The 70466-nt window shown below is 39.8% G+C and overlaps 3 protein-coding genes across 3 annotated transcripts; 2 read left to right on the plus strand and 1 right to left on the minus strand.

Moving 5' to 3' along the window:
* The first annotated feature begins 33127 nt into the window (after window positions 1-33127).
* Window positions 33128-41132, plus strand: LOC150084956 (uncharacterized). The gene is made up of 9 exons (XM_090376411.1): window positions 33128-33249; window positions 33690-33823; window positions 35025-35231; window positions 35880-36060; window positions 38088-38322; window positions 38455-38578; window positions 38926-39099; window positions 40405-40420; window positions 40597-41132. The coding sequence occupies exons 2-9, from the start codon at window positions 33707-33709 to the stop codon at window positions 41130-41132; spliced, it is 1590 nt and encodes a 529-aa protein (XP_090232537.1). The 5' UTR covers window positions 33128-33249; window positions 33690-33706.
* Window positions 41133-42287: 1155 nt separating this feature from the next.
* On the minus strand, window positions 42288-50490 carry LOC150084957 (uncharacterized). Its single transcript, XM_090375665.1, has 9 exons — window positions 50381-50490; window positions 49817-49981; window positions 48560-48748; window positions 46089-46293; window positions 44983-45205; window positions 44723-44846; window positions 44465-44632; window positions 43057-43075; window positions 42288-42940 (listed from the first exon to the last, which is right to left on the minus strand). The coding sequence occupies exons 2-9, from the start codon at window positions 49976-49978 to the stop codon at window positions 42393-42395; spliced, it is 1638 nt and encodes a 545-aa protein (XP_090231791.1). The 5' UTR covers window positions 49979-49981; window positions 50381-50490; the 3' UTR covers window positions 42288-42392.
* A 2851-nt stretch (window positions 50491-53341) lies between these two features.
* LOC150084958 (uncharacterized) lies at window positions 53342-67128 on the plus strand. The gene is made up of 9 exons (XM_090376412.1): window positions 53342-53498; window positions 58349-58482; window positions 58797-59003; window positions 59320-59500; window positions 61233-61467; window positions 61574-61694; window positions 63724-63897; window positions 65996-66011; window positions 66599-67128. Exons 2-9 carry the CDS (start codon window positions 58366-58368, stop codon window positions 67126-67128), a joined length of 1581 nt encoding a protein of 526 aa, XP_090232538.1. The 5' UTR covers window positions 53342-53498; window positions 58349-58365.
* The last annotated feature ends 3338 nt before the right edge of the window (window positions 67129-70466 follow it).

The raw sequence follows: 70466 nt of genomic DNA on the forward strand, positions 1-70466 counted from the left end.
TCAATGTACATTGAATCGTATCACCTTTTGCTTCAAATTGGTTGGTTCATCACCCCGACTTTCCTCCAGCAGTTTGTTTGTATCGCGTTTCGCCCCGGACACGTCAGCAAAACTCGTCACTGATGTACTGTTTGAGGAATTCCAATTGGATTTAAAGATTCAGAGACTGAACACTCGTTGCACATCGTATGCTTCTTTTCTCATCTATTGCGACAGAAGCCTGTTTGAAAGGTTTGGAACGTCTACCAAATGGCCCCTCGGCTCCATGATCAGGCCATTTTATGAAACACGAAGCAAAAAAGTAGCGATACCCTCAAATAACCCTGAGAGGTGTCCACAACAGTCCAGACTCAGACTAGACGATGTGTCTCTATTCCCAACCGAACTGCTCAAGATGGGATTGACAGCAAAAAGGTAATTCCATATTTCGCCCTTAACATACCTATGGAAAGGCGGTTCTCAAGTGATTGAAAACTACTCAAAATCACCAGCATCTTTATCTCTGAATTTTACCATCCCTGTCATCGTTTCAACAAATCGAAAACCAGCAATGCATCACAGGCGGATCAGACAGCATACATAACTCGTCAAGGTCAAGAGAACAGCTTCATTCCAATTGCTATTTCAAAATGTGTGATCCATGAGGAACAAATTGAATGAAGTTGAGGAGCTCTTGCTGTCCAGTTCAATGGACGTGATTTGCTTCGCAGAAACATGGCTTTTGATCCCAGTGAAAAAACACTTTCTTCTACTTGGCCTACAAGATATCAGATGGTGTGCATGTCTAGAGAAAACTGCAGGGGAGGAGGAGTTACAATTTTGTTCAATGAGCAGGTATTTTCTATCCTCCACTCAGTATCGAGCTAGTCTGATTCTTTCGAGGCAGTGCTAGTCACACTAAAACCTAAAAACAACAACAGCCAGAACGGTTCTTTCGACATTGTCGCAGTGTTGTCCCACCAGTTCCAGACGCACAAGTAGTTGATGAACTCCTCAATTGGCTGCTTAACCATCTTCATTCATCACTGAAGCACGTCGTGTGTGGGGATTTCAATCTCCCAAATACCTGGGGAGCCTCAAGAGAAGACTAAGTCAGCATCTAGACATATTAGGTTCTACACTGGTCAACACACCACCGACGAGGGGTGAAAGCACATTGGACCTCGCGTTCGCGTCAGAAAATTGGGTAGCTAATGAAAACCCGACAAGCAATATACAGTCTGATCATAACCCCATCATTCTCTCTGTGCAAACAGAAATGACATCACTTCTGGCAGGAGGAAAGTCACAGCCAAAACAATTACAGCGCCCAAATACCTCAATCCTGAAAGGGGTGTTTATGCGGCTCAAGCAATTCCATGGGATGTCCTTGAGCAATGCGACCCTGAACTCGGAATTGACCTAATGACAAGATGGATAGCCACCATCTCTCTCTCTATGCTGCAACAAAGAAGCTAACCATTACAGAGAATTCAAAGTCCTAGTGGAGACCAAAAGTCTCTGAAAGCTTCCACGTCAAACAGAACATGCACAAGCGATGGAAAAACTCCGGCTCACCCTCGAACAGAACTGCCTATTCCTGAACTAGGGCGCTTTTTATTCGGAACATGAGGTAGGCAATAAAACTTCACCTAGAGGATACCATAAATAAGGGGAAGCCCTTCCATAGAATCCAATCAGAGGACGCCATTGACTCACTCAATATGAGCAGCTGGCTCGACCATATAACTAGGTTCGCTGCTCAGCCAGAATCCACTACGCCAATGGAATTCCCAATCAATCCGATTTCGACAGACCCCTTAGATTCAGTTCACCTCACCAAATACCAGCTGATCGACGCAATGAATAGCTTAGCACCTAAGGCCGCATCAGGTGCCGACGGAATTCCTCAGTTCATGCTGAAATGCCTCGGTACATTCGTTGTTGATCCTATCCTGTCATTATTCAACAAAATCCTTCATCGAAAATTCTTCCCTCCTATGTGGCATGTCTATCTAGTAAGACCGCTGCCGAAAACACGCTCTGCTTCTCAGCCCAGTCACTTCCGTCCAATTTCCTCTGCATCACGCCTATTAAAGCTCTTTGAGAAATCTCTTCTAAGAACATTAATCATCCAAATTATGCCTCAACAGCTACCACAGATCCACTATGCCACCCGGTCAAGATCCACCGCTACAAATCTAGTCACCACCACTACCAAGATCCTCGAGGCATTTGAGCAAGGTTACTTATATCGACGTCCAGGGGGCTTTTGATTCCGTATCCGTTCAGGAGTTGGCAAGGCTACTACGTGAGTATTGTCTCATTGCAGGAGACGTGCTCTGATTCATTCAGACAATGCTTGAGAACAGGACTATCGGAGCTACAATAAAACTATGACAGCTGGAGTCCCACAAGGTGGAGTCTCTCTGGTATCTTCTTCTCAGCTTTTCTTCTGCCTTTCGTGACGGTCCGAACTGATATTATCACCTTTGCTGATGATGTAAACTGTTCATTGCTATCAACCCTGGAGACACTGCTGACTACCCAAATGCCTTCATCGTACAGAAAATCCAGAACCTCGAGGCCTTCCTCTCCGGTTTCGGACTTCACATCAATCCTGAGAAGTCGAAACAGTTGACCTTCTCGCTCAAACGCGACCCAACAATGGTGCAGCAAAAAATATAGGAGGATCTGCGATTTCTGCTGTTCAGCAACACACCGATCTGGGCGTTATCTTTGACCAGAAGCTCTCCTTTCTACCACTCATAGACCATCTGCAGATTAAGTTCCGTCGACTCCGGTGGATGCTTAAGCAACAACTTATGCATGTCCATGACCAGGCTGTTAGGTGCAGGTATATTAAGACATGTATCTATCCGGTCATCCTTTATGGCGCAGAAGTCTGGACCTCAACTGCCGCAACGCATCTGAGACGGATTTTTGCCAGCGAATTAGGGCTATTGAAGTGTGCCATATGGAAATTTCGGCTTACCCCTGCACCATGGACCACCCAGATAGCAGCAGCTCTAAACACCAGACGTCTTTCTGCCATTATCCATGAAAGAAGACTCATCTTTGCTGTAAAAATGATGGTTGGCATTATTCCGGAAGCAGTCTTCTGTGCTAACTGCGGATGGAGAATCCCAGTTCCAAGCCAACCCAGTCCTTCAGGCCATCCCAAACTAGTTAAAGTATCCGATCGGTTCTTACTCGTGCAAATGCTGCAGTTCATACACTCCTTGGCGAACTGTCTACACTACTTCACAAAAAAGGCGTCGCACACATATTCGATCGGATTTAAGTCTGCTGATCGTGCTGGCCACGGCAGTCTTTGGGTATCTTGAGTTTCAAGATGTGCTTCCACCACTTGAGCTCTATGTGCATTGGCGTTGTCGTACATGAAAAAATCTGGACCCACGGCACCCCAAAGAGTCACACATAGGGCTAGAAGATCTGTTTCAGCTAACTCTGGACAGTTGCGGTATCAACAATATTAAGAGCGTTGGAACCATTGATCGTTATTCCACACCATACCTCCACCGCAAGGATCCTTTTCTGTGATGTTAGAGGGATGGTATCTATTTCCTCCTTGTCTCCAGATAAAATAATTTGTAGAATCTGGTTGTGGCTAAAACGGAACTCATCAGGGAACAGAACTGTACCCATTTATCAGGCAGGGCTCCAAGTCACATGTTTATGGCATCAGTTTCGAAGAGGTCTAATCTGGTATGAGGTTAATGGAATACAAACCAGCTTCTTGGCGTAGAGTCCACTTGAATTGAGCCTCCTTAATACAGTCTGGTTGGAAATGTTTTCACCTGTGGTCGCAGCAACCTCACGAGGTAGTCGATAACTGGACAATGTGGGTTCCCTCTTGCTGTTAGAGTCAGATAGCTGGCTGTTCTGGTTGTAATTCTTTGACCTTGACCAGCTCTTCTTGTAACGGTTCCTGTCTCCTGAAACTGCTTCCATAGTAGAGTGTGGAGTGTGTTTAGTGTCAAACGGCACCAGGGGTTCTCCCATCTCCATGAGTTATACATTGTGGGTGTGAAACAGAACACTGTTAATGCCAGAGGTTTAAAAGTGTATAAATCTTGTACATGTGTAGTGTCGTGTACCGTTGTTCCTCTGGTCATTTAGCTGTGGGACCCCTAATGGGACCCAACTTTTCCCCACTGCGCCTCGAGGAGGCAGACTAGGTACACCATTATTATAATTATTTACTCTGGCAGGTCCTGCCACCTAATTTCCAGAGATTTTAGCAGCAAAGACCTTAAAAAATAAATAAATAAAAACATGGGGGAACGCTGAAGTTGGAAAACCCAACAACTGGAGGTAGCTGTTAATTTGACATGTTTAAATTTAGACGTGTGGGCATTCGCTTGCATATAGATATAGTGGGGGGTAGACTGAAGACTGGAGGGAAAAGACAGAAGTATGGGGACATTAGGGAAGACGACCCTAATCAGTCAGTGAGGCAGACCCATGCCTCACTAGAAGCAGGCGCAGGGGAAAAGAGGGGAGGATTGAGCTGCTGGCACCAGAGCTGCAGGTTGTCAAGTTCGGTGTAGAGTCCAGATCACGTAAGTGTCCTAACCGATGAAGACATTGTTCCTGGCACACAGGGTGCGTCCATGTTATAAAGTAAAAGTAAAGTGCAGCCATTATTAACCCACTGCAGGATGGAAGCCTCCTCAACAATTCATGTTGAGGGAAATGGACCATAATCTGCCACGCTGGTCCAGTGCGGGTTGGCAGATCTGCCGTATTCAGCAGTCAGAGGCTTGAACCCCGGTCTACTCAAAGAGCGTGTGCTACTGCACTCCCGCTCCTGCCCACTCGGCTACGGATGTTGCCAGGCTTGGTTAGATTGTGGGTGGATGTATACCTCGGTTGTTACTGGAGGGACATTCGACGTCAGAATTATGTCTTAGGTGAGCGGGAAGGTTTTTCGTCTCACGAAGAGATTGTGGGCCAATATCTTGAAGGCCTTTCATCTTGCAGTGCCTTTCATCACTCAGGACGTGATGTTCTTGGACTAGCAGCAGGTAATATATTTTTGTTATTAGTTGGCATCCGAGATCTTCATATAGTTCGCATCTGTACATTAGGTGCTCCCAGCTTTCAGGGAGTCCACAGTGACATAGTGGATTGTTAGTGATTCCTAGGATGGAGAATTTCTCTCTAATGGATCCGTGTCCTGTTAGCAGGAAGGTAGCATGTAGACCTGGGAAAAACCAATGTGGCGACTTTGGGTAGGTCCTTTCGACATTGCGTATGAATTTGGTGGTGATGTTTCCCTTGGTGGAATTGGTCCAGCGGTCCCGCCATATCCAAATTAGGTGAATATTAAGTCTTATTTTCTCTATCGTGAGGGTGTTTGTTGGGTCCGTGGTATTTCATAGCTCCCAGACGATACTGTGTGACACATTAAGCCAAAGTGTCACTTTCGCCTGAGACTGCCTTTCTTCAAGTCATCAAAAATGTCCAATCTCAAAGAACCATCTAAACGACGATGTCTTGATATCCTGAGTATTGGAGATGGGGCCATATCGCTGTGCAAGCCAAAAAAACGGGAATGAAGTGAATAGTCGTAACCCATGTTTTTATAGGCATGAATAATTTGCATAATGTTCGACTCTCTAAGGTGGTGATTGATGCAAATTCCGATTAGATAATCACAATTTGCATGCCACGATGCCTATTCTATCAAATATTCGCCTTCGCTGACACTGCTCACAATGAAATATTCATGAAAAACATTTTGGTCTGTAAATATTGTCGAGCAGTGTAATCGATCAACTGCTTTACTCACGAAGTCATCCTGTCCAAAAAGCAATTAAAAAAGAGAACGTTGAAAGAAACCATTATCCATTTCTGATTCCATGAATTCAGCAGCCCATGTATCAAGAATCCAGGTGAGCCAACAAAATACTAAAGTCTGTTACAGAAGATCAAATTGTACCACAACCGTAGTTCGCTGCTGGTTCATTTTTGACATCATAATCTTTGTTTGGAACATTGTTCGTAATGAAAAGGAATTCATGAATCCTGCAAGGTATTTCTGTGATTATTTGCAAATAAAGATGTCTAAATAGTTTTCGCTTTAATATATTTTGTAATAATTAAAATATATAATTATTTTACATCAGTGAGTAATAAAAGTTTAGGCTGTGGAGGCACTGGCTTCATCCGTTGATGTAATCGATGTTTTTTTTTCTGTAATCTTCTTACTGTTTCAGTTGAACTAAGTCTACAAGTACTTCGATGATTGGTGCATATAAGTTTCACGTGAGCAGCTGGTTTTGTGATCTTACCTTTTGCAGTCAGCGAACCAAAGAGACGCCAGAATAATTTGGATTGCGATACTGGACTGCAGGAAGTAAATCGTGAAGCAAAATTTCCAATCTTGGTAAGAATCCAACTAGTAATTAAGAGTGCAACCGCCAGATAAACCCATATCTGCAAAAATAAAGTATGGAAAGTATTCTTTGGGAAGCGCATGAGTAAACAATAGTCCTAAAAGTAATAATTTTCATGGGCAAATTTTTCAAATTTTGTTCAGTTAAAGAGAGGTTTTACACACTTTACGGTTAAGACGAAATCCACAACGTACTTGCCAATGGAAAGGCTTCATTAAAATGAATCTTTGAGGTTTCTCCCCTGGAACACGAGTGGCGAAGGTCAGAGGCTGTATATGGTAAGCCACAGAGAAATGAAAATTCGACCACCTTTCATAGATTAAGCCGAGGGCTAGTGAGATGTCCACTGTCTGAAAAAATATTGGTTGATGAGCGATGAATTTAACTCCATCTAACCATAGCTGAAATGATGAATTCAACCATAATGGGAAACCATCGTATTGCAATATAAATATGTAACCATCTCCAATATTAGATTAAAATTTCATTATTGGTGTAGTCTTACCCCATTCTGAAGAAGACCCATCATTCCACTGTATTTCCCAGCATGCTTTTCTCCCATTTGTCCATCTTTAGGTATAATCACTTTGCTGCTGCTATGGAAAGAATAAAGATGTAAAAATTACTTCGCTGCCTTAAAGTCTGGAACGACGTTTCATTTTTGTTTAATTTTAAAAAATGGAACCAACTTGTTTACTAATTTTTATTAAAAATTGGTAAACAAGTTGTGGAGTATTGTTTCAATATTATACGAGACTGTAGATGATCTAAAATGTTTTGTAATAATATAAAATGAGGAATAAGGGCTGTAACTCATAAAATAGAACATTTATCTGCTGCGCCTAGAACCCTACACAAATAGTTGTTGTATGGTTCTAAGCGCAGCAGGAACTTACACCACATTACACCATGTCTGTAAATTGTGGTCGATTTTCTCCTGGAAATTCTCGTTTTCTTTCTGAACGAAAAACCTGAGTTCCCGAATGTTTTACTGGGGTGTTGACGTCCTTAGAATTGAAGAAAAGAAGTCTACAGAAACATTCTTGAATATAATGCAATAGTCTCTGGACTTCGAATTTGTGGAAGAAAATTTATATTGCAACAAGGCAGTGACCCGAAGCAGAGCTGTAACCTGTGGAGGGACTTTCTAGCAACTAAGCAACAAGATGGGGTATTACCAATTTTGGTGTGGGCACCCCAATCTCCTGACTGCTTAATACCAATAGAGATTTTAAGGGATCATCTAGACCGTCAAGACCATGCAGCATACCAAACTTCACAAAATTTATGGGAAACCTTTCAGATTGCTTGGAATAATACAAGCCATGACACACTACCATAAAATGAATTTCCAGAATGCCACATCTGAGTAAGGCAGTCGTAAAATCTCTGGAGGATATTTTCGTGAAAAATCAGTATACTTTTTAAACTTAATCATTTCGATATTTTTTTCTGTAAATTTTACAAAGTCTTCAGAGATAGCAAAGTGGTATCGTCACCTTCATCCCCACACCGGGTGGAAAAGGCCCGTGTTAGAATCCTGTCGATGAGGTGAGGAACTTTTATGGGCCTCTTTCCCTCCGCGGTTCAGTCATTCGCTCTCAGGCGTGGACCGAAAGGTTCTCCTTCTCCCCCTCACCCATAATCTGGGGTTTTTTATCCAGAAGAACGACCAGAGACCACACGCAATTTACAGGCACAATAAATCTGAGTAGATCAATTAACTTTGCGGGTGACCGTAATGTAATAGTTTATTTTTTGCAAATTTTTCAATGTTTAAAACTATCTTAAAATACTTTTTGGTGCGGTTTTTTGGTATTAAACCTTACAATACATTTTCTAATTACAAAAACTTAACGAAAACTGTTGTCATACGAAATGATTCCAAACTTTTAGGCGTATTTGTTTGTAATCGACTGGAATTTGCTTGTGTGCAATTTTATCTTTGAGTTTTAAAAACCCTAATGCGATTACCATCGAGTATCATAAAGGGTTCATGCAGACATAACAACAAAATTTTCGAATTTTACTCACCCAAAGTTGATCTGTTCCACCAGCAATTTTATTAGCTTGTTTTCCAAAAACCCGTCTTCAGATGGATCGGTCGAGTATAAGGGTTTCCTCTAGAAATACAATAAGATTATTGAAAGACGAAATACCATCTAGAAGACCGTAATATACGATTTAATTTTATGGATAAAAATAATGTATTGACAACAAATGAAGACAAGCATTTCAATTTCTAAGTTCCAAGAAGAACGTCCTTCAATTAGGAACCTGGAATTATCTTTTCGAAATTGTAGAGCATGACATACATTAATTATATATGATGAAGTACTCAGGGAGCTGGGATTGGCGGCCGTGCCAACCATTAATAAGAAGCCCTGTTCCATGTAAAAGACAAATATATATGGTATTTGAGTGAGGTGCAATGAAACTGTGTCCAGGATGAAAAAGGCCCTAATTCCCAAGACACTGGGGAGTGGTGGTGTTAGTCCAGAAAGAACTTTTTGCTGTCCTTTTCCTCAGTATTAATACTCGCGTGGGATCTGTGAAATCTAGGGCCTGCCCCGGCTTATTTCATTTGGTATTTTATACGTAAAAACCCAGCCAAGAGAGAAAATTATGTAGAATTGCGCAAAATGTGGTTTTATATATATAATAAAAATAGTAAAATAATTATTTTATATAAAAGTATTAAATTAAGATTAAGTGCGTGGAAAATTAATGCCGCACTGAGGTCAATTTTTACAATTGCTGTACGAAATTGTACTAATGGTACAATTGCTGTACGAAATCAGAATGGTTATTAGATGCAAAATAACCTGCACAAAATGTGGCTGGAGAGGAAACGTTGATTCTTACCGGTATGATGGTTAAGGTCAGCTCACTGCCTCTTGCTTTCGCTTTCTCCTTCCTGAACACCATCTTTGGTGTTCTGCTTCTATCGCTTGAAGTCCATCTTTGTGTCCGAAGAGAGCACAATTTCCCTTTCTTCATTCCACGCAAGTGGTGAACCGAGAGGGACCCGTTCTGTAAAGGGGAACACTGATGCTCTTAAACGTTTACTGTTACTACCACATAGAGTCATTAATGATAACATATTGCATTCTACATTCCAAGTTGAGAAATCTTGCTTGCAAAACCAGCTGTAACTTTTTTAATGTCCACTGTTAATCATAAATGCAGATTATCAGGTAGTTCGCAATGGAAGAAAGAAAACTTAACTTCGATATTTCTCAAAGTGGAAGGTGGGATACAATGTGATATCTTCAGCAAACTATGCATAAATTTTCTGATCATTGGAAAAATGTCATTAATACACAACTGGAAGAGAGTGAGAGAAAGAACCGAACCTTGAGACAGAGCCATCTACCCACAGTGAGTGATCGGAGAGAATACTGCATTCCCAATTACTAAAACCAGTTTGGAAGCTTATTTAGAAGACCTTTATGCCAAACACGTTCAAAAGCCTTTGAACTATCCAGAGAAACTGCTTGAGTTCAACAATTTTTTTCCAATCGACTTAACCATAGATGGGTAATTTCATCTGGTCAAAGAACTGGCAATCGTTGATCAGATGAAAGGTTTCAAGATAGTTTAAAAGTTGGTGGTTAATTGATTTCACTCTTAATTTAGAATGTGTAGAAGTAAGTGCAATGGTACGATAATTGGATGGGAGGGATTTGTCACCCTTTTTAGGAACTGGCTGGATATGAGCAAATTTCCAAGCAGAATGGAAAACAACTTTAGAAGAAGAAAGTTAAAAAAGGCGACACAGAACAGTAGCTAGTTCAATGGTACATATTTTGAGAATAAATAGAGAAATACCATCAGGACCTGGATTTTTCATACCATCAAGATTGTTTAAAATGCTTTTAACATCTTTTTGACGGAAGACCACAGGAGGCATTGAATGGAGTGTACGGGGAATGTTACGAGGTGTTCCATGAAGAAAATCAATACACGAATTGAAAGAAAAATAGTATGTTAGCGGGTCAACTTTATCTTTGGCCGAAGTAGCAATAGAACCATCTGGTTTTGACAGAGATGGAAATACAGATGGACAAAAGTTACGGCCAATAGCTTTTGAAAGAAACAAAAATGCTCGAATACCATTTGGAAAGAAGCACGTTTTCTACTCTTAATCTATTCGAAATCTAGTTTGGATTGATTAATAACTGCTTTATATTTGTGTTCGAGCTTTGGTGTAGGCAGAAAATGAACCTGGAGATTTGGACACAAGCCAATTGCGATATACAACGTTATTCTCTTGAACAGTCTTATTACACTCATTGGAAAACCAAGATTTAGATAATGGGTTGTGAAAGAATATACCCAGCTCCTTGACATAACTTGGCATCGACGATACCCCCCCCCCCCCTTTAAACACTACTCAGACTTCCTACAGTCACTATCTGGCAGAACAGAGGCAGAGAGATTATACACTTGGTGATCCAGAAGCCACCTAGAACGTTACCAATAGGTTCGGTCTAGTGAACAATCTAGCTGCCAACCTGTGAACACTGTTCTAGAGCTGTACTCTTGAAATGTAGGGAAGATTGGATCTCGCCGACAACGTCCATATAATCATATTGCACGATTGAAGAGATGGGGAGGGTTTTCGGAGCTTTGCTCTGGAGACTACCATGGTTCCACCAATCAAGCCTTCTATAAGCAATGTGGTATTACTGCACCGGTTGATGAGAGTCATCTACCACCAGAACCTAAATAAGACACAAAATAGTCACGTGGTACGCTGTACGAAATCTTCGTAATCTTGTGGAAAAGGGGGAAATCAAAATTTTTAATTATTTTCATTTCAAATATTAGGAACTGAATTCAGCAGTTTATTTTTATCTCGATATGATTGCAAAGAAATTTATTCGCTGAAGAAATGATGTCTCGCGTTCGAACAATGAAATTCAAAACTCTTTGGCCTACTGGGAATTTTTATGTCTTTTTCAAGAAATTGGTGAATATAATTATGAAGAAGGATTAGGTCGTGTGTAGTTTGAAGAAGGATCGTGTATGAAAAGAAACTCACTTTTCCATCGCTGCAATTGGCAATGTACACGTTATTAGCACATCCATAGAAGGTGCTCGATTGGTACGTTGTGTTCTCCACATCTTCGAAATCAGCATGGGGTACAAAGACCATCCAGTTTTCTTTTCTTGACAGAGACTGCAAGAGTACGTCAATATACAAAATTAATAATTTCACAAGGATGGAAAATATGACAAAATAAGCTGACGACCAAAAAACATACCGACGACTAGATTGCCTTTTGGAAATTCTAAAGCAACCAACCATCCTGCCGCATTTAATGGACTTTAAATAGTACACACGTTCCATACAGCTAATTATTATATTTGGAGTGTAAACAAAGGTTAAACTTACCTTCTGAGATGTTTCAATTGCTTCTTTTAGATCGCTGGTGATGTAGAATACATTGGTGGGATTGTTATGAGGATGGTACTCTTCGTCATTGGATCGCAGCAGCTTCTGAAATTCTGTCCAATCCAAAAGCACGGTTTTGTTGTAGCTGCCATGGAGACGACTTGATAATACATCCGTCAACGAGAGCTCTAAAAGAACAGGACTCTTAACCTAATTACAAATATTCTGTTTTTAGAATTACAAATTTCAGAAATTTTCTCTTTCTAACACTTACCACCATTCTTAGGACCAGCAATCCAAATTTCTTTCTCCCGAATATTTTCTGCCAACAGTCCGTGCAGGACGGTGGATATTTCATTGTCTTTCGAAGCACAACCTTTCAAAAAGAAGTTATTACAGAAATATTCACCTTCCAGAATATGTGATATAAGTTTTTTTTTTTTAATGTAAACCCCAAACACGAGAGGTATTAGAACCTATAGTACTTAGGACCGTGCCTGGGTTGGAGGCTGTGAAGACGAAAGAAGATATTTGTTGACATGGACTTGTACTCCTGTAGACTGTATTTTTCAGGAAATACGTATGAAGGAAGGTTGTTCCAGGCAACGGCAGTTGAATAAATAAAGGAAGAACATGAAAAGTTGGTTCTGCGAGTTTGAAGTTGGACAGCAAATGTATGTTGGCGGCACATGTTCAGACTACTTTGAAAGAGAGAGCGGGAATTAAAGAAGTCAGTTCAGAAGAACAGTGCCCATGGAACTGTAGAAAAGGGATGCAGCAGAAACAGTACGTCTCTGAGAAAGCGAGTGGAGAGACTCTGTTAGAGATGAATCATTAAATAACCTAACTGCCCTCTTCTGATTAGAATCAAGAAGCCTGAGAGAGGTTTTGGAGGCACCACGACAGATGTGAGAACAAAATTCCATGGTAGGGCGCTTTTGCGATTTGTACAGAGTGAACAGCTGTTTGGAAGAAAGGTAACGCCTAGAACAAAAGAGAAAACCAAGTTTTTTAGATGTAGAGGAAGCAATATTTGTAATGTGCTTGTGCCAAGAGAGATTAGAAGTCAGGGTAATCCCCAAAAGAGATATATCATTTTGCCTAGAAATCAGAGTGTCACCTAAAATAAGCACAGGAGCAGAAGAATCCTTTTTGCGAGATATAAGACAAGACTGAGTTTTAGAAGGGTTGAAATCAACTAAGTTGTCTTTGCCCCACTGGAGAATTACCTGAAGATCGGCATTTAAGGAATTGGTAGCAGATTTTCGAGAACTTGAAGCTGATTGAGCAGGACAAGGTTTCTCAAAATGGAAAGTTGAATGCAATGTGCTATCATCGGCAAAACTATGGATAGGATTTCCAGTCAATGGAAGAAGGTCATTAATATTGAAGAGGAAAAAAGTGGGCGAAGGAACTGAACCTTGGGGGACTCCAGCATTAGTGGAGATGTTAGAAGACAGAGAGCCATCTGCCATCACCCTCAGTGAGCGATCAGAGAGAAAACTGGATAACCAATTACTAAAAACAGTTGACAAACCATAAGATGGAAGCTTGTTTAGAAGACCTTTATGCCAAACACGATCGAAAGCCTTTGAGATGTCAAGAGCAACTACATCTGTTGCACCGAACCTTTCCATTGAATTAGTCCATAAATGGGTAACATAAGCCAGAATATCTCCAGTGGATCGACACTGACGGAATCCATACTGGCGATCGTTGATCAGACGGAAGGGTTCTAAGTAGTTTAAGAGTTGGCGGTTAATTGATTTCTCCATTACTTTAGAAAGAGTAGAAGTAACTGCAATAGGACGATAGTTAGATGGGAGGGATTTGTCACCCTTTTTAGGAACTGGCTGGATATGAGCAAATTTCCAAGCAGAAGGAAAAACACCTTTGCCATAAGAAAGTGAAAAAAGGCGGCAAAGAATAGCAGTAAGTTCAGGAGACAGGTTTTGAGAACAAGTGGAGAAATACCATCGGGACCTGTAGCTTTCTTAGCTTCCATATTCGTCAAATTCCTTCTGTCATCCTTTTGACGGAAGACCACAGGAGACATTGAATGGAGCATGTTGGGAATGGTGGGAGGTGTTTTAGCATCATTAATACATCAGTTGGAAGTAAAATGGGATGCTAGAAGATCAGCTTTCGGATGCTAGAAGGTCGGCTGAAGTGAAAACAGATCCATTTGGTTTGGACAGAGGTGAGAGCAGAGATGGACAAAAGTTGTGGCCAATAGCTTTGGCAAGAAACCAGAATGCTCGGCTACTATTAGGACAAGAAGCAAGTTTTCTACTCTCAGCCCGTTCAAACTCTAGTTTGGACTGGTTAATAACTGTTTTACAATTCTTTCGAGCTTTGGTGTTGGCAGAAAATGAAACTGAAGAATTAGAAACAAGCCAATTACGATATGCAACGTTCTTCTCTTGAACAGTCTTAGCACATTTATTGAAAAATCAAGGTTTAGATGAAGGACGAGATTTTAAAGTTGAGTGTGGGATAAAGGATTCTATTCCTGCAAGAATAATTTCACTGACACGATCTGAGCAAACGTTGCCATCAGAAGTTTTGAAACAGTAGTCCGACCAAGGAAAAGAAGAAAAGAAGTCTCGCGGGTCATCCCATTTTGCATTCTTGTAATGCCAAACAATACGATGTTGGGAATAGCCATGAGATAAAGGTTCCATTGGAGAAGAGACAATCACAAGTTGTGATCTGAAGTGCCTAAAGGACCTCTCACTTCGACCGTGTACTTAGAAGGATTGTTTGTGAGAAAAAGATCAAGCGTGTTGGCTATATGGTTAGGATTGTCCGGTATTCTTGTAGGTAAATGAACAATCTGTGCAAGGTCATTAGTAATTGCAAAAGCCTCAGCATCTCGACCAGCTGAGTCGGTGTAACTAGAAAAAGGAAGCCAGCTGGAGTTGTGAACATTAAAATCACCAAGGCTCACTGTTAGGAAAGTTGTACTGGAGAAAGTGAAGTTGCAAAGAGAGGAAGTCAAAGAGCTCCAAGTGATTAGTGGAGTTGGGAGAACGGTAGAGACAACAGATGAATTTGACACAGTGAGGTAGAGAGATTTAGCATTAGCAGAAGCATTTGATACAAGAAAGCAAGCTTATACAGCATCAGCCAAAAAAAACCACTTCCACTTCACCCCACAATTCGTTCGGAATACCTGTCCAGATGAGCCTTAAATTTATTTAGGCTATCAACTTCCACAACAAGGGATGGAAGTCTGTTCCACCAACCAACTACCTACTGGCTAAACACAAATTTCCGCACATCTATCCTACATCTGTCTTTCCTCAATTTGAATTTATGCCCTTTCAGGTGATTATTCTGAGCAAGAGGAAGAATCCCATCGGCATTGAGCATGCTCAAACCATTCAAAGCTTTATACACCTCTATCAGATCACCTCGCCGGTGCCTAGTCTCCAGACTCTGTAATTCGCAAAACTTAAGATGTTCTTCGTAAGAGCACCCCTTTGTTCCATTCACTAATCTTGTTGCCCTTCTCTGTATTCGTTCCAGTAGCTCTACATCCTTCTTGAAATGAGGCCTCCAGATTTTAAGCCAGAGAAGATCAAAGAGAGGACATTCCAAATTGCCAAGTCTCTGACAGGGAATATCAGAACGGACATATGCACAAGTATCACCTTTGCGGCGAAAGGAATCATTCAGCCAATAATTTGGGTATCTGAGATGAGCAGTAGTTGAATCAACTGATAACTGAGATTCAGTCAGAAAAAGTACATGGGGTTTGGAAGACTGCAAGTGGAAATGGACATCGTTGAGATTAGAATTGAGACCACGTATATTTGTGAAATGAATTAGGAAGTCCTTGGGAGGTTTAGATCTTTTCGCAGATAAGCTTGCTCTGTTAGTTTGACAATTCATGGTGTATTCAATAGTAAGAAAAAGTGGGTGGGACATGCTGTATGAAGTAATGAAATTTTTGGATATGGCGTACATGTGGTAAGAATATACCCAGATCCTTGACATAACGTGGCCTCGATAATGCTCCCCGCGTACACACTACTCGGACTCCCTCCAGTCACTATCTGGCAGAGTAGAGGTAGCAAGATTATACACTAGCTGATCCGGAAGCCTCCTAGAGAGTTACCAATAGGTTCGGTCCGGGGTACTAACTAGCGGCCGGGCTGCGAAAACCGTTTTAGAGCTGTACCCTCGAAATGTAAGGAATATTGGATCTCGCCACGACGTTCATCATAACCTCAAAAGTCATCAATCACACTGCATGATGGAAGAGATAGGGAATGGTTGACCGGAACTTAGCTCTAGAGACTAAACATGGGTTCCACCACTTCAAGCCTCCAATAAGCAAAGTGGTGGTATTTCACCGGTTGATGTGAGTCATCTACCACCTAGGACTGCCTGGTAACAGAGGGGCGGCATTCCTCCATGTGGTGTGGGCGCCACACCTCGACCCCTGCTTACGTTGGTACACAACTGGGTTGTCACCCACCGTGTACCTGTGCATGGAGGTTATACTCAGGAATTGGCTTAATGATTCTGCTGAAATTAAATTATTAATTTCATTATTTTTTGTCAGTGAGAAGCGCGAGTAGGTGTTGAAATCGGTACTTTGTTCTCAGCAGTAATGGCGAGTTTGATCCATGCAGCCATACTGCTCGACAAAATTAACGGACCACTTAGAAAACGTGGTGTAACTCGCGCAGCTTTCGATGAAGATGGACAATATTTGTTATGGTGGTGTACCATAGAATAACGATGAAACGAGGAGACAACTACAAACTTCGGACAGGCATAAAAGACATTTAGAGGAGTTGTATAAAAATTACTAAAATACTTAAAGATCACAGGAACTCAAGTTTGATTCCATCCAATGAATAAACAGGCCTAATAGTGGCGAACCATCCCGATATCACTGTATCTATAAGATTTTTGGGGAAAAAATGTTATTCTTCCACCAATGCAGACCGTAGCTCACCAAGTGACCGAGCAGTTGGCTGTCGGTGTGCAATGCGTCTCTCAAGGGCATCACACAAATGTTGGATCGGATTTAAGTGCGATGATCCTGCTGTCCACAGCAGTCGTTGGATACCTTTAGTTTCAAGATATTTTCCACTATTCAAGCTCTATATGCAGTGGCGTTGTCGCATGAAAAGAAAATTTGCCACAACGGTGTCCCTAAACAGTCGCACAGAGGGTTCGAGAATCTGTTCTCGGTACCTGTGTGCAGTTATGGTTGGCGTCTTTAAAACATGAAGAGGGCTGTGGCCGTTGATCGTTATCTCGCCTCCGTCGTAAGTGTCCCTTTCTTTCATGTTGCAGGGAGGGTAGCCCCATTCAGTGTAGAATCAGTTTGTAGGCTAAAATGAGACTCATCAAAGAACAGAACTACCCAATCTGGCCTCCAAGTCGCATGTTTATGGCACCAGCAGTTTCGTCCAGCTGTGCGATGGCTTAGGATAATGGGATACAGACCACTGGCTTCCTTGCGTCGAGTTTACTCGAATTGAATCTTCTTAACACAGTCCTGTTGGATATGTTTTCAGTTGTGGCTGCAGCAACATTATGAGACAGTTGATGTCAAAATATCGTAGAGTTCCATCTTTCTGTTAGAGCCAGACAGCGCTGTGTTCTGGTTGATGTACCCATTGGGCGACCTTGCTTTTGATGGTTCCTGCGCACTGAAACGGCTTCCATAGTAACATAGTGTTTAGGCGGGAGAGCGCCAAACTGCTTCCATAGTGCACAGACGAAACTGTGTGATACATTAAGCCAACGTGTGACTCTCCGGCCTCAAATGGTTCAAAGGCCCGAAATCTCAAAGAATCATCTAAACGACGATGAATTGCCACCTTGAGTATTGGAGATGTAGGTGTCTCACTGTAAGCCAAACAGGAATGAAGTGATGGATGTGGTCTAACCCGATGTGTTTTATAGGCATCAATAATTTGCATAATGTGCCGCTCTATTAGGCGGTTGGTTGATCGATTTGTATTCGATATTCGGAATTTACACCCCGGGACGAGTATTATATCAAATATTCCTCTTCAGCTACACAGTTCACAAAAATATATTGACGAGAAACATTTTGTTCTGTTAATTTTGTCGAGCAGTGTAACTCGCAGCACACAGATTCAATGCTGGTAGATGTAACTTCAGAATCAGAAGAGCTCTTTTCGTGCTCAAGCTGCTTTTGATAATTAGAATGCCCCTATCACTCCTTCCATCTTCCTTATCTTGTGTAAATACATTATACCTACCATAGTGGAACTCGTCATTCCCAATTTCCGGACGGACAGCATTATGTTTCTGTTGGCCCCATCATGTCAGCATTAGTTGTCCAAACCAGGAGTTCAAATTCAGCCATTTTATTTACAACATTCCTGACATTACTGTAGATATAATTAAGACTAATTTATAGTCTATACTTTACTATCTTGAAACATCCCTTAAAGTTATTTGTTGTTTCTGTATCTATATCTTCCCCCTATTTTGAAGCGTTATTATCCACAGACCATCTTACTAATATTGGCTATTGTGGCAATAAACTAGAATTCACGAGGTGAGCGAGCATTACTTTGACCAATATTATCAAATAAAAGCAGATTTAAATTACCCTCCTCTCCCTAAATATCAGTTTCTGTAAACCCTCATGGTACCCTTAATGATATTAGCAAAACTCCTTGCACCATCTTTGTTCAACTGAATACAATCTCTACAAAATAGATTCTTTTTAATTACAAATGTGGGACACCCTGATAGAAATTTCCCTCCCTGGAACCTTGCAAATTCCCCCAGGTTTTGAGTTAATGTTCAAGGCGTTCAGCATATAGTCCTTCCGCACGAGTCTGGATAGAACTGCCAAGAAACATACATTCTGACCAAACTCGCGGCAGTTTTTCGGTATAGTTTTTCAGTACAGACGCTCATCGTCACCACACGAATAATAATGCCCTCTTTCGGTCTCATGTGTAGGCAGTTGGTATAATCAGTGTCCTCCACATACCAATAGAAAAGACCTGAGTTCGATCCCCGTAGATTAAATGAGGAATTTTTATGGGCCTTTTTCACAACGTGGTTGAGTAGTCAGTCTCAAGCGAGGGTAGTATGGTTTTTCTCCCGGAAACTCGAACTTTTCGTTCACCAAACGTAAAATCTACCACAGAACAGTTGCAATTCATAGACAGTATATACGGAACAACATTGCCTTTGTCGCTGATGCTACTGAACCCCTAATGGTTTTTAAATGCATCAGCAGGAGTAGTAATATTACTACTGCCCTCTTCAACTCCCTTAAAATCTGACAATCTGTTGGTAACGTCAACAATTACTGCTCCTTTGAAACACATTTTGAAAAACAACCTCTTACTTTCATTACAAAAGATATTACCAATTACCATGAAAATAGAGTCTCCTAATGAAACTAGATTTCCTTCGACCACAGCAGTCTGCACTTGACTATTCTCTTCTGTAAGCCGAATCGGGGGTGCAACTGTTGGCAGATCACGAGATAGTTAAGTCCCTTACAAGCACCTGGTTACATTTGTTTGTAGGGAATGCATGCATTCGTTTCTTCAGTGACTCAAATTCTTCTCGTCAGGCACAATTCGTTCTGCATTCTTTCCAGCAGCTCTATATCCTTCAGAAAATGAAGCCTTGAAACGTGTGTCCATTACTTTAGGTGTGGCCTGAATATTGCCTTTTACAAAGGGACAATCACCACCATAAACAGTGCTAGAAAAATTCCTGTGTATCATTGACAATACCCATAACCTGCTCTGGCAGTCTTTCTGCACTGCTCAGAAAACTTAATATCTGACTACACAATTAACACCAGGTCCCTTTCCTTCTCTCTCCACTACCCTAAATGGTTGGTACATTTCTGCGAGGTTACTTCTACCCATATACAGTAATTGGCATTTGTCAATCTTAAGTTTCAGATGACATTTCTCAGCCCATCTGCCCAACTTTTCTAGATCCTGTTGCAGTAAGATATACTGTTATTAACAACCCTGCCAACTTTTATATCATCTGGAAACTTCAAAATTAAGCTTAATATATTTCGCCAATATCATTGGTAAACATACAATAAAAGAATGGTCCCAACAGCGAACCCTGGGGAACTCCACTAATAACATTAGTCCATAAAGAATGGTGTTCATTGATTGCCACTCTCTGTCTTCTCGCACTCAGCCATCCTTTTAGCCATTGTAGCAATTTGTCCTTAAGCCCACACTACTTCCATTCGATCAGAAGTCTTCCATGCGCAACAGTATCAAAAGGTTTCCTGAAAGCCAAGCATAAGATCAAAAATTATTTTTTGCGTCCAATCAGTATTTTAGTATCCAATCAAACTTCAGATAAGACTTCCCCTTAACAAACCCATGCCGTGTCTGAATTATTATTGCAGTCTTGTCTAGATGATCCTGCAGTGCTTTTATAACCAGTGATCCCATTATTTTCCCCAAAACAGACGTTAAACTAACAGGTTGTAATTACCGTTTGAATCCCCTTTGTGAATTGGGGAAACATTCGCACATCTCCAGTGGGTGGGGTTCTGCCCTAACTCCAAGGATGCTCTCATAATTATGGCTAAAGGTTTGATTATTTCCTTTGCCTCCTCCATTAATTTAACTGGATAGAATGCAAAATCCCAGGTGCCGTTCTTATGTTTTTCTTCAACAATTTCTCCTCCATTTTGCTCTCTTATCACTTCCCTACAGAATGCCTCGTGTGTGAATGTAGATGAAAAATACTCATTCAGTTTTTCAACTATCTGTGCAGAATCATCATCAGTCGATCCATTGATAAAGTGGGCCCCTTCCTTTTAGTGTTGATATAAGTAAAGGGGTAGTAGTAGTAGTAGTGGGATGTGATGCAAGAAAGCAAATGTATGAGCTTATGCAGCAACAGCCAAAAAAAAAAAAAAAAATCACACCATTCCCTCCAAATGCCTGTCCAGTTCCTCCTTAAATTTATTCAACCTATCAACTTCCACAACGACAGATGGAAGTTTGTTCCAGCAATTAACCACCCGCTGGCTAAAGGCAAATTTCCGCACATCTATTCTACATCTGTCCTTTCTTAATTTGAATTTATGCCCCCCTTAGGTTCGTAATCTGAACAAGTGGAAGGATCCCATCAAACTTCAGCGTGCTGAACCCATTCAAGGTCTTATACACCTCAATCAGATCACCGCGCAGGTGCCTAGTCTCCAGCCACTGCAATTTGCAGAACTTAAGCCTCTCTTCGTAAAAGGATCCTTTCATCCCCCTTACCAACCTTGTTGCCCTTCTCTGTACACGTTCAAGCAAATCTACATCCTTTCTGAAATGAGGCCTCCAGACCTGTACGCAATACTCAAGGCGTGGCCTGACCATTGCCTTATACAGAGGGACAATCACCTCCTTTTCCCTGCTAGCAAAATTCCTATATATCATTGACAAAACCCCATGACCTGCCCTGGAAACCTGTCTGCATTGCTCAGAAAACTTCATATCTGACTGCACAATTACTCCCAGGTCTTTTTCATTTTCTACCACCTTACGTGTAGTACCACACAGTTGGTACCTTTCTCTGGGGTTACTTATACCAATATGCAGTACCTTGCATTTATCAAGGTTAAACTTCAGTTGCCACTTCTTAGCCCATCTGCCCAAATTATCTAGATCCTGTTGCAGTAGCACACTGCCATTACTGTCATTAACAACCCTGCCAACCTTTGTATCATCTGCAAACTTCGACATTAAGCCTGATATACCTTCATCAATATCATTGATAAATATACAAAACAACAGTGGACCCAACACCGAACCCTGTGGGACTCCACTAATAACATTAGTCCACGAAGAGCAGCACCCGTTGATTACCACCCTCTGTCTTCTCCCACTTAACCATCCTTTTATCCATTGTAGCAACTTACCCTTAATACCATTCTGCTCCAATTTGTACAGTAATCTTCCATGCGCAACAGTGTCAAAAGCTTTCCTGAAATCCAAATATATGATATCAGAATTATTTTTTGCATCCAGTTCCTTTGTGACCACATCATAATAACCAATCAAATTGGTCAGGCAAGACTTTCCCTTAACAAACCCATGCTGTGTCTGAATTATTTCTGCAGTGTTGTCTAGATGATCCAGCAATGCATCTTTAACCAGTGACTCCATTAATTTTCCTGGAACAGAAGTTAAACTAACTGGTCTGTAATTACTCGTGTCACCCTTCGATGTGAATTGGGGATACATTTGCACATCTCCTGTCCGTGGGAACCTCCCCTGAGTCCAAGGATGCTCTCATAATTATGGCTAAGGGTTTGCTTAGTTGCTTTGCCGCCTCCTTTAAAATAACAGGATAGATCCCATCCACTCCTGGTGCCTTTCTTATGTTTAACTTCAACAATTTCTCCTCCACTTTGCTCTCAGTTATTACAAAATCATTAAGCACCCTGCTACAATTTAATAACCTTTTGGCATTTTCAAATCTTAATAACTCCTCAGGTGTGAATGTAGATGCAAAATAGTCATTCAGTTTGTTTGCTATCTGAGCAGGATCATCAATAGTCGAACCATCGATGTCAAGTGGACCAATCAGATTCATTCCCTTCCTTTTAGAGTTCATATAAGTAAAGAAATCCTTGCTGTTTTTCTTAGCATCTTTTGCCAAAGATTTCTCGTAATCTGCCTTCGCCCTCCGAACCTCTTTTGTGACCTGATTACAGATTAAATTATATCTGCCATAGGCTTCTGAGTCGCTTGATAATTTATATGCATTCCATGCATTTTTCTTCTCTGTTACGAGTCTCATTAGTTCATTAGATAACCATTTAGGCCTAAACCTTGAACGATATTTCTTAATAGGTATGAAACTTTTAGTAGCTTCCACGATTAATTCCTTGAATGCTTCCCACTTAGAATTTACTGTTGGTAACATCGTCAGTTGATCCCACTGTACAGAATTTAAAAACTGTCGTAGACCACTGTACTCCCCTTTACGGAAGCAAAAACCCTTTCCTTTACCTACCCCTGATGGTAATTAAATCTTTAAATAAATCCCACTTCAGCACACTGTGATCACTGCCACCTAGTGGTTCCTTTATCTGCAAATTCTTAATACACCAATGATCACTGCTGGTAACCAGATCAAGAGTATTACTTTCTCTGGTTGCCTCTCGAACATGCTGCTGCAGAAAACAATCATCCAATAAATTCACAAAAGTCTGACTAGTGTGTGAGTGCCCAACCCACAAGTTCCAGTCAATATCTGGGAAGTTAAAATCCCCCATTATAAGACATTCCGATTTACTAGCCCACTCTATTTCTCTGTACAATTGTTCATTGTACTCATTCGAGTCATTAGGCCTATAACACACTCCTACTCTTATTTTTGCTTTTGCAGTGCTTATGTCACACCAAACTGACTCAACAGTGCACTGTTCATCTATATCAACTGGGTGCACTTCTTTTGATTTTATGTTTTTCTTTATTAACAGCATAACACCTCCTCCCTTCCTATCCTGTCTATCCTTTCTGTACACATTGTATTCCCCAAATTCCAGTTCGGCATTTCTTATTTCTGTGTGACACCACGTCTCTGATATCCCAACAATATCCGCCTTTGATGTCTTGACCAACACTTCAAATTCATCAAATTTATTTACTATACTTCTAGCATTGGTATACATGTTCCTATTCTTATTATTAGTTACCCTAACACATCCCATATACCCACCTGTTTCACGATGACTGCCATCCGTCCCTGAAACCCCCAACACCCTTCGCTCCAGGTCGCTACTTATTCTAATAGAAGTTGTGCAAGAATCACCTTCACCTCTGCCTACGGCTACTGTTAAACTATTAGTCCTTGTATCCCCCCAAGCTATCAGTTTTCCGACCCACCTAACACTGCCTCGATAGCATCAGCAAATATTCTTGCACCCTTTCTATTTAAGTGTATCCCATCCTTATAGAGGCAGTCTCTCCTGTTAACAAGCACAGACCAGGCTGAGAAAAATTCTATCCCTTGAGCATTGCACAATCTTTCCAGGGCCGAATTGATCGACAAGGCTCTCATCATATACGCCCTCCTATCATTTCTGGGCAAGATTGCAGATACTTTCAAATTCAACTGTCGCTCGCCTTTTTTTTTTCAGCATTGATCTGCACTTGTTAAGTAAATATGCAGATGTCTTAGTATTAAGGTCATTAGTGCCAATGTGTACAACGACATCACCCTTAAAAGATGTTATCTATTCTACAAATTTATCAACTTTTGCTCCTGGCAGACCCCCTCGACCTATTCTTTTTGCACAATATATTTCCCGTATCGCTGACAATAGAGTCACCGTCAACACTTAGATCCTGTGGGACCAGCGCATACTGCCTTGTGGATTGCTGCTGTATTCCGTGATAATCAAGATCTGGCGTTGATGTGGGCAGGTGAAAGCTTGATGGGCCCCCAATTTAAATCTTTCGAGGGCATCCACGCTGTTCTTCAAGTTCTCATAAAGGCCCATAACAACGTCAAGTTGGCGCCTAACATTTTCACACGCCTTACACCGAGCACACACAAAGACATCCCATTGGCAATATCATGTCTCATTCCTGATTACTCCACAAATATCAAACAAGCAGTACATTTCAAAAGGCTGTGTTTTAGAGGACAATCACCCCCTGAGTTCTTTCGTGAGCCACAGTACTGCCACTACCTTGAGCCTTTTGCTTTGCCGCTGTAGTCTGAAGAATGATTTCGATTCTATTAAAAACACTACTAAACTTATATCCCAACGCAATAATAACACTGAATATATATTTCAGTATCGAGCTTACGTTATATGAATTCCCGATCTCCTCTCAAGTTTAAGTTCTATGTATTAAGACAGAACGTTACGTTTATTAATTCATAGTACAGTAGTTATTATAGATAATAAATTTAACTATCTAATGCCAACCTGCGTTATTGGAACTCTCGCGCGACTATTAGCGATGTCTCCACCAAATTACCGATTCTAAAAGTTCAACGAATATTAACTTCGTACGTCACGAACTAGATGATACAGTTAAATTATTAAAACAGGTAAGGAATGGTATAAATTATAGTTTTTATCCTCTGCTGATATTGATTCCACGGCTACAAGTCACGAAGATACTTCCAGTCTCTGCTCCATCAATAGCGGCAGAAAATCTTGAATTCTTGAAGCATTTTAAGTAAATATGAAGAGCTATCAGATGTCATTGAAGAGCTATTAGACGAATTATACTGGACTTTTTTATTAGTTTATACAATGTATGTGGAATTCCACTGTACACTCCAAAATATCAATAACAAAGGCTATCTCAATATTAAGCTGTAGCTTTCCAAATAGCTCTCAATATACAAAGAATGAAGCAATCTATGTGACTATAAGAATTCAAACTATATATTAACCACAGTTTAGTATATTAAATTTAAAAAACCTTCAAAATTATTTCAAAAACTAAACTGCTATGAAGAGCTTCTGAATGTTGGACTTGGTGCCCAAATATAATCTTTCATTAGCCTATAATTACAAACGTACCTTTACATCCGAAGTCTTTATGTCCCATAACTTGGACAACTGCCACGAGACTGCAAAAGAAAAGTAACATTTGGAAGTGTGTAGAACTATTGTCTTTCCATTTCTGATGATGCATCCAAACGTTGGCTTTTGGTCAGGAGAAATGTCATGAAAATCAATGCGAATATGGAATTAGTGCAGCTATGACGATATGCATATGTTGCTGGAAGGCTTCAGATTGATTCCTGCGAAAACCAAAGGGAAAGCACAAGAGGGTACGGATGTGATTATGGAAATGTATTAAATATTTATTTTTGCGGTCTACTTTCAACAAATACGCAATTATGTATAGGTAAGGTTTTTGAATATTTGATGAGAATCAACCAAAAGAGCAAATTGGCTTTAGGACAGGATTCTCAACTACTGATCATCTTCACGTGATATTATAGGTAATGCAGAAAGAAATTGGATACAATACGCCACAATGGCAGGCATTTGTGGATTATGAAAAGGCACTTCACTCCGTACAGCATGAGGCAATGTATCGCACACTGGAAAGACAAGACACCCCATACATTACGATTTTGAAGAAAATATATGAGAATGCTACCTCCTTTATTATACTAGACAAAGACAGTAGCAAATTTAAAATTGAGAAAAGAATTCGATAAGCAGAAACAATATCTCCAAAGGTGTTTACTGCTGCCCTTTAGAAAGCTTGCAGAAGGTTGGACTGGTCCCAGAAAGGAGTCAATGTGAATGGAGAGTACCTAAACCATTTAGATCATAAGCCATTATTCCAAGAAATTAGAGGAAAATCTTAATCAGTTATGCAGAGTAAGGATTTCGGACTAAAGATGAATATGGATAAAACAAAAGTAATGATGAACAAATATGCCACAGATATAATCACTGAAGGAGCAGAAATTGAAAATATACATTCATAAAGTTATCTGGGACAACTCATTAAATGTAATAATGATAAATGACTGCACGTCAAGGGAAGAATAACTTTTGTATGCATAGTATTCAGGAAATATAGTCACATGCTGAAGAGCAATGTCCCAGTTTGTTTGAAACGTAAAATAAAGAACCAATGTATACTCCCCACCATGACTTATGGAAGTGAAACTTGGGCATTCACCAAAAGAATGGAACAGAAGCTGAGAACTACACAGCGAAGGATGGAACGAATTATATTGGGAATCAGACTGTTAGATAAGAAGAGAAACGCATGGATTGGACAGAAAACTCAAATAAAGGACATTCTTACCAAAACTAAAGAACTAAAATGGTCCTGGGCAGGACATATAGCTCGAAGACATGATGACAGATGGATTAAGAAAAAAACAGAATGGTACCCAAGAGGAGCTAGAAGAAAACCTGGAAGACAACGACGGAGATGGTCAGATGAAATTCATTTGTGGGTAGTAAATGGATGGCCATTGCACAAAACAGGAGGAATTGGAAAGTTGCTGAGAACCATTCATCCTGAAGAGTATTGAAAATGACTGATGATGTAACCTTCAAGCAGATTTCTCTTTGCTATACCAATGGTGTTCACGTGTGTGTCGCTGGGTTCATTTTATCTGACAAAACCATTTAGGTCATCTGCTTGTGATAAGTAATTTCATTCGGTTGATAGCAGAGGATGGTTGGTTGTAGTGGGATGTTCAAAAGCAAATTGGGCCATATTGTGTCTTACATAATATGCCTGTAAAGTGCGTATGTTCTCTGATCGATGTGCTGTTTGCAGGACGAAAAATCAGTTTCCGGGAGAAAAACCATACTGTCCTAGTCTGAGAACAACTAATTTAGCTACGTTGTGAAAAAGAACCACAAAAATTCCTCGCGTCCTTGATGGGATTTGATCCGGTAGTTACACCCTGTGTGAGGAGAACAACGATTATACAACTGTGCTATCCACGACTTCGAATAATCTTTAATTAGCCAATTATTAAGAACATACCTCTGCTTGTGAAGTGATTATGTCCCATAACTTGAAGAATTTTCATGAAACTATAAATCCAAAGTAACATTTTCGAAGAGCGTAGATCCATTGACATTCCTCTTCTGGATACTGCATAGAAATGTGGCGTTTGTGTTAGGAGTGCTGTCGTACAGTTCAGTATGCACGTGGTACAGCAACGATATATGAATTTTATTCGAGGGTTTCAGATTGATTCTTGAAAATGTTAATAGCAAAAGCACAACAAGATACGTGCGTGAACTGGAAATAGGAGTTAAATATTTCATGGCCTTTTTGCACGAATCCAGAACAGACCTGCCTGTGATCAAAGTCTTTGTTATGATCTATTCTTCTGTTGAAGTTCTTTCTTTTTATTTTCAATTCAGTTCTATTAAACTTGTCCCTCTCTAGAATATTTGTGACAATATGTGTTCTGCATTTTTTATGAGTTCAAACTTTGCCATGCCCGGTTGGTGTCACTAATTGAGCTGCATTATTTAACGACTCAACATTTATTTTTGTAGATTTGTGATTCTACTTTTGGGGATAATATTGAGGTAGTTTACCAATTGAGGTAACTGTATAACAGTCGAGTTTTAAAATAAGCATTTCAAATATTTAGAAAATCTTTTTTCGTTCCTTAAGTCAAACATTTAAATTTTTGTTTGACTGCTGGACTCTGATTGCGTACACTATTGAAAAGAAATTTTAATCTTGTATTGTATTTTTAGTAAAAATGTAAATTATTATTTGTTTTCAAGTAGTAGCATGGAGGGACTTTGAATTTTCTGAAGGGAAATTTTTTTTCCTTTTCAGGCATCGTCGCCCTGACAGGAGGACATTCTCACTCAGGTTGCTAAGGTGACCCTAGCGTAGATTTTGCATCATAACTTGCAACTGTGTCAGCTGATTTTTGGACATCACCCTCCTGCTATCTCTCGTTAGTGCGCAAAAGCTTGAGTAGTTGTACGGTTGCACTGTCATTGAGGAATTAAACGATCATTCTGTGTCAGATGGATGATTGTTATCGGTGGGGAATTTTTCATGGCCTCTACTCTGCGATTTTCGATTTAGTAAATGCCTGTCTAAATCTACATACGTTTCCAATACACCATGAGCAGGTACTGCACCACTTTGAAACAAAGTACCCTAATGTGTATTAACAGTATAATGACACATAGATGATAGTCACGATTCCACCGTCTCATTTGGATCTTCCAGGTGATATTAAACATTACCTAACCAAAGATGTTTCTACATGAATCCCCAGGCACGTAATTTTATGAAGGGTATTTCCGTTTCTGTAATAATTTTAACAGACAAGGTGGTGTGCTTATGTTTTAGGTATGAGAGAATGCAAGAAGAAATGGATTCACTAAATTATAAGAAGAAATGGATCGTAGTAACTATTGTGCCATCTAAATCCGGAAGAAACAAGAACTTAGAAGAAATTCTGACAGCCTTACCTTCGGCTTCCACTTGAACTTCGCCGGACACTTTCTGTGGCTCCACTCCACACGTCACACAAAGCACAAAGACCACCCTCGTCCCAATTGCAAGCCACGCGGCCATAATTCGTCCTGCGTGTCTTTGGCGTTGGTTGAATAATGAACTGTAGATGGAGTTTGCGTGATGATTGGTGGCACTCTCGTGAACTGGAGATATAGAGTTAAATATGAAGTGAGACGTCATAATCAAGTTGTGTCCGAGGGTAGCTGAGGTTCAGCGTTGATAAATGCAAAAAGTAATCTGGATAGTTATTGATGTGAGAAGGGAAACGCATACGTTATTTACTTTTCTTTTAATTTTTAGGTATTTATTCTTTATATTTAATATTTATTTATTTATGATACTAGGCGTTTCTACCAAAAACTGGCATCCCTACCATATTAACCAAAAAATACCATGCTTAAAGACATAGATACATGAATCCACTTATACAATGTACATGGATACATATGTTTAAAACACCGATCCAGTTCAGTAAAAGACGCCCAGGAACTACAACCCCATTAGATGGGATGTTCACTAAAACTCCATGAGTACATCAATTATAAAAAGTGCGAAAGCAAAAATAAGAGTAGGAGTGTGTTGTAGGCCTAATGACACGAATGAGTACAATGAACAATTGTACAGAGAAATAGAGTGGGCCAGTAAATCTGAATGTCTTATAATGGGGGATTTTAACTTCCCAGATATTGACTGGAACTTGTGGTTTGGTCACTCACACACCAGTCAGACTTTTGTGGATTTATTGGATGATTGTTTTCTGCAGCAGCATGTTCGACAGGCAACCAGAGAAAGTAATACTCTTGATCTGGTTATCAGCAGTGATCATTCATGTATTAGGAATTTGCAGATAAATGAACCACTAGGTGGCAGTGATCACAGTGTGCTGAAGTGGGATTTACTCAAAGAGGTAACTACCGTCAGGGGTAAAGGAAAGGGTTTTTGCTTCCGTAAAGGCGAGTACAGTGGTCTCAGACAGTTTTTAAATTCTGTACAGTGGGATCAACTGACGATGTTACCAACAGTAAATTCTAAGTGGGAAGCATTCAAGGAATTAATCGTGGAAGCTACTAAAAGTTTCATACCTATTAAGAAATATTGTTCAAGGTTTAGGCCTAAATGGTTGTCAAATGAACTAATGAGACTCGTGACAGAGAAGAAAAATGCATGGGATGCATATAAATTATCAGGTGACGCAGAAGCCTGTGGCAGATATAAGCTAGTCTGTAATCAGGTCACAAAGGAGGTTCGGCAGGCGAAGGCGTATTACGAGAAATCTTTGGCAAAAGATGCTAAGAAAACAGCAAGGATTTCTTTACTTATATAAACTCTGAAAGGAAGGGGATGAATATGATTGGTCTACTTGACATCGATGGTTTGACTGTTGATGATCCTGCTCACATAGCAAACAAACTGAATGAGTATTTTGCATCTACATTCACACATGAGGAGTTATTAAGGTTTGAAAATGGCAGAAGGTTATCAAATTGTAGCAGGGTGCGTAATGATCTTGTAATAACTCAGAGCAAAGTGGAGGAGAAATTGTTGAATTTAAACTTAAGAAAGGCGCCTAGGGTGGATGAGATCTATCCGGTTATATTAAAGGAGGCGGTAAAGCAACTAAGCAAACCCTTAGCCATAATTATGACAACTACCTTGGACTCAGGGGAGGTTCCCACTGACTGTAGATGTGCAAATGTATCCCCAATTCACATCGAAGGGTGACACGAATAATTACAGAGCAGTTAGTTTAACTTCTGTTCCAGGAAAATTAATGGAGGCAATGGTTAAAGAAGCACTGCAGGATCATCTAGACAAGACTTCGTTATAGCTCGGACACAGCATGGTACTGTTAAGGGAAAATTTTGCCTGACCAATTTGATTGGTTATTATGATGTGGTCACAAAGGACCTGGTTGCAAAAAATAATTTTGATATCATTTATTTGGATTTCAGGAAAGCTTTTGACACTGTTGCACATGGAAGATCACTGTACAAATTGGAGCAGGATGGTATTAAGGGTAAGTTGCTACAATGGATAAAACGATGGTTGAGTGGGAGAAGACAGAGGGTGGTAATCAATGGGTGCTGCTCTTCGTGGACTAATGTTATTAGTGGAGTCCCACAGGGTTCGGTGTTGGGTCCACTGTTGTTTTGTATATTTATCAATGATATTAATGAAGGTATATAAGACTTAATGTCGAAGTTTTCAGATGATATAAGGGTTGGCAGGGTTGTTAATGAGAGTAATGGCAGTGTGCTACAACAACAAGATCTAGATAATTTGGGGAGATGGGCTAAGAAGTGGCAACTGAAGTTTAACCTTGACAAATGCAAAGTACTGCATATGGGTAGAAGTAACCCCAGAGAAACGTACCAACTGTGTGGTACTACACTTAAGGTGGTAGAAAATGAAAGGGACCTGGGAGTAATTGTGCAGTCAGATATGAAGTTCTCTGAGCAATGTAGACAGGCTTCCAGGGCAGGTCATGGGGTTTTGTCAATGATATACAGGAATTTTGCTAGCAGGGAAAAGGAGGTGATTGTCCCTCTGTATAAGGCAATGGTCAGGCCACACCTTGAGTACTGCGTACAGGTCTGTAGGCCTCATTTTAGGAAGGAGGTAGATTTACTTGAGCGTGTACAGAGAAGGGCAACAAGATTGGTGAGGGGAATGAAGGGATCCTCTTACCAAGAGAGGCTTAAGTTCTGCAAATTGCAGTGGCTGGAGACTAGGCACCTGCGCGGTGATCTGATTGAGGTCTATAAGGCCTTGAATGAATTGAGCACGCTGAATTCTGATGGGATCCTTCCACTTGTTCAGATTACGAACCTAAGGGGGCATAAATTCAAATTAAGAAAAGACAGATGTAGAATAGATGTGCGGAAATTTGCCTTTAGCCAGCGGGTGGTTAATTGCTGGAACAAACTTCCATCTGTCGTTGTGGAAGTTGATAGGTTGAATAAATTTAAGGAGGAACTGGACAGGCATTTGGAGGGAATGGTGTGATTTTTTTTTTTTTTTTTTTTTGTTTGGCTGATGCTGCATAAGCTCATACATTTGCTTTCTTGCAGCACGTGCCACTGCTACTACTACTACTACTACTACATTGATGAAGTTCAGACTTAAAGAAATGCTACCAGATAGAAGAATCCACATTAGTTGGCTTAATTCAACGAAATTCAAGAGAAGTGATGGATTCACCAAAGGTGTGTTCTCCACATCAACCGGTCTAAATCCATAGCATTTATATATGACAACATGCTACCAACCCAGAACTACTACATTGATAAAACAAGAACTACTTCAGGCATCGCAAAACACCACTCTAAATGCCTGATTGCAGATTGATCTCGAGAAGGATGGATAATTCCGTCAACTGCAATGCTTATAAAAGCCAATCCCATCTTATTTCCAACGAAGAAATGTATGCTTCGCCCAGTGTTCAACGAGTCGAAGATAAAGGATCACGGATAGTGATTTAAGTTTTCTTTTTCTTGTTCCCAAGTCACTTAGGAACTCGAAAAAGATTCTCTGGTTACTGAGGTCTGTCTGAGATGTTTCCATGCGATTCTGTAGATTCTAGGTGTTCAGCATGGTATAATAACGTCATTCAAAACAATTTAGCGTCTTGAGAAAAGTGGGTGTTCACTAAAAGACCTATGACGTCTTCTGCCAAGACATCACAGATGAAAGTCACGTGGATTAATCCTTGAGGGATTCTCTGAAGCACGTGATGGTAGTGAGATGTTTCTTTAGCTTGGCCTTCACCGCTTATCAGAACATTTTTTTTAAAAGTTGGCCTTCGTTTTAAAAGGAGTGGTACAAGGGATTTTGCTAAATTCATTGAAGAGGTTTTAATCGATCAGGGATGTTGCTAATTAGGGCAGCCATAGGAATGGCATGGCTCAGAATTACACTTGTATCCTCAGTAAGTATTACCTCAGTAAGTTAAGATTCAAGTAGTACAGAGGAAAATGGGCTTGAACAGCTATACGAAGATTATGAGAGTTTTGAAAAGTAGATATATCCCCTGTCTCCCTTACAGGTGATCCATGATCTCTTTTAAATATAATTTAACATTAGAAACATCAAACTATAAATTCAGAAGAGCGCTTGTTCGCGTTGTACAGTGTCCAAAGAACACTGCAACTTTGAAATGCACGGTATCACATTTTACCACAACATTTTACCACAACATGGCAAATTACAGTAACTTTATCAGAACGGATATGCCCATTAATGATCTTCAACACTTCCTGTATGCTTTAAAAGAAACAGAACTTCTTATTACCCGGCTAACCTTGACAGGCATATTGGGAACATGTATGTGATGGAGTAATCATCAGGAGAGCATTTTTTGAATTAAGTTTCCAACTATCTTCATAATAACAGCCATCATTCAATCAAGAAAGAACTTGCTGACAGTACAATCAAGGTAAGATTACGAAACTTATTTTTTGTTTAAGATCACTGCCACAATAATTACTGAGTGGATTTATTCCAACTTAAGTCTCATACAGTTCAGTTAGTTGAAATTGATTCTGTATATCGACAAAACTTAAAGGGACAGCAACTGTTGGTGGGTCGCAAAATCTTTTAGAAAGTAGTCCAAATATTTGTACCTGCATAGTTGTAAATAAGTCACCAATAGATTAATACAGTAAAACCTCATTAATCTGACATTCTGAAGATGCCATATTAGATAGTGCATGCCGGAATCGTGGTAATTTCCTATTTTTGAATTTAAACTTTATGGAATTTATATACCATTCCTTAAGAAATATATTAGAAACTTGAGTAATATATGAATCATTTGAAACATTTTGTATTCTGAGGATCTAAACTGAACAAGTATTTTGTTTTCTTATCTCTCAGTTTGGTTCGCTAACATTATGGAGGCAATAACAGTCCTCTACCATCTACCCTTCTTTCTTGGGGCGAGTTATGATATCTCTGACAGAAGCTTAGGTCCACCAGTATATCAAGACACTGAAATGAAGAAGGCAGTTGTAAGTCACAATTTTCACTTAATCTTAAGTTTATAGTGTATATTTAATCTGTAATAGACGGACATTTCATTCCAATAGATGATCGTACACCAGAGGTGATACCCAGAATCTGAGGAAGGACGCTATGGTTGACAAAGGAGTATCGAGCAGTGATCAAGTTCCTGAATTTGTAGGGAAAGAAAGCTCAGGAAATTGACGAAGAAATTAAAGCTGTGCATGGCCAGAATTGTCCATCTTATTACACTGTAAAAAAGTGGAAACGGGAGTTCCAGTGCGGTCGTACAAGTGTCTTTTACGAGCCAAGAGATGGAAGGCCATCAACATCCACAGGATGTGAGCCGGTTGCAAAGATTGAGCAGCTGGTGTGAGTGACAAACGTGTGACAATTCATTTCATCGCAAATGCAGTAGGAATTAATTACGGGTCTGCCCACAGCATTTAAATTACCATCTGCACAGGTCTAAAGTCTGCGCACGATGAGGCCCAAGGCTTCTGACGCCATTGCAGAAGCCATGTCAAATGCAATGTTCTCGCCAACTGTTGGATTTGTGCAATGCGGATGTTCAGGACTTTTTGATCGGTTGTTGATAAATGACGAATGCTAGATGTACCAGTATGATCCGGAGACTAAAGACATGTCAAAGTAGTGGAAGCACACCGCTTTGATTCGTCTCAGGAACTCATCAATGAAGTTGAATCGTCAGACAAAAATTGCAGACTTCTATGATCAAGGCAATAAACAAGTGGACCATAGATGGGAGAAATTCATGGAGAGTACATAGAAAAGGATTCAAGTTCCTGTGAAGTTTCACCTTTCTAAGGCTATTATTTCTAGGTAAGGGTACGAACTTTTTGATACCCCCTCGTATCAGTTCACTACTGTAATGAGTGTTAAAATTAAAAATTTTATTTATTTAAAACTGGTGTGGTCGTTATTCCCTGCTAGCTTGTCGATTTACACACTCACCAGAGAACTTGAAATCCCTGAAGATAACGGTCAGAGTTGTGGTTTATGTTCGTCCGTGGCTTCAATAAGGTGGAAGCCAATTATAGTCCAGAACAACCCATTATTCAAATAAATAATGATGAGTTATACAATTTTAAACAGCATAAGAATGTAAAATAATCTAATCTAAAAGAATGATTTAATTAGATTTTTAAATCTCCGTTTCTTTTCATTCTTTTTTTTTTTCTTTTAAAGACAATCGAACACCATTTTAGTGATTTTGGGGTGAAGATGGTGGAAAACCTTCAAGAAGCCAAACGGTTTTTGGAAATCCCCTCAAGGTTTTCACTGGAGGCGAAGGCGCATTTGCTTAAGATCAATCCTCCTGCCTTAGAATACTTAAGGAGAACCATGTTTGATGACGGCCGCATGCATCTACTAATCAGAGCACATTATGAAACGGTGAGTAATTCGTTTTTTTCAGTTTCAGTTCGCTCGTGTATTAAGAAAAATTGGAGTATACACTTCGTTTGTTATGGATCCTTGTGCAAGGAGATTGGGAATTTCAGTGGATACCCACTGGAATTCCCAATTTCCTTGCACAAGGAACCGTGTAACCCATGAGGCTATTCTTAGAAGTTTCCGAAATGGTGTAATTTTTAAGAATCTACTATAAATGAACTTTAGATTCATCTAAAGATGTGTACATTTTCAATGTACACATCTTTAGATGAATTCCGATGTACACATCTTGAAATTCCGATGTACACATCTTGAAAATGTACACATCTAAAGTTCTTGAAAATGTACACATCTAAAGTTCTTGAAAATGTACACATCTAAAGATGTGTACATTTTCAAGAACTTTAGATGTGTACATTTTCAAGAACTTTAGATGTGTACATTTTCAAGATGTGTACATCGGAATCTGAGGAAGGACGCTGTGGTTGACAAAGGAGTATCGAGCAGTGATCAAGTTCCTGAATTTGTTGAAATCGAGAGATCGAAATCCTGAATTTGTTGAAATCGTTCCTGAAATCGAGAAGTTGAATACATATGTTTATTTTACTGACTTTTCTTAGAAATTTTTAAATTCTTCTCTTGTTTCAGATTACACGCACACTACCAACAACCTTGGAAGTCATGAGACTGCCGAATATAACTAGCAGGCGCAGAACACACTATGTCCGTAGCATCACCTACGGTGGTGACCTTGTGATCTCCATTCATCTTTCTGCCGCTCATAACCGGGAACCTTTGACCAATGAGAACACGGGAATGGATGTAGAAGGTAAGTTCTGATGTAGAGTGAAAACCAGCACATCATTACTAAAGTTACAGTTTGTCCCAGGTGTACAATATAAGATACTAGAAGTAAGATGTCTTGAGAAAGAAAAGATGAACATCTAAATTTAAAAATACGCGCACAGTGGCCAAATCATACGAATCTTTATTCGGTATCGAATCGGGCCACCTTTGTTTGTAACAGTGGGTGAAAGAAGACCCATGAAAGAAGACCCATCTGTGCCACCCGCGCAGATTCTTCAAAGGATTGAAATCATCCGAATGTGGGAGCGGCCAGGAAAAATGGTGGAAATCCATGTCATATCCTCCGAACCATTCTTGCACGATTCACGATACGCTGTTGCATTGTCATCAATAGAGTAGTCATCACCTGTGGGATAAAAAGTGTAACATTACAATGTGCAGTAGACCTCATAAAAATTGCAATGAAAGAGTCAGTGCTATAAAACACTCAGGGTGCTGCAAAATGAAAAAGACTTGGGGGTATTGCGCTGTCAGATATGAAATTCTCTGAGCAGTGTAGACATGATATGAGGACAGCTCATGGCGTTTGATCAGTGATATACAGAAACTTTGCCAGCAGGATTAATAAGTGATTATCTCATTATACAAGGCTATGGTTTGCCCCCATCTTGAGTACTCCATACAGGTCTCTAGGATTAACTTCAGGGAGGATGTAGAACTGCTGTAACGAGTGAAGAGATGAGCAACCAGACAGGTGAACTGAACAAAACGGTTCTCTTATCTAGTAACACTTCATCTGCAAGTTGCAGGGTCTGGAGACTAGACACATCCAGGGAGATCTAAACTAGATGTTTATGGCCTTGAATGTATTTATAAGATGATTTTAAATGGCATTCTTCCTCTTCTTGAGACCACACACATGAGGGGGCATAAATTCAATTTGAGGAAGTACGATTGGGGCAAGTTTTCCATTCCAAAGCGGATGATTGGTTATTGAAACGGGCTTCCATTCTGTTTTTGGAGAAGTGGAAAATTTGAATAAATTCAAAGAAGTCAAAGATTTTTGGAGGATATGGATGGATGAAATGTGTAGTCTTTTTTTTTTTTTTTTTTTGGCTAATATAATATAAGCTCGACCTTCCAGCGATATTAACGGACCCAGTCCATGCCAACAAAGCATTCCACATGCCATGATACCACCTCCAGATGCTTGGGTTTTCTTAACAGACAAGCAGTATCAACCACTTCGTGGGGTTCTCGTCACACTCTCTGCCTCTCGTTGTGGCATTTTTCTGTTTTTTTTCAGAAATAAGTGTCTTCCGAATAGGCAGGCGACTGCCAGTACCGAATTTCTTCAAATCGATGCGCATGATACGGATTAAAATAGGGCAGGTCTGGGTTTGGTTGAATTCAGATGTTATTTTCTGCACCCTGGATATCCTAATTTTCCGCTCAGTTGTACTTAAAGAACTCTTGGAGTATTGTTTTCTGACACATTTATGCCTTTGAGTCGTGGAAGAACCGCTTGCTTTCGCGATGGATACTTTTAAGAAACCAGTTGTCTTTCGTTTCTTGAATCGTAGTTTTTGGTAAAAACGTGGGACCACGATAAGACCTTTTTCAAACTCTGATAGATCATACACTTTCACCGTTATACCTACAGATTACTGCAGTTGGACAGCCTCTGCAGGTCTTTATTCTCAACGAGGCAACACATCATCACCCCAAGTCACAGTTTTCTTTGCATTAATTCAATTTTTTTCCATTTCTTCTGTCTGTGACTGTCTTACTACAATAGTTCGTATTTTTTGGCCACTGCGTGCATTTATTTATTTTTTAAGTGTTTCCGTTTTGAAGGCTAAAACATGTTTTGACTTTTTGTCCATTCTAATACAGGTAAGAACCAATGGTAATGATCTTATATGTGTTATCGAATTCTAAGAGGTAGTTATTTAACTTTACCTGCAACTAAGGAAGGATATTGTTAATAATTAACTGGACAACTGATGTTCAAAACAGTCAATGAGATCACATTTTTTCAATCCTAAGGGTTGTCGAACATGATGAAAATTACGTCGGATGAAGAAGTGTCACCGGAAATTGAATTCTTTTCTCCTATTGATGTTTCAAATATTTCATGGGATCTCCAGGGACTCCGGACTCTTCTGAAAGAATTTCCGAAACGATTGATGGCTGAAGATAAAAAGGGCGTACCTATTCGTGTGGAACTCTTCCCACTGAGAGCTGTTCTAAAAGTTCCAGTGTCGAAGTACAAGGAAGATATGTAAGTAACCTTACCGAACCTTGAAACCAACTTCGATAATTGATGATGGTATGGGCAGTAAAGTTAAATTCCTTTAAAGTTATCCCAGTACGTTTAACCATACTTTTATCTTCATCTTTATGTTTATTGCAGTGTCCTCATTCCGAAACTCGATGACCTGGACATGTATTTTGATGACCTGCGTCTGTGTGATCGCTCAATGAAACAACTGTTCCATGCCAGTGGAGATATCCTGTACATGGGTCACGAGAAAGATGTACGTGGTATTCATTATTGATTCCCTAATTTTGTAATAAATACTGATACACAGCTCTACAAACATAGAATACCATCTAGGTGAGATAGACAGCAGAAAGGTATTCGTTGAAGCAAACACGACCATCTAACGATATAAGCGGACCCATCCCATAACAACAAAACATATCAGATACTAAAGGTTTTTTGATCAGCGAGTGTATCAACAAATTGTATTCTGTAGATAAAATAATTTGATTGCTGTTCACTCCATTAAAATATTTGTGGCAAAGTTCTTTACAATCCTCTCTAACGTAGTCACAGGAATGGAATGATACTCCAAACTTCAGTTATTTTTCTCCAACTTAGGCAATGGATCTGCTTTGGAAAGTTAGGGAACTGCTAAAAATGTTCCACAGTGCCATCTCCAACATCGATGAGTCCCCAATACAGATTATTGTAGCTTTAGATGCTTATGCCGATGGTGGGAGCAGAGCCCCGAAAAAATACTGGCGTAGACTCCAGCCTCTGCTAGAAAAAAACGTAAGTTTTTTTTAGTTTTTCTTATTTTTATAAATTATCACTCGCTGTCATTAAACGAAGCATTTTTCAAGACTCCATTTCAGTCCTGATCGATGCTTTTATAACAAAATTAAAAGAAAATCAGAAATCATTATATTTTTATCTTAGTTGTGTTGTAATGATTGATTTACGCCAATTATCGTTATCCAAGGACTGCCGTGCTGGCCACGGCAGTCCTTGGATATCTTCGGTTTCAAGATGTCCTTCCGCCACTTGAGAACTATATGCAGTGGCGTTGTCGTGCATTAAAAGAAATTCTGGGAACCCTCACCCCTAAAATAATCGCACATAATGACAAGGATCTGCTCTAGGTACCACCTTTGCGCAGTTATGGTACCACATATCAAAAACGAAGAGGGATGAGGCCGTTAATGATTATTCGGCCCCACACAAGAAAACCCCCTCCACCTTGTATCCTTTTCTCTGATGTTGGAGGGATGTTACCGTATTTCTCATTGTCTTCAGATGTAATAAAGTCTATAATCTGTTTGTAGGTTAAAACGAGACTCATCAGAGAATAGAACTGTACCCCATTTGTCAGGGCTCCAAGTCACTAGTTGATGGCACCTGTTTCGACGAGTTGTGCGGTGGTATGGGGTTAATGGGATACAAACCACTGCTTTCTTTGCATAGAATCCACTTGAATGAGCCTTCTTAACGCAGTCAGGTTGTAAATGTATTCACCTGTGGCCACAGCAACCTCAAGAGACAATTGTTGACCATCGTAGGGTTCCGTCTTGCATTTAGATCCACACAGCTGTTCTGTTTGACGTAGCTCTCAGGGACTTTGGCCAGATCTTCTTGTAATGTTGCTTGTCCTCTGAAATTGCTTCCATAGTGCTCGGACACATTACAACGTGCCACCTCCGCCTGCGACTGTCCAGCTTCAAGTTGCCCAAGTTGCCTTTCGACCCGCCATATCGAGTAATCAACTAAAAGATGTTGTACTGGACTGTCCAATAAGCAAACCAAAAAACTGGAATGAAGCGATGTGGTAGCAATCCATGTTTCATAGGCATGAGAAATTTGCATAATGTGGGGGATTATAACGTGGTAGATCGATTTCTATTGGATACTCGGAATCTGCATGTCAGGTTGCCTATTATATCAAATATTCGCCTTCGGTGAGATTGTTCGCAATAAAATATCCATGAAAAACATTTTGTTCTCTTAATTTTGTCAAGCAGTGTATTTCGTTGCATTTAATACTTAATACTTGTTTTGTACCATTAACTATGTTTTAATTTTTTTTGTTTTATTTTATAGAAAGCGTTTCTAGAAAGTAAGTAATCTGCCCATCTTGCTGGATGCACGTATGTATCTATTTGTCTATCTTTAATGAAACATAATGGCCTCTGTTGCCACCAATGAAATGTTGAATTCTCATTGTTATTCTATTCATATACACCATAACTATTCTTTAACTTTAATTTTCTTTTATCTTATGCTTCAATATAGACCGAATTCCTGAAGCTGGAATTGAATACATCCGTTGGGGCAGTGACCAGTGTGGTTCCACAGCCGCCGATGATGAATCCACGGGAGTGATTATCACAGCCAATCCCAATGGAAATGGAGACTACCACTGTCTCATCAATACCCGTCATCCCAAAAAGGTGGAAAAGTCCAATCAAATAAACTTTATCGTTTATGGAGGTACCCTTGATCATCTCACAGGGAAGGATGGAAGTCAAGTTAGGTGTGCCAAATGCCACGCCACATCAAGGACTGCACTTCTAATGTTTCCTGCATCTGAAATTTGTCCTAGTGACGACTGGACCAAGGAGTACACTGGATTTCTAATGGCGGGATCGTTTGATTATCACACCCAGTATATTTGCATGGATTACAGTTTCGTTATCAGTGACAAAAAGGTGAAGGTTCATGATGACGGAAAGAATTCCATTGTCGAAATTACTCCAAAATGTGGGACTCTTCCTTGTTCCACCTACAAATCTGCAGTTGCTCTCCCATGTGTTGTTTGTACTAAATAAGGATTATGTCTGCTTTCAGAAATTAAAACAGAAAGTATTCTGTAATCATTCTTCTTATAGAAATGAAAATTGATTTTTATTTCATATTTTCGACATTTTAGATTCATAAATTTTTGAAGATGCATTTCTGGAAAACGATACATATCGCGTTTGCATTTCGTTCGTTCCATCCCCTCTGGACTGAAAGGGACAAACTAAAGGGAAATGGATATTAATAGATTTGTAATATTTTAATTGTGGTAATAGGTAGGTCTAAAGTTCTAATCATGTTGGTCAGCGTGCATTTTTAGACCAAAGGTAGGTAGCGATAATCCCAGGTTAAGCGACCAACTGTGTGGTACTACACTCAGGGAAGTGGATAAATGAAAAAGACCTGGGGGGGGGGGGGTATTTGTGCATTGATTTGAATTAATCCGATCAATGCAGAGAGGTCTTTTTCATTTTTCACTAAAAAATTAAAAAGACCAGGTCTTTTTCATTTTTTTCACTGACAAAGCCCCCATCAGACGCCAGGAAAAATGATGGGGTTTTCTCCAATGATATACAGGAATTGTTTTAGGAAGAATAAGGAGATAATTATCCCATTGTATAAGAAAATGGTTGGGCAACATCTTGACTGCTGCGGACAGGTCTCGAGAAATCATTTTAGGAAGGATGTAGAACTGCTGGAACGGGTTTTAGAAAAGGGCAATGAGTTTGGTGAGGGGAGCAGATGAGTTCTCTTACCAAAGAGGGCTGCAAATTATAGTGAGGCAGTCTGATTCAGGGGTATTTTAAGGCTATGAATGAATTCCAGCTCAATGCTGGTGGGACTACTTTCAGAGACTACTCGCATGAGGGGGCATAAATTCAAATTAAGGAAAGGTGGTTACAGGAAAGATGTGGAGAAGTTTTCCTTCAGCCAGCAATAAAATAAAATGATACGGATCGAAATAATTTATTTCTATCACAAATTCTATAAAAAATTAATGTGCATTATAGAACAGATGGATTTCTCTTCGAAAAGGTAAGTCTTGGTTAATCAATGATTCACAGAAAGCATCACATCCTGATAACCAGCAATATTCCTACCATCAGTGGTTCTTCAAATTTGAAAACAGTTGAGGGTCATTGAATCTGCTTATGTGCTACTAAATAATAAGATAACTCATTGAGAAAATGGCGGTTTCATTTTATTTTCTACGGGTACAGTTTAAAAATGTTTTAAAATTGGACCGGACATGCGGTTTCAACGATGCCCTACTAGGGTCATTGGCAAGTTTAACGCATCGAGCACACGACACAAGGAATCTCGTCATCTGATGGCTTTTCCATGCGCAGTCGTATTTCATTTCCACGAATAAATGGCGACACCATTTCTGCATCTGGTTTATCGTCGATGCAGATGGATGACGTCGCTTGAACATTCGATTTCATCAGATAGCCAGAATACTCCTTTTTCCAACCTAGTTTACAAGAACTGCTGTTTTCTCTGATCGCAGTATCCACAGACTTAGGGATACTGCAGACAGCGCACGGGACAGTCTTTCCATTTATTTCTTCATCAAAAAGGATATCATTCTTAGAAACATCGAATCTGAATCCTTCTACGATACTGCTTCGTCTTTTGAGGTATCCTCTAACAGAAAGAGTGGAAATGTTGGTATCCTTGAACATTGAATCGGAAGGAATACACAGATAATTATTTCCACCACCCTTTCTGCTCGGAGAAGAACTGGTGAGACCTGAATAGATGGTGGTTGCTATGGAATTATTGCACGCTCTCCTACCCCAGTGGGTGTACACCTCCGCGTTTGGTAGTACCTTCTCTGGAAAAACGAAAAAACTAATTAAATCCAACCACATTCCTTGAAGAAGTCAGATAAAGTCCACGTGATGAGTTTTTATAAAATCTTAATTCTTTCTGAAAAATATAATTTCTTACCTGTTTCTGTGACTTCATCCTGGAAAAAAGAAACGGAAACAGAAATCAAATTTTCTACAACAATGTACATGGTCAATGTAAAATTATCGAGAGAACCAAGTGGATTTAATTGGAAAACGTTCTTTTAAAAGTAGATTTAATTTGAAAGGAGTTGATTTTATTGGAAAAAGCTGTGATCACCACTTAAAAAGTGGTGCTAACAGTACGTTCAATGACCCCGGGACAATGAACTTACTGAAGAATCCAGATACAGCCTTCATTAGGATTATTCTCAATGTTTGGAGGTCGTGGTGTAATTGTGTGTCCTGGAATTACCAATGGCTGTGCATATCTCTATGTGTTCTGGCCAGGAACATTTTAACGGCTGTAAAGAATGGAGCTAAAATCCAAGATCCTTGTGTTCGCCTGTTTGCAGGAGCAATTGCTGCAGACTTTCTTTTATTTGAGATAATGCGTGTCTTAATAGAACACTATATTATACTAAACCAATGTCTTTTGAAGAAGACTATAGTCCATATGGAATAGACAGCCAGATCTTCAGACCTTAGTCATGCACTGCAGATGAAGGACGTTTTAGGGATGGGGTTAGCAGAAGAAGTCTATGTAATGTTGATTGTGAGTTAAATAAATTTATAACGGAAGCTAAACCGAAAAAAAATGTTGCAGCTAAAAGTGCATAAGGTTCAGAGAGTGAAGTGAGTAACTAAAGACCAATAAGTTTAACCACTGCGCGCCAGGGAAAATAATGTAATCAATAGTTAAATGAATAATACAAGATTATGGTTCAACTTCTATCATCTTGATTCTTGGGTATGTTGAGGGTCTAAAGGCTCCTAGGATTTCTCCCATCTCCACGTACGTTCTTGATTCTTGATAGAAGTGGAACCATAAGGTAATCACAGCATGGATTTATTGACTAGTCATGCCCACCAATCTGATAGCTACCTGATTGATGCTCTCCAATCAGATTAGGTACGTCATAGTTATCGCTAAAATCAATGAATGCAACGAACTGCGTTGATGTCACATATTCAGATTTCGGTGCAAACACGCTGCTAGAACATCCCATGAGGGATCTGTAAATGATATACAAGAATTTTACAGCATGAACAAAGATGTGATCATTCCATTGTACATGGCAATGGTTAAACCAGGTCTGTAATACTGTAGAGAGGTTGGAAACCTCATTTTAAGGCCATAAATCTGTTGTTGGAACTTGGTAAAGTTGCAGAGATCAAAAAGATTACTTGGAGCCACGAAAGGACGTTCCTAAAAAAACAAAAACAAAAAGATACGGTAGGATTCTGTACGATAAAGAATGCCAGTTGAAAAACCTTAACCCAAAAAGAACAGAATTTCTCCCAGTCTTTTTTTCTTTTAAGTGCAGACATTAAAATTTCATTCTTACCGTGTTTCTGATTAGGTTATCCAAAAGATCTTCGTAATTACTATAAACATTGTATCCCCATTCGTAACGCATATCTCGTTCTGGAGCCTCCAATTCATCTTCGATTGCCTTAACTTGGCTATAAATTCCGTCCAGAGTGACTTCTATAAATTCCATCAATTCTTCTATCTGTAAAATGTGAAAAGAATCCAATAGTCTGTTGCCTTACGTGTCTCGGGGTTTGTTATTCAAGGATATTCAAATGGTTCAGCAACTCACCTGGTTTTCTTGATCAGTGGTCAGTGGTTTACGAATCCTATCAATCCATTCCAGTAGACGGAACTTTAAGTTCAGCATTTTATCGACTTTCCACTGCATTCCGTTTGCTTCTAATGTAAGGGAACTGCAAATAGAAAAGGAATCATTGCAAGAAATGTTTATGGGGCGATGCCACATAAACATTTCTTTTCAATTCGTGGATTAAACTCGCTCTGTATTTTCACGAAAACAAATTAGCATTAAAAACCAATATAACTTACTTCCAGTCTGTATCAGGAAAAGTTTCTTTCAACGAATGCAGATTACTAAAGTTCATAAATAGTGGCATTCCTGGTGAAGTGTTTAATCTTTCTTCGGCATTTTCTACAAGTGACTTAAAACCCATCACTGAACAAGGAATTTCTTCGGGGAAGTAGGGAACTTGCACGCATAGTTCCAATCGAGCCAATCCCATAAGTTCTCTTTGAAGTACTTTGGTCGATTCTGAAATAAAGTTTAAAAGTCAAAAAGAAGTGGGACTTCTGATAACTGATAATTTCTTGTTGTTGTTGGGTTTTAGGAGCATCAGCGACTAAGGCCATATTGCTTCATGTATATTGTTTGTAAATTGCGTGTTCTTTGGTCGATTTTCTGTTTTGCTTGACGAAAAACTGAGTTTCCAGGAGAAAAACCATGCCCTTGCCCAACACCGACTAACTCAACAACGTTGAGTAAAAGACCCATAAAAATTTCTCCCTTCATCGACAGAATTCGAACTCAGATCTTTTCCACCCGGTGCGACTAGGGCGACGAGGGCACTTTGAACTAAATGGTTAGTCTCAGGTACGGAGAGGCCTCCGTAGCCGAGTGGTCAGGAGAAAGAGTTCAGGAGCACACGCTCTTTGAGTAGACCGGGGTTCAAGTCCCGCACTGCTAAATACCGTCGAACTGCCAACCCATACTGGACCAGCGTTGACAATTATGGTCCATTTCTCTCAACACGAATCGTTGAGGAGGCTTCCATCCTGCACTGAGTTGATAATGGCTGCAGGTTAGTAGATTTGGCAGTAGATCCTCCCCACACCGGGTGGAAAAGACCTGATTTCCAGTTCCGTAGATGACATGAGGAATTTTTACGGGCCTTTTTCACGACGTGGCTCAGTTATTCGTTCTCAGGCGAGGGTAGCATGGTTTTTTCATCAGGAAACTCGGGTTTTACGTCCACCAAACAGAAAATCGACCACAGAACACCCGCAATTTACAGACAATAAACAAGGAGCAATATGGACTTAGTTGCTGATGCTCCCTAACCCACTAAAACAACAACAACAACAACATGATTTATAGATGTCTCAACTGCCCACAAAGAATTAAGTGGTGTACTCACCTAGTTTCATTCCATTATTCAGAGAACAAGTCACCTTGCTTCGAATGCTGTTTACATCCTGTCTGGACAAGGCAATGAATTTTACAGAGCTTATCAAGTCGCCACCATAGACAATTTCGCGCACAAGACTACTTCCAAAGAATTCTTTTCTGTGGCGATGCCATCCTTCCACCGGCTTTATTGTGTCGGGCAAACGTGTCCTTCCCTGAAATAATACAAATATTCAGTTAATTTTATTTCTTATTTTTTCCATTTAAACTCAAAGACAGGCATGTGGGATTGAGGTTCTTATCTGGCTCATTTATTTTGCAAGATAAAAAGAAAACTGAGGAGAAATGTAAAAACATAAATTCTGACATAATAGAGCAAATGATGCCACCCAAAAATTGGAGATGACGAGTTCCACTATGGTATAACTCGTCATCTCCAAGAGCGAAGACGTTGTACTCTGAGGTGGAGTGTATAGAAAAATATGACATCTAGTGTACAGCAAATAACATCTGAAATCAACCCAAACATCTGGAGGTGGCATCGTGGAATGGGGAATGTTTTATTGGCATGGACTGGGTTCGTTGATACTGGTGGAAGGTCGAAAATCATCCAGGGAGTACCTGAATTTTGAATGAGATCTACTGAATCGTGCAATGTCACAATTGTATGTCGGAGGCGATGGCCATTTTATGGATGACAATGCTACAATCAGTACTGGGATCTCTGTTATTTTCTGAATTTCATAAACGATGTCGATGAAGGTGTACAGGGCGTGTTGTCAAATTTAAATACCCAATAGGCGTAGCCCAGTTAAAGCATATAACAGAACAGAAAATACATGAAGATACAAATATTGTACATTAACGTGTAAATAAATAAAAGAATATATATTATTTAATCATAACTTTCACCTTGAACTCAACTGTCAACCAGTCAACTTGCTCAAGGTAGTTCTGTGAAATTGGTTCCTGTCCACAGCTATATCCAGTTCATACTTATTCATACGAACCATAGTTCTTTTAAAGAACAAGTTCTTGGATATCTCTAACCTAGAGTTACTGATGTGGAATGTCGTCTTCTGTCTAGTCGTCACCACTTGAAAGTGAAGATCAATGTGGCATAAAAGATCAGGTAAGTAGATTGAACCAGTGAAGATATGGTAAAACAGTATTAGATCGAGAACAGTTTGTCGAGTCTCCATAGATTGAAGCTTGAAGTAAGAGCAGAGATTCGGGTAGAGAATTGGATGGTAAAACATGGGATTAGGTCTGGAAAGATAGTGGATGGATTTCATTAGTAATGATTCAGTTTGCTGTATCAAATATGCATAGTACGGGTTACATATAGGAACAGCAAACTCTAGTATAGAGAGTACAGTTGCTTTGAATAAAAGCTCAGAGAACTGAGGATCTTCGAATCAATATCTGCCGTTTGATGAATCCAATTTGTTTTGCCCATAGTGTAAATATTGGTAGAGTGGATAGCGCTCAGAACCACTCAGAGCTCCTTAAGAATGATTTCAATAGGCTACACGGATGGTTCAGAAAGGTGGGAAATGCGTTTCAATACAGCAAAATGCAAGATTGCGATTCACTTCAGCAATAGCAGCTCCAAGTTAACTAATACACTTGGTAGGGTTGAACTGAAAACAGTAAAGGAAGAAAGGGACTCAGGATTTACGAAATGTTCCAACATGAAAGCAGGGTGGCAAGGAAGACCAATATTGTTATGTCGATGATTTAGCGATCATTTCCTTGTAACAACAGGAAGGTAATAATCGCATTAGTATTAGTAATGGCCATACCTTTTCCCATGATTTTTTATCTATTCAGCATTGCCACCATTGCATATGCAAATATTCTTCCACCTCTTTTATTTAAGTGAATCCCAACTTGTAATAAGAGTCATCCCTATTAACAAGCACAGACAGACCATGCTGGGAAAAATTCCATCCTAGGAGCCCTCAGTATTCTATCCAGGGCCGAACTGGTTGATAAGGCTCTCAACATATACTCCCTCCTATTGAATGTGGGAAAAATTGCGGACACTTTCAAATTGAGTCCTAATTCGCGACTTTTTCTCAACATTTCCCTGTACCTGCTATGCAAATCTTGAGATCTCCCATTAATAATATCACTAATACAAACGAGTACAACAATATCGCCTTTTGTGCCCTGAAAAGATTATATCTGCTCTACATCATTAGCTTTTGCCCCCATCCTTAACCTGATCCTATTCCAACTATTCTTTTTTTGCGTGTATTTCCCGTTTCCCTAAGAACAGCGAGTCACGCTGCTGGCCAGTTGCACAGTGGATAAAATCACTGTTCTCCCCACATCAAGCGGAAAAGCACATACATCGAAAAGTGTACTGCAAAATAAACAAATACATCAACATTAGTTAGCGAATACTATTAATGAACAACAAAGATGGCGTATACATCAGTGTTCTTCGTTAAATTATGGAGGATATATACTTACGGTCCTGAAGCTTGCTTTGGTGGAACAGTGTGCATAATTTCCTTCGTCAAAAGAAACCCTCAAACATCGTTCATATCCTCTTGGTGACAAATATACAAGGTCAGCTCGTAATTTCATAAATTCATTTAAATTGGAATTCCAAGGAAATCCCCAGTCTTTAATGACCTCATAATTGTGGAAATTCGCATTCTGAAAATCAAAAAGAAAACCCAACATATTTCTCTAATAATAAATGGATGTACATAAGATTTCCAACAAAAATAATTTAGTTGCAACTTAGATGTTGAAGGCTAAACATCAGAGCACCCATTCATTCTTCTCGCAAACATATATTATAGAAAGAGTGGCATGGAAAAGGGAAATTTTTACAAATATATTATTTTAATGTACATAGCATGCAGAGGAGTCTTTGGAACTTCGATTCCCAAAAATCACCCCAGAGGTAACGTTACAAAAAAGCAGTCGTATGCATCAGTTGATATCCTGGTGATACGAGAAGTTGTGCCATCGAGTATTGGAAAATGATGCAAGAAAGCTGGCTTATGTAGCATAAGACAAAAAAAAAAACAACAACTACACACTTCACCCATCCATGCCCTTCAAGAATGTCTAGTTCATCCTTGAATTTCTTCAACCCATCCACTTCTACAACAACAGATGGAAGCCAGTTTCAATAATCAACCACCCGCTGGCTGAATGCAAACTTCCGCACATCTATCGTACAACCATCCTTCTGCAACTTTAATATATGCCTCCTCATGCCTGTAGTCTCATCAAGAGGAAGAATTCCTTTCACATTGAACTTACTCAACCCATTCATGGCTTTAAACACCTCAACCAGGTCACCTAGTCGCCAGAAGCTACAATTTACAGAACTGAAGCCTTTCTATGTAAGAGCATCCTTTTGTTTCATAGGCACATCTCGGGGTGCCCATCTCGGGTTCCATCAGATCTACATCCGTCCTAAAGTGAGGCCTGCATCATAGTAACCGATCAGATTGCTTAGACAAGTCTACCCTTCAAAAACCAGGCTGTGACAGTAATGTAATTGCATTCCTATTCAGAGGACTCCAGAAAGCCTGGTTTTAAAATTACCCATTTCCCTGTCCCACCCTGTTTTTCTTTCTTCTAGAATAACAGTAAATGTATATATTTTTATAAAATAATTAAATTTTCGAGATCTTTTATGATTACATTCTTTTTATGTAACACGAACTCAACTCGCTTTGCTTTTATAATTATATTATGGAGACTTACCTCTCGAGGTACATTGAGCAGATCACTGTGGGAAAAAATGTCCATCCCAGCTTTCATATGCCCAGGATCGAAAGTTCTTCCAAGGATTACAGGAAGCACATAATAAGCGGTGGCCCCCATTTGCTGAATGAGCAACAAGAAAACACAGAAGAGGTAGTCCATGATCTGTTGGATAAGATAAAACCAAAATGTGCTTAAAACCATAAAATGAAAATAAATTAAAAATAAATAAATATTCATTTATATTGCAGTACGGTTCGACAGAGGTTTTACAAGACAAAGAAAAAGAAAACATTGACGTATTTTAATTTATGATTCAACTGCGGGAGGACTGAGGTGGAATATTCTTCTGTAGATTCGGATTTTCATCCCACAAAGACAGACCGCAATACAAGCAAATTAAAAACTATGGTAACAATCGCCCCATGGCCAAAGTTTCCTCAGAAGCAGTCCACTCTGTTCGCCATCATAATTGAAATAGAAGCTTACATCAACTACTTTAACAGCGCCCTAAATAAATTTATTAACCTAATAAATAATTAATTTAAAATAATTGCATCATACCTTCTCTTCAAAAAGGCAATCAGTCTTCAGCTAAACGCATTAGCTTCTAAGTGAGAACTAATACTTTTGGTCTGTAATTTCGATAGGTACCATCGGAAAAAGTTTATCAGCCACTGGACTTGTTTTATGTGTTTCCTGGTAGGAATCAATTAGCGAGGAAGCGTACAAATATGCCCTTTAAAAAAAACCAAGACTAGACTTCCGTTTTGGCCCAGAGAGAAAGAAAGAGATTCCAGATAGATGAAAAAATTAACGAGGTAATGCCTGCACGTACAGTGCACTGCCATTAACATCCGGACACTCTTCCGTTGATAGTTGGTCACGTCCAACTCGAATACACGTGTCAGACACAACTACAAACATGCTGGTAGACTGTAAAAGAGAGAATAGCATGACTCATACAAGATGCCGATGTTATTGCAATGTGGACTAAGTCTCTGATGTGCCTTTACCGTTACAACTAACAAGCAATCCATCGTGCATCGAATACAAGCTGTAATTTGCCAGCTTTCGTGGATAGCACAGTTGGTAGGATTGCCATCCTCCCCACATCAGGAGGAAAAGACCTGAGTTCGAGTCTCGTGGATGACAGGAGGAATTTTTATGGGCCTTTTACACAAAGTAGCTGAGTTAGTCGGTCTTAAGCGAAGGTAGTGTGGTTTTTTCTCCCATTACACAGGAAGTCCCCTAAAACTCCATCAGGCCATCAATCATAAAAATTCACGTTGATGAAGTTCAGAGTTACCAATTTGCTACTATAAAAAGAATCCACGTTAGCTGACTTAATTCAATGAAGTCCAAAAAGATGTGCTCTCCACGCGACGTACAACTTGGCAGACTGCAAACAATACTAGCAGACCGTCCAGATAAACCAAATTAAGTCCACCCTTTTGTCACTTTTTTTAAATAATTATGCGCAGTTCAGGCAAGGATCTCAACATTTATACGTAATTATTTTTTGTATCATGCACTGCCTTATTTTCATAAATACAGTCAGATAATTGCTCCATCCCAAATTTTATCACTACCTTAACCAATCTGAATCCATAGCATATTCGTATCACAACACGCTACCGACCTTTCCCTTGTCTGATAAATCTTCCACTGTAGAAACAACCAGAAGTACTGCAGACATAGCAGACCACCACTCTAAACGACTAATTGCAGCTTGATCTCCAGTCGGATGGATAATTCTGTCACCTGTAATGCTTATAAACGCCAATCCAATCTTATTTCCCACGAAAAGACATCTGTTTCACCCAAAGTTCAATAAGTTGGAATTAAAGGATCTCGGAAAGTGATTTCCTTTTATTCTTGAGTTCCCAAATGATGTTTCGATCCATTAGGTGCACTGGTTACTGAGTCCTATCTTAGAAATAGTCCATGTGATCCTGTAGATTCTAGATGGGACTTATTTGCCAACTACACAGTTCATGGGGGATGTTGTTGTTGAGTTTTATAAGCATCGCCGACTTAGGCCCTGAAAAACCCGAGTTTCAGGGAGAAAAAACCATGCTATCCTCACTTGAGACACACGAACTGAGCCACGTAGTGAAAAACACCCATAAAAATTCCTCTCGTCATTGACGGGATTTGAACTCAGGTCTTTTTCTCCCGATGTGGGGAGGATGGCGATCCTACTATCTATGATGCCGACGAGGACCATGAGGGATGCTGAATATCCCTGGTGAGTTCTATTCGTACCTACCATTTTTGCACGTTACGGACATGCCCTGCAAGTTTGGCACTGCCATATTGGAGCCATGTATCACTAACAAAGTTAAAATTATGAGATGAGCCTGGTATGCAAAAACCAGGCTAGATATCAGCCATCGTGGAATATCTCCTTCTTCTCGCTAGCCTTTTTTCTCTTCTGTTCTGAATTTGCTCTGCAGTTTCCACTGAAGAATAACAAGAGATACTGCGTCGATGCATCGGCGAACTTCGCCACTATCGATAATGATGCTCTGGCTCCACGATCATGCTTCTCATGAGGTAGGACATTCCCTGCTTTTCGCATGGTACATCCTTAACGAATCCAGTGAGGCACTGCGGATCTCCTTATTAATCTGTGTACCATGTGAGCTATGTTTCAGAGATATCTCCTTTTCGAAAGATGGACGAATTGCAGTTAGAGCCTGGATTCTCCAATATATTGAAAGAGCAATGGTGTTCTTAGTTAGATCCATTATTTGAAATGATTTTCATTTCTCCACTGGTCTAGGATAGCTGAATGTGCTACCATCTGCGAGTACTCTTTACCACGACGCTAATGTTTTTACCTCTCTTGAGTGTGTCAGGCAAAAAAGAAACACCTTAAATTGGCTTTTTACACGACACATTAAAAGTGCAAAATCATAACACATTTTGATCTACTCCATAAGTGTTACAATCGAAGTCAAGCTGATAAAGTTTGTCTTCGATCCTGCCAAGACATCATAGCTGGAATTATAAGATTAAAGTCATGCGAATTAATGTTTGGGAGATTCGTAAGGTATATGAGGTAGGATACGTTTCTTTAGTTTGGCTGGACTTTACCAGTCAGCAGAACAATTTCTTATTTTAAAGATGACCTTCATTTTAAAAGAGGTGGTACAAGGGATATTGCTAAAGTCATTGAGAAGCCTTTAATGGTTCAGGGATATTGCTAATGAGGAAAGCCATCATTAGGAATGGCTATCCTCATTAGCAACAATGTTTCTTTCTGCGTATAAATAGCACTCACTGGTGATCCATAAGTGAATCCATGATCTCTTTTAAATATAATTTAACATTAGAAAACATCTTAACTATAAATTCAGAAGAACGCTTGTTCCTGTTGTTCGGTGTCCAAAAGTACGTTGTAAGTTTTAAAATGAACTGCACCACATTTTACCACAACACGACAAATTAGTCCTTTATCAGAACGGATGTGCCCATTAAAGATCTTGAACACTTCCTGCGCGATTTCAATGAAAATAGGATATTTCGTTACCACACTAAGCGTGACGGGTGTATTGATAGCATGTGTGTAAGGGAGCAGTCATCAGGGGAGATTTTTTGAATAAATTTTACAACCATCTTCATAACAACATCCATCACTTCAATCAAGAAAGAATTTGTTGTCAGTGGAATAAAGGTAAGATTGCTAAACCGAAATATTTTTGATTAGGACGACTTCGATTGTAGTTACTGAGTGGAGTGGATTTATCTTAATTTAAGTTTCATAAAGTTCAGTCAGTTGAAATTGATTTCGTACATCGACTAAAAACTTAAGGGGGCCAGAATATTTCGTGGGTCGCAAAATCTTTTCGAGGGTAGTGAAAATATTTGTACCTGCATGGTTATTACTAAATAACCAGAGGAATAATACAGTGAAACCTCATTAATCCGACATTCTCAGGGGTGCCTTTAGCGCGTGCGGGATTGATAATTTCGTATTTTTAAATGTAGAATTTATCAACTGTATATATACACTGTGCTGCCACTTTATTAGGAACACCCCTGCTGTGGACACTAATGGTTTTTCCCCCAACGTTGAAAGTCTCATGACCACAGTTGTGGATATAGATGCAGCAGAACAACGTTTCTAGTATCAGTACAAGATACAAACCGTACAAACCGTAGCAAGAATGGGGAAAAGGAGTGATCTAACGGACTTCGAACGTGGCCTAGTTCTAGGTGCAAGACGTGCTGGACAAAGCATCTCTCTAAAAGGGCAGTTCTTCTGAACTTTTTACGCACCACAGTTTCAAGGGTGTATCGAGAATGGTGCAACGAACAGAAAACATCCTCTCAACGGTTGATGAAAGAGGTCAGAGGAGGATGGCTAGAATTGTGCAAGCAAACAGACGGCCCACAATGGCGCCAGCACTGGCCTATCGAGGATTGGAAAACAGTTGCTTGGTTTGACGAGTCGAAGTTCCTGGTGCATCATGTTAATGGAAGGCTGAGAATTTAGCGAAAACAACATGAATCCATGTACTCATCGTGTCTAAGGTGGTGGTGGCAATGTTATGGTGTGGGAAATGTTTTCTTGGAACACGTTGGGTCCAGTGATACCCATATTCACGTCTGAATGCCACATCGTACCTAAACATCGTTGCTGACCAAGTGCATCCGTTCATGTTGCATTCTGCATTCTGCAATTCTGCCCAGACACGATAGGAGGGAGTATATGATGAGAGCCTTGTCGATCAATTCGGCCCTGGAAAGATTGTGCAAGGCTCAAGGGGTAGAATTTTTTTCAGCCTGGACTGTACTTGTTAACAGGAGAGATTGCTTCTACAGGGATGGGATACACTTGAATAGAAAGGGTGCAAGAATATTTGCTGATGCTATCGAGGCAGTGTTAGGTGGGTCGGAAAACTGCTAGCTTGGGGGGGACAAAGACCAATAGATTGACAGTAGCCACTGGCAGAGGTGAAAGAGATTCTTGCACTGCTTCTATTAGAATGAGCAGAAGCCTGAAAATCAAGATGCATGGTATTTCAGAGACTGCTGGGAGCCATTGCGGTACAAGTAAACACATGGGTTGTGTTAGGGTAGCTAAGAATAGAAACAGGTGCATGTATACTTGCGTGTACACCAATGCTAGGAGTCTGGTAAATACATTTGATGAATTTGAGGTATTGCTCAAAACATCAAAGGCAGATATTGTTGGGATATCAGAGACGTGGTGTCACACAGATATAAGGGATGCAGAACTGCAATTTGGGGAGTACAACGTCTACAGAAAGGATAGACAGGATAGGAAGGGGGGGAGGGGTTATGCTATTAGTTAAGAAACACATAAAAACCAAGGAAGTGAAGCCAGTCGACATCGCTGGACAGTGCAGTGTTGAGTCAGTTTGGTGTGACATAAGCATTGGGAGATCAAAATTGAGAGTAGGAGTGTGCTATAGGCCTAATGACTCTGATGAGTATAATAAGAAACTGTACAGGGAAATAGAGTGGGCCAGTAAATCAGAGAGTCTTATAATGGGAGATTTTAATTTCCCAGATATTGACTGGAATTTGGGGGCTGGTTACTCACACACTAGCAGGGCTTTTGTGGATTTATTGGATGATTGTTTTCTACATCAGCATGTTCGAGTGGCAACTAGAAGGAGTAATACTCTTCATTTTATTATCAGCAGTGATTCTTCATGCATTAAGAATCTGCAGATAAATGAAACACTATGCTGTGATCACTGCCACTAGGTGGCAGTGATCACAGTGTGCTGAAGTGGGATTTACTCAAAGAGGTAACTACCATTAGGGGTAAAGGGAAGGGTTATTGCTTCCGTAAAGGCGACTACGATGGACTGAGACAGTATTTAAATTCTATTCAGTGGGACCAACTGATGATGTTACCAACAGCAAATTCAAAATGGGAAGCATTCAAAGAACTTATCTTGGAAGCTACTAGGCTTTACATACCAACTAAGAAATACTGCTCTAGGTTTAGGTCAAAATGGATGTCAGATGAATTAATGAGGCATATGGCAGAGAAGAAAAATGCATGGGATACTTACAAATTAACACATGACACAGAAGCCTATGATAGATACAAATTGATATGCAACCAAGTTACAAAGGAGGTTAGGCAGGCGAAGGCAGATTACTAGAAATCCTTGGCAAGGGATGCAAAGAAAAACAGCAAAGAGTTCTTTACTTATGTAAACTCTAGAAGGAAGGGGATGAATCAGATTGGTCCACTTGATATTGATGGGTCAACTGTTGATGATCCTGCTCAGGTAGCTAATAAACTAAATGAATATTTTGCATCGACATTCACACATGAGGAGTTATTCAGCAAGGGGAATGCCAGAAGTGTATTCAACTCTAGCAGTAAGCTACAGAATCTTGAAATAACTGGGAGTAAAGTGGAGGAGAAACTGTTGAAGATAAACACAAGAAAGGCACCCGGGGTGGATGGGATCTATCCAGTTATATTAAAGGAGGCAGCAAAGGAAGTAAGCAAACCCTTAGCCATAATTATGAGAGCTTCCTTGGACTCAGGGGAGGTACCCATAGACTGGAAATGTGCAAATGTGACCCCAATTCACAAAGGAGGATCAAAGGCTGACACAAGTAATTATAGACCTGTGAGCTTAACTTCTGTTCCAGGAAAATTAATGGAGGCACTGGTTAAAGAAGCACTGCAGGATCATTTAGACAAGACTTCAGTTATAGCTCAGACACAGCATGGTTTTGTTAAGGGGAAGTCTTGCCTGACCAACTTGATTGGATACTATGATGCAGTCACAAAAGAATTGGATGCAGGGAATAACTTTGATATTATATACTTGGATCTTAGAAAGGCTTTTGATACTGTTGCACATGGAAGAGTGCTACACAAATTGGAGCAGTGTGACATTGGAGGCAAATTGCTGCTATGGATAAAGGGGTGGTTGAGGGGGAGAAGACAGAGAGTGGTAATCAATGGACACTGCTCATCGTGGACTAATGTTATTAGTGGAGTCCCTCAGGGCTCAGTGTTGGGTCCATTATTGTTTTCTGTATTTATAAATGATATTGATGATGGTATATCAAGCTTAATGTCCAAGTTTGCAGATGATACAAAGGTTGGCAGGGTTGTCAAGGACACTACTGACACTATGCTGCTGCAACAGGATCTGGAAAGGTTGAGCAGATGGGCTGAGAGGTGGCAAATGAAGTTTAACATTGACAAATGTAAAGTACTACACATGGGAAAAAGCAACCCCAGAGCAACGTATCAACTCTGTGGTACTACACTGACAGTGGTAGAGAATGAAAGGGACTTGGGGGTGATTGTGCAGGCAGATATGAAGTTCTCTGAGCAGTGCAGACGGGCTGCAAGTGTAGCTCATGGAGTATTGTCAATGATATACAGGAATTTTTCCAGCAGGGATAAGGAGGTGATTATTCCATTGTATAAGGCAATGGTCAGGCCACACCTAGAGTACTGTATACAGGTCTGGAGGCCTCATTTCAAGAAGGATGTAGAGCTGCTGGAACGAGTACAGAGAAGGGCAACAAGATTAGTGAATGGAACAAAGGGGTGCTCTTACGAAGAAAGGCTTAAGTTTTGCAAATTACAGTGTCTGGAGAATAGGCACCAGCGAGGTGATCTGATAGAGGTGTATAAAGCCTTGAATGGTTTAAGCACGCTCAATGCTGATGGGATTCTTCCTCTAGCTCAGAATAATCACCTGAGAGGGCATAAATTCAAATTGAGGAAAGACAGATGTAGGATAGACGTGCGGAAATTTGCCTTTAGCCAGCGGGTGGTTGGTTGGTGGAACAGACTGCCATCCCTTGTGGTGGAGGTTGATAGCCTAAATAAGTTTAAGGCTCAGCTGGACAGGTATTTTGAACGAACAGAGGGGTGAAGTGGAAGTGGGTTTTTTTTTTTTTTTTTTTTTGGCTGATGCTGCATAAGCTTGCTTTCTTGCATCAAATGCCTCTACTAATGCTAATGCTAATGCTAATGTTGACAGTTTATCCTCAGTCAGATGGTTACTTCCAGCAGGATAATGCGCCAGTGCAGAAAGCCCGAATCACTATGGAATGGTTCCAGGAACATGACAATGAATTTTCTTTGCTGCAGTGGCCCGCTCAGTCCCTGGATCTCAATCCTATTGAACATCTTTGGGATGAGCTGGAAAGGACTGTTCGCTGCAGGCCTACACCTCCGTCGAATCTCAATGAACTGCGTGACACACTCATGTGTGCATGGTACTCCATTTCTGCACAATGTTTTCAGCATATTTTTCAATCCATGCCTAGACGAATTCAGACTGTTTTGAAGGGTAAAGGAGGCTCAACACGCTACTAGGTAGGTGTACCTAATAAAGTGACAGCACTGTATATACGCTTTGGGTGGTGAGTATAACAATCATATCTACTTATAGTGGTGTTTTGAAAGTGGTGTTAGAAACTTGAGTAACATTAGAATCAATGAAAACATTTTTTATTATGAGAATGTAAATTGAACACGTGTTTTTGTTTTCTCTTTTCCAGTTTGATTCGCTAACATCATGGAGGCAATAACAGTACTTTACCATCTATCCTTCTTTCTTGGAGCGATGTATAATATCTTTGACAGAAGCTTAGGTCCAGCAGTATATGAAGACACTGAAATGAAGAAGGCAGTTGTAAGTGCCAATTTCCACCTAATCTTCAGTTTACACTGCGTATCTAATGTGTAGCAGGCACGCTAATTATTTTCTTAATATCTGAAGTTTTCGTTCTTTACGTACAACTCACCTCGTGCCTAAGAAGTGACTTCAACTCCAGCTTAAAAGAAACTTCGTGAAAAGAAATGTGTTGCTTGCTCTGGTATTAATCAGAAAGTTAAATAAAATGATTGCTTTTATAACAGATAATGATCAGTGATATAATTTTAATCAGCATTCATTAAAATGTTAATTAGATTTTTGGAACTGCAATTCTTTTTTTTTCTTTTAAGACAATCGACCACCAATTTAGTGATTTTGGTGTGAAGATGGTAGAAAACCTTCTAGAAGCCAAACGATTTTTGGAAATCCCTTCGAGGTTTTCTCTGGAGGCGAAGACGGATTTGCTTCAGATCAATCCTCCTGTCTTAGAATACTTGAAGTCCACCATGTTCGATGACGGGCGCATGCAACTGCTGATCAGAGCGCATTATGAAACGGTAAATAACTTTTCAGGATTAGTTCTCTTATGTATTAGGAAAGATTGGACTGTATGTACTTCATTTTTTATTAATCCTTATGCAGGATGACTAGGAATTCCAGTGGATATCCACCGTGCTAACTGTGAGGGCTATTCTTAGAAGGCTCAAAAGTGGCGTAATTTTTAAATAAAATTCATTTTATTCTTGAGTGATACTTGCATAAGGATTCACTAAATGAAGTTCAGGTACATTTTATTCGTGTCCTTTTTTTTAAGATGTGTACATTGAATACATAGACATTTATTTGAATTTTTAAACTTTCTTCTTCTTTCAGATTACACGCACACTACCTACAACTTTGGAAGTCATGAGAGGGCCAAATATAACTGGCACGCAGGGAACACACTATGTCCGCAGCATCACCTACGGTGGTGATCTTGTGATCTCCATTCGTCTTTTATCACCTCATCAGCAGGAACCTTTGGCCAGTAAGAACACGGGAATGGATATAGAAGGTAAGTTGGGATGCAGATTCAAAGCCAAAACATCGTTACTTAAGATACATAATTTGCCTCATGGTGTATAAATTAAGGTTCTACCACTGTCTCATCAATTCTCGTCATCCCAAAAAGATGGAAAAGTCCAATGAAATAAACTTTAACGCTTATGGAGGTACGCTTGATCATCTCACAGGGAAGTGAGATGATCAAGTCATCTCTTTTACAAGATTTGATTTGATCTGAAATGATTTTCCTAAATTGGAATTTATGCCCGCTCATGTGGGCAATCCGAACAAGAAGAATCTCATTAGGACCGAGCTTCCTCAAATCATTCAAAGCCTTATATACCTCAATCAGATCACCTCAGAGGTGCCTAGTCTCCAGACACTGTAATTTGCAGAACTTAAGCCTTCCTTGGTAAGAGTACCCCTTTGTCTCCTCACCAATCTCGTTGCCCTTAAATGCACTCGTTCTAGCAACTCTACATCCTTCCTAAAATGAGACCTCCAGACCTGTACACAGTACTCTAGATGTGGACTGACCCTTGTCTTATACAAAGGGATAACCAACTCCTTATTTCTGATAGCAAAATTCCTTCGTATCATTGACCCCATGCACTGTCAGCGAACTTCATATCTGATTGCACAATTACCCACAGGTATTTTTCATTCTCCACTAACCTGAGTGTAGTACCGCACAGTTGATACGTTATCTGGGGTTACTGCTTCCCTTATGGAGTATTTTGTATTTGTCAATGTTAGACTTCAGTTTGCACCTCTCAACCCATCTGACAACTTTTTTTAGAACCTGTTGCAGTAGCACACTGCCATTACTGTCATTAACAACCCTGCCAACCTTCGTATCGTCAGAAAACTTGGACATTAAGCCAGATATACATTTAACAATATCATTGATAAATATATAAAAGAACAATGGGTCCAACACCGAACACTGAGGGACTCCACTAATAACATTAGTCCACTAAGACGACTGTCTTCGTGAACCAATCCTACCACTCGCTGTCTTCTCCCAATAAACCACCCCTTTATCCATAGCAGCAACTTGCCCTTAATGCCATACTCTTTGAATTTGTACAGTTGTCTTCCATGTACAGCAGTATTAAAAGCTTTTCTGAAATCCAAGAATATGATATCAAAATCATTTTTTGCATATAGTTCTACATCATTGAATCATTTTTTGCATCCAGTTTGTGACCACATCATAGTATCCAATGAAATTGGTCAGACAGAACATCCCTTTAAAAAACATATTCTATGTCTCAACAATAACTGCAGTCTTGTGTAGAAGACCATGCAATGATTCTTTTTTAACCAGGTAGTACCTTAATTTCCCTGGAACAGAAGTTAAACTAACAGGTCCGTAATTACCTGTCTCATTCTTTGATCCTCCTTCATGAATTGAGGAGTCATGTCCAAATCTCCAGGAAGTGGAGACCACCCTGAATCCAAGGATGCTCTCATAATTACGAAGAAGGGTTTGCTTATTTCCGTTACTGCTTCCTTTAATATAACTGGATAGATCCCATCCACCCAGGTGTCTTTCCTATGTTTAACTTCACCAATTTCTCCTCAAATTTCGCCTGAACCAATAGTAATGGATCTTATATGTGTTATTGAATTCCAGCAGGTAGTTATTTTAACTGCAACTAAGGAACGATATTGTAATAGTTAATTGGACAACTGATGTTCAAAACAGTCAATGAGATCATATTTTTTTCAATCCCAAGGGTTGTTGAACATGATGAAAATTACGTCGGATGAAGAAGTGTCGCCGGAAATTAAATACTTTTCTTCTGTTGATGTGTCAAATTTCTCGAGGGACCTTCAGGGACTCCGGACTCTTCTGAAAGAATTTCCGAAACGATTGATGGCTGAAGATAAAAAGGGAGTGCCTATTCGTGTGGAACTCTTCCCACTGAACGCTGTCTTAAAAGTTCCAGTGTCGAACTACAAGGAAGATATGTAAGTAACCTTACCGAACTTGCAACGTACTTCGATACTTGATGATGGTATTGTCTGTAAAGTTAAATTCGTTGAAAGTTATTCCAGTATATTACATTCATTGCAGTGTCCTCATTCCAAAACTCGACGATCTGGACATGTATTTAGATGACCTGCGTCTGTGTTTTCACTCAATGAAACAACTGTTCTTTGGAAATGAAGTCGTGTATATGGGCCACAAGAAACAGGTACGTGGTATATTCATTATTTATTCACTAATTATGCCATAAATACTGATGGAAAACCCTGCAAATATAGAATACCCTCTAGCAGTGAGATAGATCACTGGCCAAAATATTATAAACCGTTATTCAATATCTAGTAGGCCTACCTTCTTCTTGAATTCAACGGCGTACACGTCATGGGATGGATTCGACTAAGTGGCAGAGGTAGTCTCTTTCCAGATTTGACCATTCTTCCACGATTTCTGTAAGCTGCTGTGTTCTGTTCAGTAGGAATTGCAAAGCGAAACTGTCCTTTCAAACATATCCCACCATTCTGAAATGGATTCATATCTGGAGAATTAGGCGACAAGGGTAGATGCTGTGGTGGAGATAGTTATGTTGTCTTCTTGAAAAGATCCACCATACCATGCAAAAAGATTTAATCCGGGTAAATATGAAGCATTGCAGGGTGAAGTTAATTCGTTACAATAGAAAGTTATTCATTGAAGGAAACACGACCTTCTAACAATATAAGCATATCCTATACCATGATACCATCTCACCTCCATCCACTTGAGATGTGCAAATGACACAGTCTGGTTGCATGGCTTCATGATGTTGATGTCCCACTTTCGCCTTCCCATATAGGCAAAATTGTAAATCAACACTCGTCAGATCACATGATCTTTTTCCACTGTACTACAGTTCAGTCTTCGCGTTTGTGGCACCACTTAGATATTTTGTAGCAGTGGTTCCACACAAAAAATTCCAAAGTAAAATCTTTAGAATTTTTATAGAACGAAGTACCTTTTGCTTAGCATCCGACTAGCAAACCCCAGATTATTTAATTCCTGCTGCATAGTTCGGTCAGACTTTCTATCCCATTTCTTCCTTTTAAGTTGAATTCTCCTTTCTTCGTTGTTGCAATCGTTATTACAAGAACTAACAGTTTTCCAAGACGACTGACGTCTCCCTTGTTTTGACCAGGTGGCTTGAAGCCAAGCTCCTGCCTGCCTCCAACCCCTTCATACAGCTTTATCCACCATCGTTTGATGGTGGATAAAGCTATTTTAACCATCACTGGATAAAATAGCCATCTCAAACGAACGCAATATTAAAGCCACCAACAGTCTTTCCAACAAGTCCACCACTGGTTCTAATAGACTCTCAGTTTTTAGGGTTAAATTATGCAGTGCGTATATCATTGACCACTTGCTTGAAGCATGCAACTCCTTCCTCAAAACTAGAGCTTAACCTTCCATCTGGAACGTATTATGTTCCTCCCGTCCCAAAGAAGTCTAGTCCTAAATTGTCCAACGATTACAGACCAGTTGCTGTAGGATGCACCTTTCTCAAATCATAGAATGCAGATCTCACCGAGCATATATTTGGCGATAATCCTCCATAGCATACTACTCGCACGATCCACTATCACCAACCTCATGGACACAGTTTTTAAAATATAACATATCTTAAGCAAAAAAGAGCAACTTTATATTGTGTTCCTCAACATTAAGGCGCTTTTTGATAACCTTTCCATCCCTGCACTGTGCACCATTTTATGGGATTACTTCAAAATCTCTAGCCACCTATTCGATCTTATTAAGAACCTCCTACAGTCCAGGACCCATAAGAAACCAAAACCATCATCATCGAATTGTCTGCTCCAGAGAACTCTCCCAAGGAGAGGGGGCGCGTTCTCTCTGCTGCCCTCTTCTCAACATCTTCAGAACCCTTCCACGCAAATCATGCAAACCTCGTACATTTATGCCCTCGTTAAACTCTAGGATAGATTATGTCTATGATGCTAATCATATATGAATTTAGTTAAGACAATACCTTGCCTTAACCAGAGCCTGGTTAAGACCAGGTATTGTATTGTCTTAACCCGCCCGAGTACTCAACCAATTGCATTCTGTAAATAAAACGATTTCGTTTGCTATTGTCGTACACTCCATTAGAATATTTGTGGCAAAGTTGTTTACAATGCTCTCTTACTTACTCACAGGAATGGAATGATATTCCAAACTTCAATTATTTTTCTCCAACTTAGGTTATGGATCTGCTTCGGAAACTTAAGGAACTGCAAAGAATCTTCCACAGTGCCATCGCCAACATCGATGAGGACCCAATACAGATTATTGACGCTTTAAATGCGTACGCTGAGGGTGGCAGCAGGGTGCCAAAAAAGTACTGGCGTAGACTCCAGCCTCTGCTGGATAATCAAGTGAGTTTTTTTTTTTTTTTAGTCTGTTTTATGTGTGGACATCATTTAAAATTTGATAGGTTAATGATACTTTTGTTATCTACGCATGCTCGCATTCTTATTTTTATAAGAATTACCAAAAAAGGTAACATTACAGAAGTCTATACATGATACTCGAAAATATGGTCACATGACATGAGTACGGCATATGATCCCGTCCAAAGGTGAAACAGGCCTGAAATCTGTGAACGATGCTCGATATAAAGATGTCTATAAGATTCTATAGAAACAAGTCCATTTCTCTCACCAGCGCAGACCTTTGCTCTCCAAGTGACCGAGGACCCAAGGGCGTCCCACACTTTTTCGATCGAATTTAAATATGGTGATCCTAGGTGCCACGGCAGTCGTTGGATATCTTCAGTTTCAAGATATTCTTCCACCACTTGAGCTCTGTGTGCAGTGGCATTGACGTGCACGAAAAGAAAATCTAGACCAACCGCACCCCAAACTCCTCTACGCAGTTACGGTACCCTTATCAAAAACATGAAGAAGCCGCATTCCTCTTTCTGAGATCTTCATTTCGGACTGAAATGAAGATATCAGAAGATATTAAATCGGACTGGGGGACTCAATAAGAAGACTCTCTTACTATATTATACAGCAGTATTCGTACCAATAACAACATATGCTTCGGGAGTCTGGTTTCATAGAGCCGTTAATGTTAAACTCCGTTCCAAGCTCAACTCCATTCAACGGATTATGCTGCTTGCCATGCTGTGGACCTGCAGGACAGTGTCCTCTGCTGGAGTCTCACCACTAGACCTGTATGTCATCTTCAAAGGATTATGCTATCGTCTAAAGCACAGAGTTCCTGGCGAGATTCTCGGCATCTCATGCAACTTAACTGCTAACATCAAAGACGAGAAACGGAGAATCTGGAATGAACTTATCAGTGTGTGGCAATCACGATGGGATTCCAGTACTACTGGTCAAGTCACCGGCTCTTTTGTTCCTGCAGTTACCTTCCCTCTCAACAAGAACCTCCGCCAATGGTTTTCTCCCAGCCTAACAACATCGTATATACTTACTGGGCACGGCTCCATCAACTCCAAACTATTTCAATTTGGCTTGTCTGACACCAATCTCTGCTTGTGTGGTGCTGAGGAAACCTGGACGCACATTCTGTATCGCTGCAACCTGTACCACCACAACAAAAATACATTACAAGCTGCTGTCAGCAACTTCTCTGAAGGAAATGAAGTGGCGCTGACTGAAATTTCTCAATCGTTCTCGGCTCTACATCAATTCTGCTCTGCTGTTTTCACCAAAAGAAAGCAACTCTTCTCAAGTCTATCAACATCAAAGAACCAACCCAACACCTGCAATGTCTATCGATATCTCTTAAAACTGATATCACCTGCCATCTCCTTTTGTTTTTTTAGCTGGTACCACAGTTTGGGCAGCTGTGGGTACGGGATTAGCTAGCACCCACTGGTATAGCACTACCTCCAGCGGGTGCGGTTTTCGTTCTTCCTAGGACAGAAAAAGGCTGCTGTCTTCTGGTTCCTCTGATACATCTGATTAGTTGCGTGATGTGATTTGCAGTGTACAGATGTTAAATGTTCATTACACTTATGACACAGTCCGGTTGGAAATGAATCAACCTGTGACCGCAGCAGCCTCAAGAGACATCATAACCAGACATCATAAGGTCATAGAACAGTCTGTTCTGGTTCACGTGTCCTTCGAGCGACCTTCGTTAGCTCTTCTTGTAATGGTGCCTGTCTCCTGAAACCGCTTCCATAGTACCGAGACGACACTGCGTGACACATTAAGCCAACGTGCCACCTCTGTCTGGGACTGCTTCAAGTTGCCCAACAGCCCGCCATCTCAGTCATCTTAGTAATGGTGACTTACCATTCTGAGTACTGGAGATGTGGCTTTCCCACTGAGCGAGCCAAACCAGGGAATGAAGTGAGGTGGTTTCAATCCATGTTTGTTTTCCTGAAAAACATTTTGTTCTTTTAATTTTGTTGAGCAGTGTATTATGTTGTACTTAAAATCTAATACTTGTTTTGTGCTATAAACTAAGTTTTAATTTTTTTTTTTAATTTTACAGAAAGCTTATCTACGAAGTAAGTAATCTGCCCATCAGGCTATCCATGCACGTATGTATTTATTTGTCTATCTTTACCAAAACATAATGTCCTCTAGTGCCACCAACGGCATGTCTAAAATCATTTCATATGATATCTCAAGGAAGTTTTGGTCCCTTTAAAGAAATATATTTCATAAATTGACTTGAATATTCCATAAACTTAAAATATTTGATGTAGAGCGAAAGATTGAGAGGAGAGAATGAATAATAATTAAGGCATAATTAAGAAACCTTTGTATACCGCTTGGCTCAATAGACGTGTCGTTTTTGATAGTTGTCAACATTTATGCTGTGCATAATGATATGAAGAGAGGAGAGTATGAGCAGGGTTCGGTACGTTCTTCATTTCACAAGAACTGTTGCCATAACGACTTTTAAAAGCTTGATGTACATTCCTCAAGCGTTTAGAAGTTTTTATGGCAACAATCTTTGTCCAATCAAGAACGTACTGAACCCTGCTAATACTCTTCTCTCTTCACACCATCATGCAGAGCATATAGAACGTTACTGTTCTTTAATTTTATATTAATAAAATGTTTTTTTTTATCTTATGCTTCAATATAGACCGAATTCCTGAAGGTGGAACTGAGTACATCCGATGGGGCAGTGACCAGTGTGGTTCCGTAGCCGCCAATGATGAGTCCACTGGAGTGATTATCACAGCCAATCCCGAAGGAATTGGAGACTACCACTGTCTCATCAATTCTCGTCATCCCAAAGAGGTGGAAAAGTCCAATCAAATCAACTACATCGCTTATGGAGGGACTCTTGATCATCTCACCGGGAAGGGTGGAAGTCAAATTAGGTGTGCTAAATGTCACGCCAAATCTAGGACAATTGTAATGATTCCTGCAGCTGCAATTTGTCCTAGTGGCTGGACCAAGGAATACAATGGGTTGCTAATGGCGGGATCGTTTCATTATTACACCCAGTACATTTGCATGGATTACAGTTTCGTTATCAACGACGAAAAGGTGAAGGTCCATGATTACGGAAAGAATTCCATCGTGGAAATTATTCCAAAATGTGGGACTCTTCCTTGTTCCATCTACAAAGCTACTGTTGCTCTCCCATGTGTTGTGTGTACTAAATAAGGTTTATGTCTGCTTTTAGAAATTAAAACAGAAAAGTGTTCTGTAATGCTTCTTCTCGTAGAAATGAAAATTGAATTTTATTTCACATTTTCGACATCTTACATTGACAAATTTTGAAGGTGTGTTTCTCTAAAACGAAACATATGCGGTATACTTTTCGTTCGTTCCATCCCCTCTGGATTGAAGTGGACAAACGAAAGGGAAATGGATCTCACTGGTACACGTTATACAGAATGAAAGAGAATCATTATAGAAACCCAATTTCTTTAAAGCTTTGGCTAAAAGTTTTTTTCTTTTTAAATAAATAAATTTTCTGTTTATACTCCGGCACGACAACCAAGTCAGTAAATCGTCAATACAAATATTTATTGTATTTAGTACTCACGGGCTTGAACCCCGGTCCACTCAAGGAACGCGTGCTATGCACTCTCGCTTCTGACCACTGGGCTACGTCAGGCCTCTAAATCAAGGCATTCTCAATATATTAGCTATGTGTATTAAAAGTAATTTATAACTTTTAATATTGCGTATTGCGTAATGCGTGTTATTGATGCATAATCTGTAAATAGAGCAGATTTATTATTGTATTAAGTTATCTCTTAGTTTATTGTAGTTTCTCAAATTAAAATGGAATTTAAACGGAAATCATGCCTCAGAGTAGAGCAGCAAAGTAACAAGCTCAAAGGAGTGGAAGTGTAGTGGCTCGGGTGTGAATTGAAGGATACCGCCCCAATGAATAACAGCCTTACAAAATGTGCTAATTGTTCAATGTTTGCGGAATTTAACCAGACATGATAAAGCTAAGGGGGATGTCTTTTTATCCGTTTGGCTCAAACAATGTGAGCAAATTAGGCGTGTGCTCAGCTGGTGGGCGTATGAGAGCTTGAACAACTGGGCTGATAGTCTCGAAGGAATTAAATTGGCAAGAATATCAAGCTCTCAGTTGCCCACCTCAATGTCAGAGCGTACACATATGAATAAGGTAACACAGCGGTAGTTTCAAAGGCAGAAAGCGCTGGACTCACAGAATATATTATTGTAGCTGACTCTATAGTCAGGAAAAAGGGAAATATTTTGTGCAAAAAGGATGGATGATTGTTGTAGTAGAGTTTTAGGAGCATCAGGGATGATCCTGCTCCTGAGCAGGATCATCAACAGTTAAGCAGTCGACGCTACAAGATTTTGCTGATATATTAAATATAGATAAATTCAATTCACATTCACGCATGCAGGCAGGGAAATTCTAGAAACTTGACAAACTCTAACGGGGATCTAAATGATTTTGTGATAACTGAAAGGGAAATGGAAGAGAAACAGTTGAAACTAAAAAGCCACCTTGTTTGGATGGATTAATCCAATTATATTAAGTGAAGCATCGAAGGAGGTAAGTGAACTCAGTCATATTTATGAGTGCATTTCTGGAATCAAGGGAGGTCCCTATGAACTCATCTGTGAATGTATCCCCAGTTCACAAAGAGGGATCAAAAGGATCAAAGGATGACACGTGCAATTACAGACCTGTTAGCTTAACTTTGTTGCAGATAAAATAATGGAGTCACTGGTTAAAGAAGTAATGAAGTGCCATCTTGACAGGAGAGCAGTTATAGTTCGGTCACAGCGTGCATTTTGTTACTGGATGAACTTGTCTGTACAATTTGATTGGGAATGTTGCTCATAAAAGGCTGCTGTACAAATTAAAGCAGTATGGCATTAAGGGCAAGTTGCTGTTATGGATAAATAGATAGTTCAGTGGGAGAAGACAGAGATTGGTGATCAATGGACATTGCTCTTCGTGAACTAATGTAATTACTGCAGGTTCTAGGGTTCAGTGCTGAGCCATTGTTATTTTCTGTATTTATTGATGAATATATATCAGGCTCAACATCCAAGTTTGCAGATGATACAAAGGTTCGCAAGTTGGTTAATGAGAATAATCAAGATAATTTACCGCAACGATATCTACAAAAATTTTACAAATGGACTGAGAAGTGGCATTTAAAATTTGAAATTGGCAAATGCAAGGTATATTGGTATTGGAAAACCCAGATTAAGGTACCACTCTAAGGTACTACACTGAGGAAAGTAAAAAAATGGAAAAGACCTGGAGATAATTGCACATTGAGTTTTGAAATAATCCGATCAGTGCAGACAGGTCCTCTTCATTTTTTCACTGACAAAGTGCCATCAGCTGCAAGGACAACTGATGGGATTTTGTCAATGATATACAGGAATTTTGCGGGCCAGAACAGGGAGGTGATTACCCCACTGATTAAGGAAATAATCGACCACATCTTGAGTACTGTGCACAGGTATCGTTGACTCATTTTAGCAAGGATGATGGATGGCGTTGATGGATGACGGAGCTGATGGAAAGCGTACGGAAAAGGTCAACGAGATTAGTAAGAGGAACAAATGAGTGCTCTTACCAAGAAAGACTTTAGTTCTGCAAATTACAGTGAGGCGATCTGAATCAGAGGTATTTTAAGCCTTTGGATGAATTCCATCTCAATGCTGATGGGATTCTTTCTCTCGCTCTGACTACTCACATGAGGGAGCTTAAATTCAAATTAAGGATGGATAGTTATAGGATACTTGTGCGGAAGTTTGCCCTCAGCCAGCAGATGGTTGATTGTTGGAACAAACTTCCATCTGTGGAAGTGAGACGTTTGAATAAATTGCGCAAGTGGGTAGTTGGAATAAATTCAGGAAGAACTATAATAGCTGAATTTAGGCAGTTGAACCAAGAGTGCTGAGGTCCGACTTTCTCTAACATGCTCTCATTTCGAAATATAGTACTGATAAGAGTTGTAGTTTTTACAATAACCGGGTCTAGTCTACATGTTGTAGTTTGAGAGTGTGAACTGAAATTTTGATAAATTTAAACTGCCATAGTTGGGATACGTCAATGACATAACTGTAATTGAACTTAACTTCTTACGGTTTATTGAAGGATCAATTGCAGGGATGTGGAAAGATAATCGAATGAGCTGACTGAGTTCAAAATTTAAATAATTAGTAGTCAAACAGGTTTGGATCTCTGGTGTTGGCCCTCGCCCGGGTGTGTGTGAGTTTATAAGCACCGACCTGCCCACAACAGGTGGAAAATACCCGAGTTCGAATCCCATCAATGATATGATATCCTTAATACTGTATTTGAATATTTGATTACAGCTATTAAAATACGCCGCCCTACCAATAATATCTGGACACACATATATTAGTGATTCGTTATATTTATTTAATTGAACTCAGGTGATCAATTAATATATGAGGACCGTTAAGAAAGTATCGTTAAAGATATATTTTTGGGTAAAAAAATTATATAGATCAAAATGATT

The sequence above is a fragment of the Mastigoproctus giganteus genome, chromosome 6 (genome assembly GCF_048544385.1).
Source record: "Mastigoproctus giganteus isolate SK-2022 chromosome 6, ASM4854438v1, whole genome shotgun sequence".
NCBI lineage: Eukaryota > Metazoa > Arthropoda > Arachnida > Uropygi > Thelyphonidae > Mastigoproctus > Mastigoproctus giganteus.

What these genes read in the sequence shown, in the direction of transcription:
- LOC150084956 (XM_090376411.1), top strand. Translation starts at nt 33,707, where the DNA reads ATGGAGGCAATAACAGTCCTCTACCATCTACCCTTCTTTCTTGGGGCG. An exon ending in TCAGAGCACATTATGAAACG is followed by an intron (nt 35,232 to 35,879) that starts GTGAGTAATTCG and finishes CTCTTGTTTCAG; the next exon opens with ATTACACGCACACTACCAAC. An exon ending in ACATGGGTCACGAGAAAGAT is followed by an intron (nt 38,579 to 38,925) that starts GTACGTGGTATT and finishes TCTCCAACTTAG; the next exon opens with GCAATGGATCTGCTTTGGAA.
- LOC150084957 (XM_090375665.1), bottom strand. Translation starts at nt 49,978, where the DNA reads ATGGACTACCTCTTCTGTGTTTTCTTGTTGCTCATTCAGCAAATGGGG. An exon ending in TGCTCAATGTACCTCGAGAG is followed by an intron (nt 48,749 to 49,816) that starts GTAAGTCTCCAT and finishes TTTGATTTTCAG; the next exon opens with AATGCGAATTTCCACAATTA. An exon ending in CCACTGATCAAGAAAACCAG is followed by an intron (nt 44,633 to 44,722) that starts GTGAGTTGCTGA and finishes CACATTTTACAG; the next exon opens with ATAGAAGAATTGATGGAATT.
- LOC150084958 (XM_090376412.1), top strand. Translation starts at nt 58,366, where the DNA reads ATGGAGGCAATAACAGTACTTTACCATCTATCCTTCTTTCTTGGAGCG. An exon ending in TCAGAGCGCATTATGAAACG is followed by an intron (nt 59,004 to 59,319) that starts GTAAATAACTTT and finishes TTCTTCTTTCAG; the next exon opens with ATTACACGCACACTACCTAC. An exon ending in TCGAACTACAAGGAAGATAT is followed by an intron (nt 61,468 to 61,573) that starts GTAAGTAACCTT and finishes CATTCATTGCAG; the next exon opens with TGTCCTCATTCCAAAACTCG.